Genomic DNA, 61749 nt, shown 5'->3' on the forward strand with positions numbered 1-61749 from the left:
GTCATCATCTGTGTAAGAGAACTGAACATGCTTTAATACATCTGTTTTTGAAGCTATGGACAACAAGATATAAAAGATGTCATTAAAGAAAAAACCAACTGTACCATGGATAACAAAGGAAATTAACAGAATGATCCGAAAGAAAGAAAGTCTGTATAACCAAGCATTGGACGAGGAATAGCAAAGAAGCGGAAGTTATCAGACAATTCAGAAAGACTCTTTTTGTTACGAAATTCATACTTCTTACCACAAATATCTGAATAAACTGATAGATCCCGAAAAAGACACAACATCTAATGAAGGAAGAATAAGATTAGCAGTGAAACATTGAAATCTGAAGACAAAATAGCTGAAACACCAAACGAGAAGGTGGATATGTTAAATAACAAATGTATACCCGTGTTTACCAACGATAATAACCACCAAATTCCAGAAAAGAGTATATATCCGTACAAACCGATGAACAACATTCAAATAACAGACAAAGGGGTTGAAAATTTCAAAGAACGTCTACACAAAAAAAAGCAAGATTTCCACATAAAATACCGATCTTATTCCTCAAAGACACAGCATAGGGTTTAACAACAATACTGTCATTTATATTCCAACATTTATAAGATACTGGAGATGAACCAAACAAAAACCTAGGAAAATGCAATCGGTATTCCAACTTTCACGAAATATATGAAACTGTTGTGTTAAGTTAAGGGTAGGTATAAATTCAGTGTTGAAATTCTTATTTAATGATGTTTTTCTGCCGTATAATGACATAAGCAAAAGATTTCTTATAAAAAAGACTTGCTAGCTGAGTTACACATGGCCAAAAAAAAATCCTATGTTTTACCGTTAATTTAAATCATCTGTTATATTGGTAAATAATGCCATGTGACTATAATGATAAGTGTTCTTATTTATGCCCAGCATAAGCCGTATTTTGGTGTTAATTTTTATTATATTGTATGATGGATTGACATAGAACTGTCTGCCTTGATTGTTTATATTATTAACCATTTTCTCCTGGGTGGCTTTATATATAAGGATGCATGCGGACACAAATTTATTCTTGAAATATTATTAATTACTAGCGATTTATTTGTTCTATTTTGAAATAAAAGAATAGATATTTTCTGTGTGAATAGCCAGTTATCGTTAACAATCCTAAGCCAAACTACTCAACATTTCAAATGGTATAAAATCCGAAAAATACATTTCATTTAAAAACCTCTCTGTAGAGGAATATAACAAATACTGGAGTCCCTGGGCCCCTATCATAGAATAAATAATAAATGTTAAAATTTGATTGAAACACCACTTATGCATATCGCAAGAACAAGTAAGACTTCAATGTTATAAGATATTTATTTATTTTCAAGCTACTATTGCACCATCATATATATTCAATTGTTGTTTTATTATCTAATACTTCTTTTGTGTGAAAATGCCATTCTGTACACCTTTGTTCTTACATGTTGTGCCAGTCTATTTGTTACAATAAAGAAAATTCATTATAAAAAAAAAAAATAAAATCCGAAATAGATTGCATACTTCCATAACACTTGCTTATAGCATTTACAGAAATTATAAATTTGAAATATGATATAAGGAAAATTATTTTCGTTTTTAAAAACTTCATATTCGGCATTATATAACTCAACAGAGTTATGTACCTTAGATCACAAAATATGATATCAGAAATTTTGTTATCTTTTGTCAGGATTACTAAAAGTACCTTTATCATCATTCTGTATACCAAGATACCAATAAAGCCGGAAGTCGTGCGTCGCGAAGGGATTATTCAGATAACTGTTTTGCGTGTTACGATAGGACGCTTTTCTTAAACTAATGTAAGTACATATTTTTATACCAGGCAAATTATATGGAAAAAAATGGAAACTCTCATATATTACATGTATATTTCACTCTGTCTGGTTCTTATAAAGAGCTGAACTTTAAAGCTGTATGTCACGCTAGTTTATTGAAGCATTTATTACGATTTTATACCTTTCAGACTGTATAAACCTTATGTTAAGACTTCTGTCTAGAATGAATGGTGCGAATTTTGCTCCATTTTTTAAAGCTAAGCTATGCTGAGTAACACGTCTCACATTCACTTTTTTCAAAACAATGCTTTAAAGGAGCACTACCTACGAAATACGAAAAAAAACAGAATATGATTTTGTTTGGTTCAATCATTAATAAGGGTAAAATAATGAAATAATAATTCATTTTTAGATGTCAAGTTGGTTCAATTTTGTCAAAATAAGCAAGAAATATCGCTGATGAATTATTCACTTGCAAGTGAATAATTCGACCTCGTTAAATCCGTATTTATGTGACCCTTAATTAAAACACAAAATTAAAACCAACCTTCTCTAGAATTGATAATAAACAATATCACCATACTAAATAAGTATATCTGATACTGTACGGTGTGGTGTAACAAATCGGTCAGTTTCGTTGTTTGTTGACAAAAATTCATCGCGAAACTCATTCCTTTTATTGTGTGGACAAAGGCGAAAGCAGGTCTAGTAACCGATCGAATCCTACCGCCGAACCGTCTGTCCAAGTTGAAACTTTCTGTTTACTGAATACTTGCCCATGTATGAGTGTTTTTCGCATTGTTCAAGGGAACTACAAATAAGAGCTTCCGAAATCTGTTAATCAATCTTCATGTGAACATGCTATACCATGTAATGCAGTTTCAAACTCTTCGATCCTCATCTTCCTGTTCACCAATTACTTATATATTTTAACACATAATGGTCATGTATGAAATTTTTATGAATTCATATGTGTTGTTTTACATTCGTGTTTTACTATCTATTAATTGATGTCAGTTTTGAACATAAATACACGCAAGAAAGGAAAAAAATGAAATTCATATTTTCAATCAGGAAAAAAATTAAGCCTTAAACGTACTTTTAAAAATGCACGTAAATGTAGATAAAGTACAATTGAATATAACGACGGATCCAAAATTTAAATAAAAGTAAAATAAAGGTACAATGTATTATAATATAAATAAAATGTTATTTTTTCACGAAAAAAGAGGCTGAGGCCTGAACCTATAGGGAAAATGACAAAAAGCTAATAATACTTTTTCTTATCTCTATTTTTCTATAAAGGTAACTAATTAGTTATGTAAATACTCTCTTTATATTTTACAGAGATTAAATTTTGTAAATTAAGTTTTTATATAATCCTATGTTTTTATTTTCAGAGAAATTGTAAAAGTCACACGTATAACATTTTTAAAGTCATATTGAACAGTCAGACTTTGAACTATTATTTTATAACTTCAAATTTAGGCATATGAGTTACATACCATTTTTGTTAATTTTATTTAGGAGTTTTAAGTTTCTATAAAATAAAAGAATGATTGTAAATTTAATTTAAAACAAGAATGTGTCCTCAGTACACGAATGCCCCACTCGCACTATCATTTTCCCTGTTCAGTGGACCGTGAAATTGGCGTAAAAACTCTAATTCGGACGAACGGACGGACGAACGGACGCACAGACCAGAAAACATAATGCCCCTCTACTATCGTAGGTGGGGCATAAAACATATAATGCAAGTTTTAAAAGAAATATGGCAAAGTCTATTCTTTTTAAAGTATTTCCTCGGTTTACCAACAAGACCTCCCTGTATTTCTTATGACAATTTTTATTTTCGTCGCTTTTTAGAAACTCCTTCAAGGAAAGAGAACGTCACATATCAAAATTATTTTTTCTGATTATTTTTTTTCTGGGGTAAACGTCAATGAGACAGTAATTCAGCGACAAAATTACCAGAAACGTGATGGCGAAAAACATTTTAAGATGTGGTGTATAGCTAAACTCTTCGTTTATTTAAACTCAAAGGATTGACCAGCGATATAGAAATGTTGTCATTACTGGACTTTTAACGTCCGGCACTAAATATCTTGTCAAATTGGAGAGTCCGTATGGCTGTGCAAGATGTAAAAATGCGATACATTCCTGCTGGGAATATTAGCATTAAATCCTTTGCACCATGAAATGTGAGTTTTACACTCATTGTACTTTAAAGAACTAATGCAACAACTACAAATGTATCTAAGGGGTCGATAGGCGATCTTTGCATTCTAGAATTTCTGTCACTATCTAAGTACCTTCATTTTCAGTGACAGATCAAATTATCCGCCCTTTATCGCGGTCAACCTTTGTTTTACAACCTAACTATAATTATTGCTAGCTGTCTCTCCGAATGCCAAAACATTGTTATGGGAAAAACACAGAAACCGTTAAAGGTGCGGGAAACTGAAGAATATAATGACTGATGACAGCTGTAATCAATGGGTACAATTTTAAATAAACGCAAGAGTGCACCCACTAAAGAGTTTCGCCTTCTTAACTTTTAACATGATTAAATTTCATGACATATACCAAATGAAGTTATTCTATTGCCTAAAGTATCTGAAAAACGGACCTAATTAAGAAAATAAATTATTGATCAATGAACCAAGCAAATGAGGTCAAGGTCAGATGAACCTTGCCGGACAACATGAACACCATTCAATTATTCAATAAACCTAACATAGTTTATTTATAGAATGTAGTATCAAATAACAGATCCAAGCACACAAACTCAATATCTAATACCAATGAACTATGCAAATGAGGTCAAGGTCAAATGAAACCTGCCAGTCGTACACGTACAATCATTCCACATACAAATATTAGTTGACCTATTGCATGCATTATATTTAAGTGTCGGATTTGGATCACGAAAGCATAACCTTGATTAATGAGGTCAATTTAACCCTATTTGACGAACTTGAAGACTTTAACAACGTAACTCTAAAAGCATTCAATCAGTTGCTGAACCATGAAATAGAGGATCAAAGACACTGGAAATATGACAGGCCGAAACTTATTAACATACAGCATTCAACGTATAAAACATTCAGATCTATATATTTCTGGAGGGAGAAGGGCATGAGCTAAGATTAAACTTTCAACTAAACGGAGATATTCGTACCCTCTGTTTACGAATGTTAATCTGTAACAATACATTTCTGAGATCACAAAGGTGAAGGCTTTTACAAAAGACTGCATGCACAAATAGACTGTTTGGTACTAATGCACGGAAAGTATGCAAAAAGATTTAAATGTGTAGAAATTCGACGTGTTCCGGGTTCGTAAAGTAAGTCCTTGTCTATATCAAACATTAAATCATTATAAGTCTTTATATAAACTGTCAACTTATGGAATGCGTAATCTGGACAAACAAAAAGTAAAAGAAAATATAGGCAACAAATTACTGAAAAGCTATTTTGTCTGATATCATTGAGCTATTGTAAATAAAATTTTATCTCAAAGGCTTACATTTACAAAACATTTGAATTAAATGCACTGATCAAAATTATCCTACTTAGAAACATAAATGTTCGATCAATCTTATAAAAAACGAAATTTACTTCAAGATTTACGAATTTCTTCTTTGTTCAATTAAAAATCAAAATGTAAATCGTTTATCAGTCAATGATTGCGTATTTTGAAATCATTGAAACAAGACAACTTTATTAAGAGCCCAGACTAAAATATCTATCAGCACACATCGAACATATATAGTGTGAGACATCTAGCATTTAGTTCCATCCTCTGTCTGATTTGACATCATTTTTATGTTTTTTTGCTGATTATATTTTGTCAGAATTTCCTTTTCCTAATCTCCTCTTCTTTGAATCTTTACTTGCAGAACTTCTTGATTTTTTCGGGCTTTCAGGGGCGGAGTGGTCTAAGAAGCCAAACTACTGTATCCCTAGCCTGGCAACACTAAGGTTGTAAGTTCGAACCGCGCACGTGGCAGGCACACTCGACGCCAATTTTAATTGACAATGATTGTCAGTTTTCATTAGGACTGTCGTTGGTTCTCTCCGTGAACTCCGCTGCTTTCCTCTTGTTTTCTTTTGTTTTACTCCATCAAACTTTTATTATAGAGAAAAGTGCTTCCCTGTACAGATATTTGTTATATATTAGTTATTTTATCAGCGTAGTGATCGCGAATAATTGGGAATGGTACAGTTCTAAAACATTATTTTATCTCGAACATGTTCATGTGTCTGTTTTAAACATTTTCCATCTTAAGGTTATATCTTGTAGGATTTTATTTTACTCCCATCCTTTTATCGTCTCTATATTATTCTGGCCGCGATATAGGATTTTTGTGCAGAGGGCGTAAAGCAAACACAAATCGTCCCTGATATTCATTCATAATTTTAAGACGCAGTATTTGTTTCCATACGAACATGGATAAAACTTACTTCATTGTGGTTATGTTGCAAAGATTTATGAAAGCAGAATGTGTCCATGGCGCTTGTATATAAGCTAGAGTCAATGTACTAAATTAAGTTCATATCTTTGGACGTTTAAGTTTTCTTTGAACTTTGATGACGTTTTATTCCGTATGCCGTTATGCTTTGGAATGTATATAGTGACCTTCTGCTGTTGTCTGATCTATGGTCGGGTTGTTGTCTCTTTGACAAATTCAATATTTCCATTCTCAATTTTGTAGTGCTCTCATTTTTCACCAGACATAAAACAGGCGTGAGATAACTCGAGAACGGTGAAAGTGACACCATTTGAATTCAAACTTGCTATCATGGAACTTTTTATTAACTTTTGTCATAAAGTAACATCATTTTTGGAGTATTAGAATTCTTTAGATGATTTACCTGTTTTTGATGGTCCTTTTAATTCTGTTGTAAGTTATCATTTTTTTCTACTATCAGCACTACACTTCCAGACAATTTTATTAAGAAAAAAGTTTTCGTATTTAATTAAATGGTCTTTTGAAAAATCTCATTGCAAATTTATTTGCTCTAAATCGTTTAGAGCCTTTTTCTGTAACGAAAGATGAAAGTATGTTAGATACACTTACTGGAAATGTGAAGATATGATTGAAGCTTTAAATTTTCTCCTGGACAACATAATATATAAAAAAAAAAGATGTGGTATATGATCGCCAATGAGACATCTCTCCACAAGAGACCAAAATGACACAGACATTAACAACTATATATATAATAGGTCACCGTAAGGCCTACAACAATGAGCAAATCCCGTATCACATAGTCAGCTATGTACGTTTCAGCGATAAAGTATATCGACAGGTAGTAATTATTCTTATGGACACTAGCTGTGACCCTTTTTATCATATTTATTCCTGTATTGCTATGACTATCAGTGTATGGCCAAACTCAGTAAAGACCCGTCACTATTATATTTGGTTGATACATTTAAAAATACCGATGATATTTTTTCAAACTCAATACTAAAATTTACGACAAAACAGACGATTTTTCATTCCCTTTTATTAATTTTGCTTTTTCAAACCAAGATGTTCCTTTGGTCCATCATACGGTGTTTATATATCCCGACTCGTTCGTTATATGTGTGTAGTGATGTCATAGATTTTAACGAACGTAATCAATGTATTGTCTCTCATTGGCACTTATACCACATCATTCTTTTTATCTATAGTATAATAATCTTATTGTTTCGTTAACACTCCTCACAACACTTTAAATAGTCTCCAACATCCTAAGATATTGAGTTCCAGAAATACCTACACAAATAATACCATTTGTAAAGAATAATATTGCTATGTAAATAACAAGCATTGCTTGATTGCTGGAAGTTTATGTGCAGTGGCAAAACATTTATACATACCCTAACAAGAACAAATTAACAATAAAAACAACAGACAGGTTCTGTAATAGATTTCTTTCGGGATGAAAATCGGCGAAATTTGGGCTGCCACTGGAAAATTATAGTATATTGGGTAGGGGCATATTTTCTACTTGCGAAAAATAAATTCCTCTGAAAAATAAAGTTCCTAACAGTAAATTTACTATATGAAAATTACGCATATATAACGGAATCACAAGAATTGTATGTTAATGCGTTTCAAGGTTAACTTTCCTTATTATTTTTTTTTAATTATTTGTAATATATAGAAAACGACCCATAAGAAATAATATAGTTATATATAATACGCAGAAGATTGAAAATGAAACAACTATCTAACGAGAGAAAATGACGTAGAAAAAAATAATGATGTCTGATTTACATGTAGGTATAAAACAAAAAACGAAAAACAAACAAGATATACAGTAACAGCTGACTGCCACTGCTGTACAGATTATCACCATATAACATGTATCTTTGAATTTAAATTATTTTTCAATCATGTTTTAAAAATATGTACAACTTCTCATACTAAATATTAGATCAACTGAGCTTTTTTCTTTTTATCGAAACATCATTGTATGAAAAAAAAGCTCAAAGGATTAAGCAAAAGTACGCACTATATTGATACGATTTTACAAAAGCACAATCTTCCTTTTTTTTTTCGTTTGTAAACATAATTGATAAAAATGTACATTATATCAACCTAAATCTACTTCTAAATTGTGATCTTTCATATATTCAAAATCAGAGCTTAGTAAGTAATTGTAAACTTATCAAAAGAAAAAAATACAGATGTTTTATCATTTGGATTAAAAACACCATGTAGTCTTATCCTTCCATGTGTACAAAGTACAACCTACTATCCTTTGCGAAACGGTCATGTTAGTATAACCTTTCCCTTACTACTAAATCGTTTTTCCCGTTTATAATAGTTTACCGTGGAATAAGCGTGATCTAAAAATTCGCAGCGTCTATATCTAAGTTTAAGAAAGAATTGAAAAAACGACACTATCCTAAGTAAAGTTGAAACGTTTTACTTGACCGGTCAAAGGAAATTGACAATTATCTGAATTTAATTGCGTTCCGTTTCATTCATAAACTAAGAACAAGCTAACACTCTACTTTGTCCTTCTTCTAGCGTGGGCAGATATTGAGGATGTTCTTCATTTCTTTTTCGTTTGTCCCAAGTGCACTTCATGTAGAGAGACATAACTCAATAATCTTAATTGACTTTCTAAAAACTGTGTTGATATAATGTTGGCGTTGATATCTATGTTGGCGTTTCTGTTTGTTGCAGTTCAGTGTTTCTGTTGTTCCGCTGTTTTCTTCTCATAGTTGACGTGTTTTATTGGTGGACTTCGGCTGTTGTCTGCTCTATGGTCGGGTTGTTGTCGTTTTGACACATACCCTATTTCCATTCTCAATTTTATTTCCTTTAGTTTTAGTTTATCTGGTGTGTTTTCGATTACTTGATTTATGACTATTCAACAGCGGTATATTACTGTTGCCTTTATTTACAGATACAAGGCTATTCATTTGCGGAAACTTGGATTTTTCGAATGAACAAAATATCAAAAGGTAGACGAGATTTCTTTTACCTTTATATAAGGTAATAGACACTGACCAGGTCCATCAAAATGATAAACATCATTATCAACAATAATGTCATCTTTACAGAATTGTCTGACTTTTTAATCTTTCCGGTTTATTTTCTTTTCAATTTTACCTCTAGATCGTATTATATTATATAATCTGTTTGCTTTACATGCATGCTTATTATATTATATTGAATGTATTCATATGGTATTACGGAGAAGACTTCATAAGTGTGATTTACTTTTGTCCAATCTATTTTGCTTAAATGTAGTCTGAAATAAAATATGATTAAACTAAATTGGCATTCGCGGGAAATCATGGTGAAACAGAAACAATGCTCTCTGTTTTTGTAATTCATTTACTGAATACCAGTTCGAATAGAAAGAGGTATAGCTACAACAATTATATCTTAAGAAACACACGAAAAGTTAAAATGTCTTATGTACGTTGTGTGTATGATATTGATTTTGATATCAAACCATGACAAATTTGATCAAAACCATGATCAATTTCTAGACACTTAACTGAACCATGTCAACCGCTTAACCAAACAATATCAATATCGATAAATTGCATATCTTGCGTTAATTTTCTAAAAAAAAAAAAGAAGCAGCAATTTCAATGTAAAATTGAGAATGGAAATGGGGAATGTGTCAAAGAGATAACAACCCGACCAAATAAAAAACAACAGCAGAGGGTCACCAACAGGTCTTCAATGTAGCGAGAAATTCCCGCACCCGGAGGCGTCCTTCAGCAGGCCCCTAAACAAATATATACTAGTCCAGTGATAATGAACGCCATACTAATTTCCAAATTGTACACAAGAAACTAAAATTAAAATAATACAAGACTAACAAAGGCCAGAGGCTCCTGACTTGGGACAGGCGCAAAAATGCGGCGGGGTTAAACATGTTTGTGAGATCTCAACCCTCCCCCTATACCTCTAGCCAATGTAGAAAAGTAAACGCATAACAATACGCACATTAAAATTCAGTTCAAGAGAAGTCCGAGTCTGATGTCAGAAGATGTAACCAAAGAAAATAAACAAAATGACAATAATACATAAATAACAACAGACTACTAGCAGTTAACTGACATGCCAGCTCCAGACTCAATTAAACTGACTGAAAGATTATGATTTCATCATATGAACATCAGGCACAATCCTTCCCGTTAGGGGTTTAGTATCATACCATCATAACATATATGAGAAGAACATAACCCGTGTCATGCCAACAACTGTTTTTAGAATAAATGTGTTTAGTTCCGATGCAAAGACCTTATCAGTGACTCAATATTAACGCCAAAATATGCAATCTTTAATGACTTGACAACAGTATTGTAATTATATCCCTTCTTAATAAGTCTATTCAAAGGTTTTGTAAGTTTCTGAGGTGAATACTGACACCTTTGTGCTTTATAAAGAATATTTCCATAAAAAATTGGATGTGAAATACCTGAACGTATTAGAAGTCTGCATGTTGAGCTATATTTACGAATGATGTCTTTATACCGATGATAAAATTTAATAAATGTTTTGACTAGTTTGTGATATCGAAAACCCTGGTGTAATAATTTTTCAGTAATACATAAATTTCTCTCGTTAAAATCTAAAACATTGTTACATACACGAGCGAATCGTACAAGTTGAGATATATAAACACCGTAAGATGGTGACAAGGGAACGTCACCGTCTAAAAACGGATAATTAACGATAGGAAATGAAAAATCATCCCTTTTATCATAAATTTTTGTATTCAGCTTTCCATTAGTGATATAGATATCAAGATCGAGAAAAGGGCAGTGGTCATTGTTAGTATTAGCTTTATTTAAAGTAAGTTCAACAGGATACATTTCATTAATATACATACTGAAGTCGTCATTATTGAGAGCCAAAATATCATCCAAATATCTAAAAGTATTATTAAATTTGTTTATCAGATGTTGTTTCGATGGGTCTTTGCTTATTTTTGTCATAAATTGTAACTCATTACAATACAAAAACAGGTCCGCAATAAGTGGTGCACAGTTAGTCCCCATTGGAATTCCGATAATCTGACGATATACGGAATCCCCAAAGCGAACAAAAATGTTATCTAGTAAAAATTCAAGGGCATATATAGTATCAAAGCATGTCCAATTAACATAGTTTTTTTGTTTATTGCTACTAAAAAATGTCCTAAAAGAGTTTGAACATATATATTCACATTCTGATTTTTTGAATGCCCATTTAATTAGGTGTGTGAATTTTTTCTTAATGAGAATGTGAGGCAATGTGGTATACAGGGTAGAAAAATCAAAACTTTGAACAGATTCAAAATCACCAATATAAGATGCAATTTATCAAGTACTTCCAACGAGTTCTTGACACTCCAAAAGTAGAGCATTTCACTTACAATAGAGATTAATAAAGGCAACAGTAATATACCGCTGTTCGAAATTCATATATCGATTGAGAAAAAAACAAATCCGGGTTACAAACTAAAACCGAGGAAAACACATCAAATAAAAAACGATACAACAGAAACACAACACTGAAATGCAACACACACAGAAACGAACTATAATATAACAATGGCCATTTTCTTGACTTGGTACAGGACATTTTAAGAAAAAAACTGGTGCGTTGAACCTGATTTTGTGGCGAGCCAAACCTCCCGCTTTTATGGCAATGATAAATATAACATTAAAATGACAACACTACATGACAGGTCTACAATACAAATAAATGGGAGAAAATACAGGACAGAGAAACACACAAACAATAGCTGTCAAAAGGTACCAGACTTATAATTTAATACGCCAGACGCGCGTTTCGTCTACATAAATCTCATCAGCGATGCTCAGATCAAAAAAGTTCGAAAGCCAAAACAAGTAAAAAGTTGAAGAGCATTGAGAACCAAAACTTCCAAAAAGTTGTGCCAAATATGGCAAGGCTATCTGCCTGGAATAAGAAAATCCTTAGTATTTAGAATAATTCATATTTTTGCAAACAGTGAATTTATAAAAAATGACTATATAAGAAATATACATGTTAACACCGAAGTGGTGTCTAACTACAGAATAAAAACAAATACGCCAAATAAAACAACCTAAATCAGCACATACAAAAAGCACAGCCGAACAACGTATAATATGTTAGCCGAAGAGATCGACACACAAAGTGACGTCAAATTGAAATTTGGATAGATTCAAGATTAGGTTCGTAATACTGACATAACATGTATTAATAACAATGAAAATTGCAATACTTATTAATATAAAATTGTGGTAGTAATTAGATAATTAATTGTATTATCTAGCTCTTCAAACATTTTATGTGCTTTTCATTTGCTCAATTAAAAAGAACTGAGGTAATCGTTCTGTGAAGTAACTTAACCAAACCATGACCAATTGAACAAAAGTAGGAAAAAATCACCGGGCTGAAGTACGTTCACTATTCACTATTCACTTTTCACTATTCAAAATTCATGAATAGTGAACTGTGTTTTTTTGCACTATTCACTATTCAAGTTTGTGAAATTGAATAAATTTAGTATCAACTTGTATATGTATATGTATATGTATATGTAAAAATGAGAAGAAAAAAAAAACCCGATATGGTATGCTTGCCAATGAGACAACTCTTGACACAGATATTTAAAACAGCTACTCACCGTACGGCCTTCGACAATGCACAAGTCCCTACAGCATAGTCAGCTATGAAAGGCCCCGAAATGACAATGTAAAACAATTCAAACGAGAAAACTAACGGCATTATTATTTTATCAAAAGAATGAACAAAAAACAAGTATGTAATACACCAAGAAACGACATTCACTTGGGACAGGCACATACACACGGAATGTGGCGGAGTTAAACATGTTAGCAGATCCCAACCCCAACCTAACCTAGGATAGTGGTATAACAGTACCCCATAAGAACCAACTATAATAAAAGTACTGAATTACTGAACATCGGTCACAAGCACCTGTCTCCCATCTCTACGCATGAAAGTAAGGTTAATGTACAAAGAAATATTTATTTTGTACGATAAGTTCGTGCATACTTCTTAATCTCTTTTATATATATTTCTCTGATTGTAGTAATACAAATCAGTATACTCTGCCCAGACGATAAGGAATGTTATGATGCACTCGATAATGTCTCCGAAATTATAGATCGGTTACCAGTCAAAAACAAAAGATACAATGTACGCAAGTAGAATTCCTACTGTAGCAATGCATCGGAATGCCCTCATGGTTATCGCGATGTAAAAATCAGTTGTAAAAGGCTTCACTCATCAGATAGATATAAGGATAAATACATACAACAACAAGAATGTGTCCTCAGTACACGAATGCCCCACTCGCACTATCATTTTCCATGTTCAGTGGACCGTGAAATTGGGGTAAAAACTCTAATTTGGCATTAAAATTAGAAAGATCATATCATAGGGGACATGTGTACTAAGTTTGAAGTCGATTGGACTTAAACTTCATCAAAAACTACCTTGACCAAAAACTTTAACCTGAAGCGGGACAGACGGACGGACGGACGGACGGACGGACGGACGGACGGACGGACGAACGAACAGACGGACGGACGGACGCACAGACCAGAAAACATAATGCCCCTCTACTATCGTAGGTGGGGCACAAAAACACAGAGTGAACGTGGCCGGGTACTTGTACATCCCAACAATAAAAAGACACTCAGTGCAGATCTGGGTGTGTTCGGTACTCAATTACTGACAGCTAGTTCAAAACAAATAACAACTAAAAAAAAATGCACCTCAGACTAAATTATCAAGCATAGCATATCCAACATAGTTAAGAACAGAGAGAGAAAAAAACATGACATTGTGCATGCAATGCCAAGATACAGGAATCATCAGAGTGTAGAAAAGATCAATGGAATTTATTTTACTATCCAATATAAACAATATTCACAGAATAAATTACAGGCCGAATTCGTAACCTTTTAGAATAAGATCGTTAAGTTGATTTGTTAAGTGTAATGTCTGTAATGAATTGCTATAGGAATTCGATTAGAATACGAGGTTTGTGTAATATATAGTATTAAGGTATAAACAGATAGGATATTTGGTATGCAGATCCCTTTTATCTAGAATTATTTATTCTTTACGTAAAATATTGAACTTGATCATGCATCTCAAATCCACTTCTAATGCATATCTAGGAGCTTACGGTACAATTGTCGCACATATTGTCACAATTATTACACATATTTGAATGGGTGTGTGGGGTCCACTTTTATTAATCAAGCATTAAAATGCTCATTCGTTTCCTGCATGGGATGTCCACATAAAATGAAATCAACCATTTAAACGGTACTCCCTGTGTCAGGGGAGGGAAAAAGAGTAAACATGTCTCAAAGTGCCAATAATTTCAAAATCTCATTTTCCAACATTTAAATTTCTCACATACTTATATATTTATAAATAAAGACTTTATGTAAAATATAAAAAGTCTATTAGGACAATAGGAGGTAATATACCCAAGAACTGAAAGTTTCGTATAAAAAACTAGGGGTGTTTCCCCGATAAAATCTAATAATAGCACTTACTTATAGGATATCTGTATTATGGAGCGCCTAAGAAAAAATACACCACAAATTACCTTACGATCGAGTTTTGAACCCCCGTATCCCCTACTTACAGGTATATCCTATATATCCTAAGAAAGGTAATAGAAGGGGGAACAAAACCTATATAGTGAATATGTGGCACAGATGCGATTTAAGGGGTAACAAGTGACCGAAAAGCGAAAACGGCCGAACCTAAGAAAAAATACACCACAAATTACCTTACGATCGAGTTTTGAACCCCCGTATCCCCTAATTACAGGTATATCCTATATATCCTAAGAAAGGTAATAGAAGGGGGAACAAAACCTATATAGTGAATATGTGGCACAGATGCGATTTAAGGGGTAACAAGTGACCGAAAAGCGAAAACGGCCGAACCTAAGAAAAAATACACCACAAATTACCTTACGATCGAGTTTTGAACCCCCGTATCCCCTAATTACAGGTATATCCTATATATCCTAAGAAAGGTAATAGAAGGGGGAACAAAACCTATATAGTGAATATGTGGCACAGATGCGATTTAAGGGGTAACAAGTGACCGAAAAGCGAAAACGGCCGAACCTAAGAAAAAATACACCACAAATTACCTTACGATCGAGTTTTGAACCCCCGTATCACTTATGTTAAATAAATCATTTTAGGTATTCATTTTTTTTTAGGTTTTCCACATCTCATTTCCATAGACTTTAATCAGCCTTCGCGATCAGACATTCTTACATTGTATAATGTAAAAACTTCTAGTAATCAATAAGATGTGACATGATATTATATGAGGTACGAAGAATCTCAATCCCATAGAGACTTTTACCCCAGCTTTCACTCCTTGTTTTATTTAATATGTGCATGGCTTGTTAAAGTTATGGGTAGGTTAGTGCAAGGAAAACCAATAATGTTAAGTCAATAATATTTCATATTGGTAAATATCGTTTCCATGATTGGTGATGTCACATGTTCTACATGTTCAACAGTAGTTACTTGAGTAGTAAAATAGTTCATAGTTAATGTGCATTTTAATGTTGATTTTTTTTATAATAGCATTAAACTTTCAAAGTTGCATGAAACATATTTGTGTGTTGATAGTTTATTTTACGTTTATCTATTTATATTAAGTACTTGACTATCTCTCAGAATGCATATGATAGAAAAAAGATTTTATCAAGAAACCGAAGGACTTTTATTGATAAAATGTGCATATATCAAACTATGCGACTTAATATTGGAAATTTATTTCAGATCAATTTTTCTAAAATTAAGGAAGATATTGAAAAAATGTCAGACTGCAAAATTTTGTATACCATTGGTAAATACACGTTACGGAAGAACGATGTATTAAGTATTGTCGGAAGAAATTGGCTTACAGACCAGGTATTATGAATCAAATATTTACATTTCCTCTATTCTTCCTATATGTAAATGAATGTTGATAATTACTCTCATTATCTGCACGAAAATGTCAAATCTGAAAATTTGAGTAGCAAAATTTTGTTTTCCGTCGTCGTGATAGAAACTCATGCTATAGGGATATCAAGACAGCATTGTAACTCCTTGTCATTGATATTACAATATACTAGTAAATGAAATTAATTAAAGAAGGAAGACTAGCAGTTACTGCCATGCCAGCTCTATGGGATTGTCTCATTTCAACGAATTGAACGATCATATCTTAATCATATGAAAATCAAGTACAATCTTTCTCCTGATTCATTAAGTGTCATACCAGAATGTAATATACTAGAACAACATAACCCATATCATGCCAACAACTGGTTTAACAATAACTTTCCGGTGCGAAAAGCAGATGTGTGTGTGTGTGTGAATAAATATTGTTAAAAAAGGCTATCCATAACGACCTTACAACAATATCATAACTTTATCTGTTTATGACAATTTGATTTTAAGATTTTCTTAGCTGTTAATGTGTCCACAAATGTATGTTTTGTGTATAATATAAGTATAAATAAATGGATTTAAAATACCTGTCGTGAGTGATGTCCATAATAATGGAAAAAAAACAGCTCTCTAATTGTTGATATTGTCAATGAATTGTAAGTCATCACAATGCAGAAACAGGTTAGCAATGAGTAGTGCACAGTTAGTCCCCATTTGATACATGATCCCTTGATAATTAACAGAATATTCATAACGAACAAAAAAGGTAATCTAGTAAAAAGTACAGTATCGTTCAAAGTACCAGAGTGTATTACTTAATAATTAATGAAAAAATATAACATTGTAACAGGAAGCACACAACAGCTTAGTGACACTAAAAATTAATTTAGACGTCAATATTGTTAAGATACCTTTCGTAAGTGATCAGCTGCAATATGAAACAGAATCAAAATGATGAATAATGGAATGAGGTATTTAAAATGGTCATCTAAATCTTTGTTTTCTGCTTCAAATTGAATAACCTTTTAATTAATGGATATATAATTATTAATCGATTTTTTTTACAAAAACTATATTTTAGAACTTGAACTCGTTTGTGATAACATAAACATTTTATCAATCATACTAATGTCATTAACAAATATTTTGAATTTGGTTTTCTACATTATAAACTTTAATAAATCCGTCAAATTTTAAGTTTTCTTTCACAGGTTGTTAATGCTATGTTTCTTAAAATGTGTAACCAGAACAGAAGGATGTTTTTCAAGGACACCTTTTTCTTGCTTGAAGTGGACAAAAGGGGCCTACAACTAATGAGAAGAATACCAGATGTCAGAGAAAAATATTTAGTCTTTTTCCCAATACACACCTTAAACCATTGGTCACTAATCGTAAGTATAATAAATCGTCGTTACTATGTTTATTTGTTTTAATGTTGTTTTCATCAGCAGATCAGTGACACATAAGACATTTGTGATTTTAATCAAATGAATGTTCTCTTCTATTTTATTTTGGAAATTAAAGTCTAAATTATATTATATATGCAAGACATGTCTTGCTTTTTGTTTTGACACCTTTCTAAGATGAAAAGAGTTATAATGTATGCAATGATGCATTTTAGATAAAGAAAAATCTATTGCATAGTCTGAAATAAAAACGAAGATAAAGTATGATTGCCAATTATACAACTCTCCACAAGAGACCAAAAAGCACATAAATTAACAACTACATGTCACCATACGGCCTTCAAGAATGAACAGTTTTAAATTTGACAACTAAAACATAACTGGTTGCAACCTCACAAATGTCTCAGGTGTGTATAATAGGAAATACACTTATTTGTCCATGTATTCAAAATATAGTTGATCTTATCATTTAGGTAGTGAATGTTCGACAAAAGACCATTTCATATCTTGACTCCATGGAAAACTTTGAACCTCGTCCTTTGAAAGTGATCAGGTAATGCGTATCCGTCAATCATTGATACATAAAAAAAAAAACCGGACGAAAAAAAAAGGTCAACAAAAGACAGAAAGCAGCTCAATGCCACCAATGTGCCATCACTGCAGCGTAAACTGTCCGCATAGACATCTTTGTAAAGTGCATTTAATATGACGGGTACTTGATACTATGCTAGGCAACACTAAAGTTTAAGTACTAAGGAAAAGTAATAAACACCAGGAACAGAAAAATACATCATATCGAATAAAAGAAGAGACATAATTGAGGAATATTTAAGCCATACAAATAGGAAGATGGGAAATCAACAGTGATCAAAAATGCTATCCTAGAAATGGTTGCTGTTCACTTTAAGCGCTGACATAAAACAAAACTACACATGTATTTATTTTTCATCAACTTTTATCTTGCCATTCCTAAACCCATAGTGTACTATAGTCTAATGAACTTGTGACTCTCTTTGATCTGAGTAAATGATCAGTCCATTTAATTTCCACAACCGATGGGTCTTATAGAATATATGCAGCACATTTCTATGAAATTTATATCTGTTGTTAACATATTGAAATAAGTTGACTTCATGAAGTAGTTCTTTTTAAAGAGATGTGATTGGTGTTGATAGAACCTGAAATTATTATAATAATATCCATTAAAGTCAGGTTCCTGTTCACAATGTAACTACTGTAAATATTTGTTCAATTCAATTCGGAAAATTAAGGAGTATATGAATTACTTATAAGTGAATGACCGTCTATCAGGAATGTGACACAAATACCTTGAATTTGGTATACCTATTTAATAATCAGGATGGAAACTATTTTTTACATCGTGTGTCGAGGATTATAGGATTTAATCCAATCTTGATACTTGAAATATCAAATTTTAAAGTCTTCGGCGAGGGGCAATAACTACACTATCTCGATTGGATAAATCCCACATATGTCTTGTAATGATATGATGTAAAAGTCTATATTTATATATTTAAATACTTATAAGGTATTTGTTGAAATGAAATAAACACCCAAACAAACACATAAAAGTCTAGCAATCACATCCTTCATAGGACGTTTTTAATGTTTCCATGATGAAACGGGATCGATATATATATATATGCTGATGTATTCATCGTGATTTAAAAAATGTCGATTGATTTACCGGTATTGTGATATCCCTCCCAACTGTAACACAAGCATAGTAGACAGCTCTTTGTTGTTGGCATCTGTTCTAATTCAGGAGCCTCTGTTCTTTGTTAGTCTTGTACGATTTTAGTTTCTTGTGAACATTTCGAAGTTTAGTATGACGTCGATTATCATTGCACTAGTACACATTTGAGGCCAGCTGAAGCACGCCTACGGGTGAGTTTCTTGTTGCATTCGAAATCCATTGATGGCCTTCGGTTGTTGTCTGTTCTTTGGTCGGGTTGTTGTTTCTGTGACACATTACCCATTTTCTTACTCAATTTTATTATTAGTTTCATGATATAACATTTTGCACTTTTCATTTCTTCAAAATATCATGGATTTTCTAATCCATGTTTAATTTATAACCGAAGATAGACAATATGTTTTGAAATCAGGGTCCTGAATCCTCATGACTTTTATGCTGTTAACATTTGTCGTTATGATTTCTGTGATACGAGCGGCACTTGTGAGCTTTACATAGACAGAATGGGTTTCTCACTAGCAAAAAGTATTCAATATGTTACTCTTACATACTTTGTATATGATTTCAACTAAATTATGATTGTTAACATTGCCTCCCTGATATTGAACATAAAAATGTCGAACAATACTTAGATATAAACTATTACTTTTAATTGTAGCGATTTTATGGAACAAAATGGAATTTCTGTAAGCAGAGATAAAGAATTGGAAACGGTAATATTTTGGAGTTTCAGAAAACTAAATTATATATTATGATACTTTACAATTTGTCACGATTTTTGGTGTATTACACATTTAAGCAGGCCATTTACATCTGGTATTATTATTCCATTGGAATGCCAGTAATTTTTATATTCAATGAAAGGCAAGTCGTGCAAAATTTATAATTTCTACAAGGTACATTTGGATGTTGTGTTCTGAGTAAGTTTGCTTTTAGAATTCATTATGGCGTTGATTGTTTTAGTCTTTTGTCGATTTTTTTTTATAAGAATTTAGTTCAAGGTATTTTACCACGTTTTGTACTCATTTTTGAAACATATATTGTTTAAAATTAGCCCACCCTTTTTCTTTTATCACCTAATTTATGGGTTGTATTCATCCGCATTTTTTAGTCGTTGATGGACAGTCTTATGATTGTTAATCCTACAAAATTTTGTAGATATTTTGGAGAATAGGTTTATTATAATTTGTACTCACAAGTCAGCAGCAGTGATTTATATTATATATATGATATATATTATTTATATATATTTTTTATTTATTTTACATAATGTTCACAGCCATGTATCATCATCACTGCTGGAATTCCGATGGATAAATCTGTTGTAGAGTTGTCACTGGCTCAGACGTAATTATAAATATAATTATTTTCTGTGACTGTATCTTACATTAATTTGTGGGATCCTTTACTATAGATATGTATATATATATCGTGTAATCATCAACCCAACAATGTCAGATCTGTAAATTTCCTTTCGTAAATTTTTTGTTCTTTCTTCGCCAGGATTCGAACCCATACTACTGAGATATCGTGACACCAGATCGCCTGTACTGTAGCCGTCCCGCTGGACCACACGATCACCTGGGCTTCACAATAATAAAGCTTTCGGTGGCCGTGTGTTGCCTTTCCACGTCAGTTTTAATCTGGCGTCGTACTACAGTACATGAAATATAAGGCATGAAGATGTTATTGTTACAGATAAGCTAAATTATCTATAGTAAAGGATCCTACAAATTAATGTAAGATACAGTCACTGAAAATAATCATATATATCTTCAAGAAATGAAATATACCTGCATCATTCCTATATACTTTTTAAAAAAGCTCAACCATCTCAATTCCCATTTAAAAGGTTGTTGCTTATTACAAGTCCATTTGGTAGGTAGTTTCTGGTGTTTTGGACCAAACAAATATAGACCCTTTTGAGCGTTTGTCAAATTTTCAAATTATATTACTTTATATAATACATTTAACGATTTACTGTTACTCCGTATACTAATATAGAACTATTGTGCATTTTAAACTTACAGAATATTCCAAGACAGCAAAATGCCGGAGACTGTGGGGTATTTGTTATTAGATATGCAAAATGTTTGATTGAAGCCGGAGACATAAAAAGATTAAAGGTAATTTACATGAAACAAAAGTTAGGCTGCCAAATGGTAATTAGTTGTTGTTTATTGGTACACATTATATGTATTTTGTGTATCGTTTTGTACATAGATTAGGCCTTGCTTTTCTCATATAAATTGTTGTACATTGGCAATTGATGTTACGTTCCTGCTCACTGTTAGGTTTTAATCAAAGCTTACTGTATTTCATTATGTCCTCAATGAAGAATATCCATCATTTCACATCATGTTATTGTTATATCATAGTATTCCATTTATTTTTGTTATCAAACTAGATATGTTCGTACTTATTATATTGACTAAACTATTATATAGCTGGAATAATATTTTTTAATCATTTTAGGTAAATGGTGACATGGCCAGAAAAGAAATTGTATGTTCATTAGGAATGATGAACAAGTGACAATTGCAGCATTGTGGTGTGCATATTTTTGTATGATTCAACAGTATTCAGTTGATGTGTATTTCCTTTACAAAGATGTGTTGGAAGTCATGCATGTTATAATCAGATATTTTCAGTTCTTTTGTACATCTTGAAATTGATATTATTGCAGGACAATTCAAATAACTATAATTATGTGATTATCAACTTTTTAGTATTTTTTTTGTCTTTCATTTTCTAATTTATATTGATATGACTTTCATAAGTTTTAAAATTTTCTAAACTGCACGTATGAAATTTGAAACAACTTTTTACCTTCAATCTTTGAGAAACACTTTTATCTTCTATTTATGAGAAACATTTTCCCGATTTGTTTTTTTGTTTTTTTTCTAGTTATTCTGAATGTTCATCCCATTTTTCATATTAATATTTTGTTATTGTTATCATAGTGCAATAATTGATTTGAATCCAGACGCTACAATAGTAATGTCGTTAAAGTTGCCCCAATAAAGGTATTCTTTGAAAAATTGTCAATAAGATAATGTAAAGATTCTTTTTAAACAGGGGTTCATACAGGGATGGTGCATAGGTTAACAGTATAAATCACTAGTTATGTAGTTATTGATTGAAACTGAAATATTGAGGAGGGGGGCCTCGCGGGTATAAAGCGATTTCAACTCACGATCTACTTTCGAAAGAAGAATGCATTTTTGCAAATAGGAGAAATATATGTAATATCGAAATAAAAAATCACTGAATTACAGAAATCGCATAAGTTATACATTTTTTTAGTTTATTTGAAAACAATAATAAAAATATAGGTCAATGATGAGTTAAAAAAAAAGATGTTTCAAAATTGGGAGCTTTTTCATTGATATAAACATTTAAAAAAAATCATTGGGGGTCGATTTGTATGGTAGATTTTTATACCATTTCATAAAGTATCAACTAATGGTGTAATGAATAAAATTGATGATGAAAATAGAAATATTCTATTATTGAAGCATTAAATTTATAGCTGAACAAGTTTTTTTTTATGTTGTCTTCAGTAACAAAGTGACTGCAACATTGTGTTACTGATCTGTGATAGCTGTATAATATGATTGAAGATAGAAAAGGGTTAACTGAAACATTTTATTAGATGATTTTGATATTTGTTTGTTAAAAACATGAATAAATATTGACTTGTGCAGTTTTCAGCTAACATTATACGGTTAATGTTATTACCTTTAGATTCACGTATTGCAGACGGAAATACTTAATTGAACGAATAAGAGTATATAGACAAAATTTGTTGCACCGTGATTTTTACAATCCAACCTTGTACGACAGCTCAACCATTACTCATTATGTATTGTGTTGGCAGCCGACAGTTTTTGTCCTCTATAATTTCAATTACTTTTTTATACTATTTGATAATTCATTTGGGTCTTGCGCCAAAATCTGCTGCGGGTTATTCATCATTTGTGAAATCTCCCCTCCCCCTATACCTTTTGCCAATGTATAATGAACAAACACACATTATGCACAGTACAAATCAGTTTTAAAGAATTTCGACTCCGATGTCAGAAAAGTAAACAAAATTAACAAAGCAAATGGACAATGATACCTAAATTAACACAGGACTACTAGCAGTTGTTGTTATGCAAGCTCCGGTCCTCATTTGAAATGATGGAAAAATTATGTTTTCCTGATCATATCAAAATCAAGCACTATCCCTCTGTGAAGGTGCTCGGTATCATTACAACAAAAGACATGAGTGCACACGCTGAAATGTCTCGATTTCTTTCCTAACCATTGTTTTTTGTTGATAGTCCTTAATCATGTTAATATAAAGCTTTTAAACAAGTATCCAAGAAACTGAACATTATCCACGGAAATGAGGTGAAAGCCAGATAGACTAAACGAGAAATATATGTTCATCTCACAGTTATTCAATACAACAAATATAAATGCCCTATTGGTTATATTTCTAAGAGACAGGCTTAACCAAGAAAACTGGAAATTGTACAATGAACTATGAAAATTACATCATGGTCAAATGAACCCTTCAAGACAAACATGTACACCTTACAATCAATATATGCCTTAATATATAGATGACCTATTGGTTATAGTATCTAAGAAACAAACTGAACAATAACAATTTTGATCAACAATGAAAATTAGGTCAAGGTCAGACGATAACTGCCAGATAGACATGTTCACCTTACAATAATTCTGTACCAATGTCTATTCGTTTGATGTGTGTTGTCATTTGATTCTGCCATTTATTAGGGACTTTCTGTTTTGAATTTTCCTCGGAGTATTTTTGTAATTTTACATTTTTCCATACACCAAATATAATAGAATTTAATATAGAATTTTGGCGTAAAGTTTCTGATATTGACCACGAAAACTTGACCTTGTTCACTAATTCATGAAATGACGTCACGGTCAATGAAAACTGTCAAACGGCCACGAGGATCTTGCAAGGTACGCATATATTAAATATAGATATCCTATTATACATAATAAAAAAGAAATTAACATTACCAAAAAATCTTATATTTCATTCAAGTAGTCACCAAAAGTAGCAGGCTCGACAATGAAATAGAAATACATAACTGTATCATGCCAACAACTGGTTTAAAATAATTTAAAATCCGATGCAAAGACCATATGAGTGATTACTCATGACTGTACAACAGCGTATCGTAGCTGTATCCCTTCTGAATAAGTTTGTTTGAAGGTTTGGTTACCTCTAGAAATGAATACCGAGATTGCTTTGCTTTGTGGAAAATATTACAAGATAAGATTGAATATAAAATACAAGAACGTATAAGCTTATGATGTCTGCATGTTGATTTATGTTTACGAATGATGTCCTTGTACCGATGATAAGATAAGATAAGATAAGATAAGATAATTTTTTATTAACCAATCATGGTGCCCAAAATTTGAGCTATACAATCAAATGAATTACAAAATAAAGCACAGAAAATGATTAGAATGATTAAAGTACAATTAAACAAAAAACCACATGAATACACATTTACACTAATTAACCCGAATAAAACCAAGCCACTGACAAAACACAGTTGTTATGGGTGCCACTGTGACCAGGAGAAATTACATAAATCTTTAGGATAGTTCTAGGTCTATGGGAGACAACTCCTGATCAATTTTAATTTATATTTTTTGAATGAGGGAAGTATCTAATATATATTTTTTCTTCTATTTTTTTTTTTTTTTTTTTTTAAACAACAATATTTTCTATAATTTTCTTTCGTTCTTCAAAAAGGGAGTGCAATAAATTAGATAAGTTTGAAGTAACAAACAAATCTTCAGATGAAAGAATCCAAACAAATTTCATTTCATCAGGTAATCTTGAAAAATTTTTGAATTTAGAATTTAAATTAGATAGATGTTGAGATCTAGTATCTTTTAGAACAGGACATTTTAAAAGAAAATGTAGTTCGTCTTCAACTGCGTTCTTACATAGCTTACACTTTCTGTCTTCAGCTTTAATTCCAATATACCTCCCTCTTTCTATTTCAAGATCATGACAGCTAGTTCTAAATCTTGTGATTATTTGCCTGTCTTTTTTTGAATTCATTTTTAAATATGGTTCAAACATAAAAATATTTTTAAATTTTCTGTAAGTTCTTAATTTATTGCCAGATTGTAAATTAGTACACTTCCCAGAATTGCTTTCTAAACTCGCTAACCAGCTTTCTTTAAATTTAATAGTTAAAGATGTTTTTACTTTTTTTAGAATATGGTTTTGTTTAAAGTTTGACTGGTTAACAAATAGATATTCTAAGTCTAGAAATTTAAATATATGTTTAATGCTTCCTATCCAAGATTCCTGGTTATGTTTGTCCATAGAATGAGATAGATTTATGGCTTCCCTTAGAATAATATTTGAAGGTTCAATATCTTTCATAAGATGGATCCAATATTTTACCATATTCATTATTACATAATACAGTGTAGGGAGTGAACCTAGTTCTCCTCTACATGCCATATTTGATGTTTTTATATTAACTCCAAGTGAAAATTTACAAAGCTTAGTATGAATTTTCTCTAGTACAAGATAATCAGTTTCTTTTGATATAAAGTTATCCAAATGTATTTGTTTCTTATGTGGTATATAACCCCAAATTTCAGATCCATACAACAAGATTGGTCGGATTGTATGGTTATAGATGTGTAATAAAGTACTAGGTTTTGGGCTTTCCACTGAAAAGGTCTTCCTTAATTTGAAATATGCTTTCATTCCTTTGTTATAAAGTTCTTTCTTTGCTATTTGGAAACTCCCAGACGATGAAAAATTTATACCTAAGTATGTGTAGTTCTGTACACATTCTAAAGTCTGGTTTCCTAATGATATTTTAATATTTTTAAGTCTTCCTGATTTGTTAAATACAAGAACCTTGGTCTTTTTTATGTTAACTGTCATTTTATAATCAACTGTAAATTTATTTAATTTGTTAACACAATTTTGAAGTCCTTGCTCTGATGATGATAAAAGAACTACATCATCAGCATACATTAAAATATTTAGAGGATGTGTATTTAATGGGATTGGGTCACATGTTTGGTCAAAATAGGTTGGCAAATCATTTAAATATATATTAAAGAGACAGGGACTGAGATTATCCCCTTGTCTTACTCCTATATTTGATTTAAAAAGGTTTGTCCTGTGTTGGTCTATTTTCACACAAGTTTCTGTGTTTTCATACATACATTTTATAATGTCATAAAATTTTGTTCCAACACCTATACATTTAAGTTTGTAAAAAAGGTGGAGATGTGAAACTGAATCAAATGCACGCTTAAAATCTACAAAGCATGCATACAGAGGCTTCGAATTATTTTTCACAAATTTTTGAATGATGGTATTTAACACATACATATGGTCTGTTGTGCGACATCCTTTAGTAAAACCAATTTGCTCACTTCTAATTATATTTCTAGTTTTTAAAAATTTTGTCAACCTGTTATTTAGAATTGAATTAAATAACTTGCCTATGTTATCTGCAATAGTAATGCCCCTGTAGTTTGATGGATCATGTTTAGATCCAGACTTGTGAAGGGGGGTGATAAAGCCTTGGCCACATAATTTTGGATAAATACTACTGGAAAATACTAAATTAAAGAGTTTTTGTATTAGAGGGATACAAACGGTTTGGCTATATTTTATCATTTCATTCGAGATCATGCTGAATCCACTCGATTTAGAATTCTTAAGACTTTTTATTGCTTTTTCTATTTCCTCAGGTGTTATTAAGTAGTCAAGTTCATTAAAAACATTTTCATTATGGAATGATTCAAGTTTCTTCTTAATCAAATCATCACTATATTGTTCATTCTTATTTAATTTTTGAAAGTATTCTTGCCATTCAGATGGGTCGATAGTATTCTCAGATTTGTTTTGACTATTATTTGAGATATTTTTAATTTTATCTAGTAGTTGCCAATAGGCTTTGGGATTTTGATCATATAAATTATCGAGTTTATTCATGATGTCTTGTTTGAATTTTCTTATTTTTGCTCTTCTTTGTTTTCGATATGATTTCAGGCATTTAAAAAAGGACCCTCGTATATAAGGATCTGTGTTGTGATTTTGCATTAATTTGTATTTTCGATATAAGTTTTGTTTTAAATTCATTATATCTTGATCTTGCCATTCTCTATTCTTTTTAATTTTCTTCTTCTTGCTTTTTTTGGGTTTTCTAATAATTTTCTTTAGTGATAAATCTGCGGCTTTTAGAAAAATCTTATTTAAATCTTCTGCGGCATTATTAATTGAATCTTGGTCATAAATTTTATCTTTATACTGTCTAATAAAATTTTTGATTTCATTTGAATTTATGGCATCTTGAAATGCTGAGACTGAGTTATCATCCCATATATATTTATCTGGCATTAAAGCTAGATTTAAGTTTCTTTCATAAATTTTTGTGTTGCATTTTAACATGCATGAGATCTGACAATGATCTGAGAAATCAGGTAAAAAATTATGAGTGTGAAAATATGTGAAATTTGGTAAGAGTTCCTCAGATGCTAAAAAATAATCAACAACACTACTTCCTAAAGGTTGGAAGCAAGTGTGTGCACCCATTAAATCACCCATTGTTCTGCCATTAAGGATACGCAATGATGAAGATATACATAGAGATAGGAGTTGTCTGCCCCTAGTGTTAATAGAACTATCTTTACTTTTTCTTTGAATTAGACTAGAATCACATTTGTAATTGTCAAATAATGGAATATGTTTGTCTGAATCCATTTGGATATGATCAATTTCACAAGCAGTTCTTGCATTTAAATCTCCTGCTATCATGATTTTTCCTGATTGGGAATATTTTACTATATCATTTTCAATCATTTCAAGAATATTATAATCCAATTTTCTATAGTAGGAAGAATTTTCAGGTGGATTGTATACAAAACAAATGTATAAATCTTCCTGAAACCCGAAGAATGTTCTGTCTAACTTTAACCATATAAAATCATTTGTGGCATGTTCTAAAAATTTAACACCCGGTCTTATTGTATTAAGTATATATACTGACAAGCCACCATGTCTTTTCCCACTAGGTTTGGTTCTAGGTCTTATAAGATGAACCGGTCTTTGAAAATTTGGAAGTTCTAAACAATTATCCAGATCACAGTGGGTTTCTTGCAAGCAAAAAATGTCTTGCTGTAAAAGATTGTCAACAAAAATATCATCTTCAAATTTGTTAAATCCCTTACTTATATAACCATTGATATTCCATGTTGAAATTTTCAAGTTTTTTTTTGTATAAATCATGTGTGCTTACAATGATCAATAAAATAAGCATACACTAAAACCAGTAAATATAAGTCATAAAAATATGAGTTGCATGTAACCGTGTACTACAGAGATTTGTGATGTATAAAATAAAGTACATATATATATTTCTTTATATTCATAAAATTGTACATTTTCTTAGGAAATGTATACAATATATCAGTTGTTGCGTGTGTGTACATACATGTATTTCTATAATTTATAGATTCGCACAATATTTATGTCTGAAGATATTGTATACAGACTCTCTCTGTAGAGGAGAAGCGTTAATAATAAAAATCAAAAATTGTTACTTATGATATACATTTATAATATAATTCTTTTCTTTTTTTTCTTTCTTTAAAATCTAGTTCTCATTCATGTATCTTTTAACATGTTTTACAAAATAAAAAAGTCAGTGTCATGATGGTCTTTTTAACTAACTTTATCTGTCCTGATTTTAATATTATTAACTTTTGTAACATATCATTTGCACTAGTGTTTTGAGTCTTTAATCTCACATTAAAAAATTAAATAATAATCCATATACAGATAATAAAAACAGTGACCATGGTACTTAAATTCTTAACTAGAGAAGTACATGTATATGTAGGAAACTATAAGTATATAAACATCTATAATAATGCAAAAATAATAAACAATTTAAAGTCTTGTTACATTTTTTACATACATGTATGTGCCTATTCAATCATATTATCTAAAGTATGGATAATTCCAGTCATAATTGTTTTGATCTGATATCCAACTACCTTGAGTGTTTCTATTTCTCTTAATATTAAGTGCTTTATATAATGCATATTTGAGGTTTGTGACAAACACTTTGGTTCCTTCAAAGTTGAGGTGAACCTTGTCAAAATTTAGAAATCTATAGTTTGCATTGCCTCTGTACCCCAAGGAAGAATTATCACAAAGGTGTATGTACTTTTTATGCATGAATATGTGCTGCAAAATTATATTGCATTCTTGTATTTTTTGGTTCAAGATATAAGAGTCTCCTCGACATATTCCCAATGAGACTACTATAGAAGCAGATGGCCATTTTACATGTATGCTATCAACTAGGGAAGCGAATTCTCCACAGGCGTTCTCCATGTTTTCTTTGTTTCTTACATCATTTGTGAAGAGGTGCAAGGCTATACAATCAAATACCTCAGTACAAGATTTAATATATGATTTGGTTTTTTCAATTGTGTAACATAACTGTTTTCTTACTGAGTAGCCTCTAATAAACTCATTTGTTCTAATTGGTCTTAGGTGAGAGTTTCCTAACAATAAAATCTTTTTTTGTGTGTTTTGTTTGTTGATGCTACCTCTTTTATTGGTTTGTTTATCTATACTCTGCCTTGTGTGATCAGGGTTTTTTGTTGTTTGACTACTTTGGCCTGAAATTCTGTTTTGTGTGTTGCCCTTTGGTGAATTACCTACAGAATTTTTGTTTTGTGTGTTGCCCTTTGGCGAATTTACTACTGGTGTAAATGTATCATTGTGCTCATTTTTTTCATTAAAATTAGTACAAAGATTTTCATCACTATTACATATTTTATCAGATACCTTTTCAACATCAATATTTGTACATAATTTTTCGTTTTCTAACAATTTAAATTTGTTTTGAACTTTGCATGCATACATGTAGTTTGGTTTAGTTGTATTTTCTGATAACGCGTGCATGGTACCATGTATATCTTCAAGCTTGCTCTGATGTTCTTCAGATGATGTTTTGATTTGATTGCCTAATTTTTGAACTTGTTGTACGACTCCGTCCATTTTCTTCCTATCTTTTGGTAAGTCTTGTGTTGCATTCTTAATTACAGGGATCATCATACAGCTTTTCTCTACTAGCTCGTAGAGTGATGGCTCTTGAAGTGAATTAAGTACTTTAATGTCTTTTTGAATTTGATCTAGCTTCAGAGAAGTTTGTTTTACTTTTTTACCCATTTCTAATAATGAAGCATCACTTTGTGCTCTTTCTTCATTTGAGTGACTTAACATTGTTATGATTGTTGCAAGTTTTTCTTTTAGAATTTGCTCTATGTTGTTTACTTTCTCTATGGTTGCTGTCAAGTCACTTTCACGATTTGGCAAGTCTCTATTTAATGTATTGATTGATGTTACTAATGATTCTTGAAATCTGCTAGCTACACTGTCTAGATATGAACCATCCGGTTGATTGTCTATGGATGTCTGACATGAAGCGTTGGTGGTCGATGCATTTTTGTTGTTTTCCAACTTTTGAATAAAATCTTCAGGTATAACAACGCATTTTCGGCACGTGTATTTTCTTTGTGTTGAGCTTAAGGTAAAAAGGATATAAGGTGGTAAGTTTGTACATGAGTAATGAGTCCATTTGTTACAAGAATTACAGGTTATCATGCTTGAGTCGTCTTGGGTATGGCATATACAGCATGTCTTGGCAAGCTGAAATACTCGTTTAAGCTCTGTTTGCTGTGACTGAAGGTCATCATGCTGTTTTAGTGGAGCTGTGTTATTGTTATTGTCAGTGTTGATTGAGATAACGGTGTTCTCGAGGTCATCCTGACATTCCAGTTCTGATATGTTGGAATCTGTGTCAGAATCGATAAGCTCAGATGTTGAATTACTCGTTATAACAGAGTTAATATTATGATTTCTTGAATTTTCTGATTGATCATTTACGATTTCTGTTGACAATGATGTATCACAATTACAGCATGTATGTTGGTATTCTTTGACATTTTTCCTTTTCCCAAGGTCGTCATACACTGGTGTTGTTGTGCATTTAAAGGAGTAAGGTGACAGGAAGTCAAGGGCGCTATTGATGTCAGGGAAGCCTTTATATATTTGTCCCTGGAATTTATCTACACTTCTACTACACAGGCTCCAGGAGGTGAAAATGCCCGTAGTATGGCCTTTGGCAACAGCGTAAAAGTTTTTTCTCACTCGACTAGATTTTTTTATTTCTGAATTCGCCATTTTCCATTTATATTACAGTGGACAGGACCACGAATCACGATACAAAGTTTATGGTGTCGATAATGGTGATGTGGCATGTGCTTTTCTGATGCACTTCGTACGTGTTATTTCTTACAAACCCTTTACATATATGTAGCTGAATGTTTGTATGTTGATTAAGTTCATGTTTAAACCTAATTTGGCTGGTTCTTTGTGTATTTTTGGCTTATTAAATGCTCATTTTTAAAAATATTTTGTTAGAGCTAAAAATGTGCTGGGGGCCGCCATTAGCCTCGGTTTGATGATAAGATACGGGTTGATAAGATTTAGTAAATGTTTTGACTAGTTTGTGAATTGCAATCAGTTGTCTAATTATTCTTTTTAGTAATACAGAGATTTCATACATCAAATACGTTGTTACATGCACGATCGAATCGAACTAGTTGAGGTTTATAACCCCTTAAACCGAATCTGTGTACTTTATTCACTATAGAGCTTGAGTACCTCATTTTATAAGCTTTCTTATGGTATATAGGATATAGCTGTAATTAGGGGATTCGAGGGTTCATAACTCGATCGTAACGTCCTTTGAAAGTATTTTTTCTTGATTTTGGCCGTTTTTTTATTTGTTGGGCACCGTAATACCCCTTAAACCGAATCTGTCCACTATATTCACTATATAGCTTGTGTTCCTTATTTTATAAGTTTTCTAATGATGTATAGGATATACCTGTAATTGGGAGATTCGAGGGTTCAAAAGTCGATCGTAACGTCCTTTGGAAGTAATCTTTCTTAATTTTGGCCGTTTTTTATTTTCGGGCCCCTCAATACCCCTTAAACCGAATATGTGCACTATATTCACATTAAAGCTTGTGTTCCTTATTTTATAAGCTTTCCTATGGTATATAGGATATACCTGTGATTAGGGGATTCGAGGGTTCAAAACTCGATCATGACGTCCTTTGGAAGTATTTTTTCTTGATTTTGTTCGTTTTTTATTTTCGGGCGCCTCGATATCCGTTGAACCGAATCTGTGCACTATATTCACTATATAGCTTGTGTTCCTCATTTTATAAGCTTTCTTATGGTATATAGGATATACCTGTTATTAGGGGATTCAAGGGTTCAAAACGCGATCGCAACGTCCTTTGGAAGTATTTTTTCTTGATTTTGGCCGTTTTTTATTTTCGGGCGCCCCAATACCCCTTAAACCGAATATGTGCACTATATTCACTATATAGCTGGTGTACCTTATTATATAAGCTTTCCTATGGTGTATAGGATATACCTGCAATTACGGGATTCGAGGATTCAAAACTCGATCGTAACGTCCTTTGAAAGTAATTTTTCTTGATTTTGGCGGTTTTTTATTTTCGGGCGCCTCAATACTCCTTGAACCGAATCTGAGCACTATATTCACATCAAAGCTTGTGTTCCTTATTGTATAAGCTTTCCTATGGTATAAAGGATATACCTGTGATTAGGGGATTCGAGGGATGAAAACTCGATCATAACGTCCTTTGGAAGTAATTTTTGTTGATTTTGGCCGTTTTATATTTTCGGGCGCCTCAATACCCCTTAAACCGAATCTGTGCACTATATTCACTATAAAGCTTGTGTTCCTTCTTTTATAAGCTTTCTTATGGTATATAGGATATACCTGTAATTAGGGGATTCGAGGGTTCCGAACTCGATCGTAATGTCCGTTGGAAGTAATTTTTCTTAATTTTGGCCGTTTTTTTATTTTCGGGCGCCTCGATACCCCTTAAACCGAATCTGTGCATTATATTCACTATAAAGCTTGTGTTCTTCATTTTATAAGCTTTCTTATGGTATATAGGATATACCTGTAATTAGGGGATTCGAGGGTTCAAAACTCGATCGTAACGTCCTTTGGAAGTATTTTTTCTTGATTTTGACTGTTTTTTATTTTCGGGCGCCTCGATACCCCTTAAACCGAATCTGTGCACTATATTCACTATGAAGCTTGTGTTCCTTATTTTATAAGCTTTCTTATGGTATATAGGATATACCTGTAATTAGGGGATTCGAGGGTTCAAAACTCGATCGTAACGTCCTTTGGAAGTATTTCTTCTTGATTTTGACTGTTTTTTATTTTCGGGCGCCTCGATACCCCTTAAACCGAATCTGTGCACTATATTAACTATGAAGCTTGTGTTCCTTATTTTATAAGCTTTCTTATGGTATATAGGATATATCTGTAATTAGGGGATTCGATGATTCAAAACTCGATCGTAACGTCCTTTGGAAGTATTTTTTCTTGATTTCGGCTGTTTTTTTATTTTCGGGCGCCTCGATACCCCTTAAACCGAATCTGTGCACTATATTCACTATGAAGCGTGTATTCCTTATTTTATAAGCTTTCTTATTGTATATAGGTTATACCTGTAATTAGGGGATTCGAGGGTTCAAAACTCGATCGTAACGTCCTTTGGAAGTATTTTTTCTTGATTTCGACTGTTTTTTATTTTCGGGCGCCTCGATACCCCTTAAACCGAATCTGTGCACTATATTCACTATATAGCTTGTGTTCTTCATTTTATAAGCTTTCTTATGGTATATAGGATATACCTGTAATTAGGGGATTCGAGGTTCAAAACTCGATCGTAACGTCCTTTGGAAGTATTTTTTCTTGATTTTGACTGTTTTTTTTATTTTCGGGCGCCTCGATACCCCTTAAACCGAATCTGTGCACTATATTCACTATGAAGCTTGTGTTCCTTATTTTATAAGCTTTCTTATGGTATATAGGATATACCTGTAATTAGGGGATTCGAGGGTTCAAAACTCGATCGTAACGTCCTTTGGAAGTATTTCTTCTTGATTTTGACTGTTTTTTATTTTCGGGCGCCTCGATACCCCTTAAACCGAATCTGTGCACTATATTAACTATGAAGCTTGTGTTCCTTATTTTATAAGCTTTCTTATGGTATATAGGATATATCTGTAATTAGGGGATTCGAGGATTCAAAACTCGATCGTAACGTCCTTTGGAAGTATTTTTTCTTGATTTCGGCTGTTTTTTTATTTTCGGGCGCCTCGATACCCCTTAAACCGAATCTGTGCACTATATTCACTATGAAGCGTGTATTCCTTATTTTATAAGCTTTCTTATTGTGTATAGGTTATACCTGTAATTAGGGGATTCGAGGGTTCAAAACTCGATCGTAACGTCCTTTGGAAGTATTTTTTCTTGATTTTGACTGTTTTTTATTTTCGGGCGACTCGATACCCCTTAAACCAAATCTGTGCACTATATTCACTATGAAGCTTGTGTTCCTTATTTTATAAGCTTTCTTATGGTATATAGGATATACCTGTAATTAGGGGATTCGAGGGTTCAAAACTCGATCGTAACGTCCTTTGGAAGTATTTTTTCTTGATTTTGACTGTTTTTTATTTTCGGGCGCCTCGATACCCCTTAACGAATCTGTGCACTATATATTAACTATGAAACTTGTGTTCCTTATTTTATAAGCTTTCTTATGGTATATAGATTATACCTGTAATTAGGGGATTCGAGGGTTCAAAACTTGATCGCAACGTCCTTTGGAAGTAATTTTTCTTGATTTTGACCGTTTGTTATTTTCGGGCGACTCGATACCCCTTAAACCAAATCTGTGCACTATATTCACTATGAAGCTTGTGTTCCTTATTTTATAAGCTTTCTTATGGTATATAGGATATACCTGTAATTAGGGGATTCGAGGGTTCAAAACTCGATCGTAACGTCCTTTGGAAGTATTTCTTCTTGATTTTGACTGTTTTTTATTTTCGGGCGCCTCGATACCCCTTAAACCGAATCTGTGCACTATATTAACTATGAAGCTTGTGTTCCTTATTTTATAAGCTTTCTTATGGTATATAGGATATATCTGTAATTAGGGGATTCGATGATTCAAAACTCGATCGTAACGTCCTTTGGAAGTATTTTTTCTTGATTTCGGCTGTTTTTTTATTTTCGGGCGCCTCGATACCCCTTAAACCGAATCTGTGCACTATATTCACTATGAAGCGTGTATTCCTTATTTTATAAGCTTTCTTATTGTATATAGGTTATACCTGTAATTAGGGGATTCGAGGGTTCAAAACTCGATCGTAACGTCCTTTGGAAGTATTTTTTCTTGATTTCGACTGTTTTTTATTTTCGGGCGCCTCGATACCCCTTAAACCGAATCTGTGCACTATATTCACTATATAGCTTGTGTTCTTCATTTTATAAGCTTTCTTATGGTATATAGGATATACCTGTAATTAGGGGATTCGAGGTTCAAAACTCGATCGTAACGTCCTTTGGAAGTATTTTTTCTTGATTTTGACTGTTTTTTTTTATTTTCGGGCGCCTCGATACCCCTTAAACCGAATCTGTGCACTATATTCACTATGAAGCTTGTGTTCCTTATTTTATAAGCTTTCTTATGGTATATAGGATATACCTGTAATTAGGGGATTCGAGGGTTCAAAACTCGATCGTAACGTCCTTTGGAAGTATTTCTTCTTGATTTTGACTGTTTTTTATTTTCGGGCGCCTCGATACCCCTTAAACCGAATCTGTGCACTATATTAACTATGAAGCTTGTGTTCCTTATTTTATAAGCTTTCTTATGGTATATAGGATATATCTGTAATTAGGGGATTCGAGGATTCAAAACTCGATCGTAACGTCCTTTGGAAGTATTTTTTCTTGATTTCGGCTGTTTTTTTATTTTCGGGCGCCTCGATACCCCTTAAACCGAATCTGTGCACTATATTCACTATGAAGCGTGTATTCCTTATTTTATAAGCTTTCTTATTGTGTATAGGTTATACCTGTAATTAGGGGATTCGAGGGTTCAAAACTCGATCGTAACGTCCTTTGGAAGTATTTTTTCTTGATTTTGACTGTTTTTTATTTTCGGGCGACTCGATACCCCTTAAACCAAATCTGTGCACTATATTCACTATGAAGCTTGTGTTCCTTATTTTATAAGCTTTCTTATGGTATATAGGATATACCTGTAATTAGGGGATTCGAGGGTTCAAAACTCGATCGTAACGTCCTTTGGAAGTATTTTTTCTTGATTTTGACTGTTTTTTATTTTCGGGCGCCTCGATACCCCTTAAACCGAATCTGTGCACTATATATTAACTATGAAACTTGTGTTCCTTATTTTATAAGCTTTCTTATGGTATATAGATTATACCTGTAATTAGGGGATTCGAGGGTTCAAAACTTGATCGCAACGTCCTTTGGAAGTAATTTTTCTTGATTTTGACCGTTTGTTATTTTCGGGCGACTCGATACCCCTTAAACCAAATCTGTGCACTATATTCACTATGAAGCTTGTGTTCCTTATTTTATAAGCTTTCTTATGGTATATAGGATATACCTGTAATTAGGGGATTCGAGGGTTCAAAACTCGATCGTAACGTCCTTTGGAAGTATTTCTTCTTGATTTTGACTGTTTTTTATTTTCGGGCGCCTCGATACCCCTTAAACCGAATCTGTGCACTATATTAACTATGAAGCTTGTGTTCCTTATTTTATAAGCTTTCTTATGGTATATAGGATATATCTGTAATTAGGGGATTCGATGATTCAAAACTCGATCGTAACGTCCTTTGGAAGTATTTTTTCTTGATTTCGGCTGTTTTTTTATTTTCGGGCGCCTCGATACCCCTTAAACCGAATCTGTGCACTATATTCACTATGAAGCGTGTATTCCTTATTTTATAAGCTTTCTTATTGTATATAGGTTATACCTGTAATTAGGGGATTCGAGGGTTCAAAACTCGATCGTAACGTCCTTTGGAAGTATTTTTTCTTGATTTCGACTGTTTTTTATTTTCGGGCGCCTCGATACCCCTTAAACCGAATCTGTGCACTATATTCACTATATAGCTTGTGTTCTTCATTTTATAAGCTTTCTTATGGTATATAGGATATACCTGTAATTAGGGGATTCGAGGTTCAAAACTCGATCGTAACGTCCTTTGGAAGTATTTTTTCTTGATTTTGACTGTTTTTTTTATTTTCGGGCGCCTCGATACCCCTTAAACCGAATCTGTGCACTATATTCACTATGAAGCTTGTGTTCCTTATTTTATAAGCTTTCTTATGGTATATAGGATATACCTGTAATTAGGGGATTCGAGGGTTCAAAACTCGATCGTAACGTCCTTTGGAAGTATTTCTTCTTGATTTTGACTGTTTTTTATTTTCGGGCGCCTCGATACCCCTTAAACCGAATCTGTGCACTATATTAACTATGAAGCTTGTGTTCCTTATTTTATAAGCTTTCTTATGGTATATAGGATATATCTGTAATTAGGGGATTCGAGGATTCAAAACTCGATCGTAACGTCCTTTGGAAGTATTTTTTCTTGATTTCGGCTGTTTTTTTATTTTCGGGCGCCTCGATACCCCTTAAACCGAATCTGTGCACTATATTCACTATGAAGCGTGTATTCCTTATTTTATAAGCTTTCTTATTGTGTATAGGTTATACCTGTAATTAGGGGATTCGAGGGTTCAAAACTCGATCGTAACGTCCTTTGGAAGTATTTTTTCTTGATTTTGACTGTTTTTTATTTTCGGGCGACTCGATACCCCTTAAACCAAATCTGTGCACTATATTCACTATGAAGCTTGTGTTCCTTATTTTATAAGCTTTCTTATGGTATATAGGATATACCTGTAATTAGGGGATTCGAGGGTTCAAAACTCGATCGTAACGTCCTTTGGAAGTATTTTTTCTTGATTTTGACTGTTTTTTATTTTCGGGCGCCTCGATACCCCTTAAACCGAATCTGTGCACTATATATTAACTATGAAACTTGTGTTCCTTATTTTATAAGCTTTCTTATGGTATATAGATTATACCTGTAATTAGGGGATTCGAGGGTTCAAAACTTGATCGCAACGTCCTTTGGAAGTAATTTTTCTTGATTTTGACCGTTTGTTATTTTCGGGCGACTCGATACCCCTTAAACCAAATCTGTGCACTATATTCACTATGAAGCTTGTGTTCCTTATTTTATAAGCTTTCTTATGGTATATAGGATATACCTGTAATTAGGGGATTCGAGGGTTCAAAACTCGATCGTAACGTCCTTTGGAAGTATTTTTTCTTGATTTTGACTGTTTTTTATTTTCGGGCGCCTCGATACCCCTTAAACCGAATCTGTGCACTATATATTAACTATGAAACTTGTGTTCCTTATTTTATAAGCTTTCTTATGGTATATAGATTATACCTGTAATTAGGGGATTCGAGGGTTCAAAACTTGATCGCAACGTCCTTTGGAAGTAATTTTTCTTGATTTTGACTGTTTTTTATTTTCGGGCGCCTCGATACCCCTTAAACCGAATCTGTGCACTATATATTAACTATGAAACTTGTGTTCCTTATTTTATAAGCTTTCTTATGGTATATAGGATATACCTGCAATTAGGGGATTCGAGGGTTGAAAACTCGATCGTAACGTCCTTTGGAAGTAATTTTTCTTAATTTTTGCCGTTTTTTATTTTCGGGCGCATCGATACCCCTTAAACCGAATCTGTGCACTATATTCACTATGAAGCTTGTGTTCCTTATTTTATAAGCTTTCTTATGGTATATAGGATATACCTGTAATTAGGGGATTCGAGGTTCAAAACTCGATCGTAACGTCCTTTGGAAGTATTTTTTCTTGATTTTGACTGTTATTTATTTTCCGGCGCCTCGATACCCCTTAAACAGAATCTGTGCACTTTATTCAGTATGAAGCTTGTGTTCCTAATTTTATAAGCTTTCTTATGGTATATAGGATATACCTGTAATTAGGGGATTCGAGGGTCCAAAACTCGATCGTAACGTCCTTTGGAAGTATTTTTTCTTGATTTTGACTGTTTTTTTATTTTCGGGCGCCTCGATACCCCTTAAACCGAATCTGTGCACTATATTAACTATGAATCATGTGTTCCTTATTTTATAAGCTTTCTTATGGTATATAGGTTATACCTGTAATTAGGGGATTCGAGGGTTCAAAACTTGATCGCAACGTCCTTTGGAAGTAATTTTTCTTAATTTTGGCCGTTTTTTATTTTCGGGCGCATCGATACCCCTTAAACCGAATCTGTGCACTATATTCACTATATAGCTTGTGTTCCTTATTATATAAGCTTTCTTATGGTATATAGGATATACCTGCAATTAGGGGTTTCGAGGGTTCAAAACTTGATCGCAACGTCCTTTGAAAGTAATTTTTCTTAATTTTGGCCGTTTTTTATTTTCGGGCGCCTCGATACCCCTTAAACCGAATCTGTGCACTATATTCACTATATAGCTGATGTTCCTTATTATATAAGCTTTCTTATGGTATATAGGATATACCTGCAGTTAGGGGATTCGAGGGTTTAAAACTCGATAGTGACGTCCTTTGGAATTATTTTTTCTTGATTTTGGCCGTTTTTTATTTTTGAGCGCCGTAATATGGACCCCGTAATATCCCTTAAACCAAATCCGTGCACTATATTCATAAAATAGCTTGTGTTCCTTATTTTATAAGCTTTCTTATGGCATATAGGATATACCTGAAATTAGGGGATTCGAGGGTTCAAAACTCGATAGTAACGTCCTTTGGAAGTATTTTTTCTTGTTTTATGATTCAAGGGTTTACGGTATCCTCTTTTTTAGTGCGACTATTAGATTTTTCTCTGAGAAAATACCCCTTGTTTTTTATACGAAACTTTTTTTATACGAAACTTTTGTTATCTGTATATATATATTTATAGTTTTTATATTTTCCATGTTTTATGCATAAATGTGAAAAAATGAGATTAGAGTATTTATATTAAATTGGATAATGAGATTTAGAAAAGAATTATTGGCACTTTGAGACATTATAATTAGTTTGCCCTTCCCGGTGGTTTTCATTTGGTGGGAACAATTCGATAGAGTAATGATGGGGGAAACGAATGATAAGATTAATGCTTGATGAATAAAAGTGGACCACCACCCCCCCCCTTTTTTCCCCCTTTACGAAATATATGTTACAACTTAAGTGCGACAATTGTACCGTAAGCTTGTAGATATGCATATAATGTATTATACATGTATCAGTAGCTGCGAGTACTCTCAGAACTGTACTTAGTGTCTTTTGTTGTTGAGATGTACAAGTATATCTGTCCGCGATTACTCTATGTTTTTTGTTACATGTATTTCTATTTGTATTCATTCGATGAGTTTAGTTTAGCCTTACACAAATCATTTTTATAAGGTCGTTCTTATGTTGCACTGTTTCACCACTGTCCTAGGTTAGGGGGTGGGGGGTCACGCTAATATATTTAACCCCCGCCACATTCTGTATACATATATGTACCTGTCCCAAGTAAGGAGTGTGTAATCAAGTGGTTGTCGTTTTTTGCTGTGTCAAATACTTTATTGTTTTTCGTGAATTTTTTGTACATTAATAAGGCCGTTCTTATACTCGTTCTTATTCGGTGACTAACTATGGTGTATGAGCTTTTCTTATAGTTGAAGGCTGTACAATGACCTGTAGCTGTTAATTGCTGTGTAATTTAGTCTCTTGTGAAGTTTTGTCTCATTGGCAATCATACACAACATCTTCTTTTTATATATCCAGGACATACAAGAAGATATTAAAGTTATTCAATAATAAACTTGAATAGTGAATAGTGCAAAAAAACACAATTCACTATTCATGAATTTTGAATAGTGAAAAGTGAATAGTGAATAGTGAACGTACTTCAGCCCGGTGAAAAAATCACTGTTTACTCGCCGCAATATATATCCTGTTTATGCTGATACGGCGTAAATAAAACTATAATCAATCACTGTCTGAATACTTCTTGATATGACGACGTTACTACCCGTGATATATTTAAAATCAAACCTGTAGAGAATTATAAACAATTCGGTGGGCGTCAATTTGGTAGCTAAAGCCCCTTAAAAGATTCCCTTAGACGCTTCGTAATTTCTAACCGGTCATTCACCTATGCAATGTGAATACCTTGTGTGTGACGACTGTCATTTGTATATATATATGTATATGGCATACATCAATCAAACTTAAGGTAAGATGTTATAACAACATATCTATCTATTGCTCAGCAGTAATTAAGTATTACACGTGCATTTATTCGGTGTCCGTCCTATTTTATTAGAATACTCATTTATTTATCAAAGAATATTTATGGAATAAACTGTTTTGCGTGTTTTTAACAATTTATGTTATTTATATTCTTTGAAAAGAATAGTTTCATACATTAAAGAGGGATTGTGCATTGAAAGGTGAGCAAGTAAGTAGAATTCTACTTTATCGAACAATTTCTTGTTTTGAAAATGGATAGGTCCTCTTTAAACACATGTGCTTTACAAAATATTTTAACATTTTCTGTGTAAAACACCAAAACAATAAATTTAACTATATGCAGGTAGTTGTACATGTATTGTCTTTTCAATTAACACTCCCAATAATTAATAGACATTGCATGTCCGCTCGTGTTGGAGACAATACAATTGCAACAAGTCATAACAGGGTTTTTTGGCTGTTTTGTTACTAGGTAAAACATCTGGCTTGTTTATAATTCAAGTGGTAGTCAAAATCCGTGCCTTCTCTAGTTCTCTCAACAAGCAAGACGATTCATTGATAAATCAATTTTATTTTTAAAATGTCATTAATCGTTAAAATGACGAAAGAAACAACTATAATTAATTAAATCAATAAATAATATCAATAAGCAACATTTATGTTTATAATAATAACAAAAAAGTAGTGACCTATCTATCCCATCAACTATCGCCATTACATTGTAACACAAGAACTGTATTTGTAAAAATATCGATCATCCGAGCCAGTGCCCAATTTTCCCAAAACACCCATTAAAGGAAAACAAACCATCAATATCTCTTGTCTATATGTATCTAAAACTTTCATTCTGATTGCTAAAGGCTCATGCCCCAGATCCGCCAATTGAAAGCTCGTTCAATTCTAGATCCCAACTCAACTGATGGCTAAACTACTTGTTACTCATCAACAAACACTCCTCCCGCTGGAAGACAGAGGTCCATGTCCCAAAACAATCCTACCAAAACAAACAGTTCAATTATCGCCTATATAAAAGAAGGCTAAACAGCCCCGATTATGATCCCATGCCTTCCAATGAGAGCCTATAACCATGTATATATCTTAACATTTATGCAATGTCTCATAGAGTTTCCTTTTCAAGACTTGTGGCTTTTAAGTAATTCATGTCCAATGATACATTTATAGGTATATTATGTATTAGTATCTTTAAAATGGTTACCAGAGTTTTATATCCCAATGGCAGCCAACACATATATAGAGCATTTAATCAAAATCTTGACTTTTTATACACATTGCTAGATGCCTGTTTACCATTTTACCGTAGTACAAAGTGAAAGAGGCTCATATCCCCATTGTATTTTATTTAAATACATAATCATGATTCGTTTCGCAATTGTATGTACCTGATCCTACTTTGAGTCCTTTAGAAAGATCCAAGACCGATTTGTGATTTTCTTATAAAAGCAATTCACTTTTCACATATCAAAATTACTAAGTTTAATAAATTCTATATTATGATATTATTACACTCTATTCAAAAATTGTCATGGTATCTGTAATATATATATATATATATATATATATATATATATATATATATATATATATATATATATATATATATATATATGCTTATATATATATATATATATATATAAGCAATGTGGTATGATTGACAATGACAAAACTCTCCACAAGAGACCAAATCACACAGAAATGAACAGCATGTACCTATTTGAATATACCATAACATTGATTTTAACAACACAATCTACCGTCATACAATTATTATGAACATGATAAAACAAATGTCCTTAGAATAAAACATAAAACACATCAACAAGGAAATACAAAAAAACAAACTTGCTTATGGTGCTGCTCTGTATAAGTAACGGAACTGTGTATAATAATTAACAAAAGGAAAAATTAGGACAAACAGGACTTAAATTTCTAGCATGGCGCAAAATCAAATGGGCCTTTCAGGTTTTATTTCAATCATGGACGAAGAGCAGTGTGTTGCATCAATGCCCCTATTCCTATGTTACAAAACCAAGAACATAAAAATCTGACTTAAATATCAAGAACCTATATCCTAATATATATTTTTTCTTAAAGCATCATATTGCTATCGTCTAATTAAGTTAATACACTCATTTAAAATGCCCATTTCATCTGCCGAAAGATCTGCCCCAATCCTAAAATAAATTTTAAAAAATAACATTTGAGCGCCGGATTAATCCTTTCACTTGTATTTTCAATAGCCTATTACAGCGATAACTTACCTGGTTGAATAATACACATCATAGTAAAACAGTAATTTATGATGGCTTAGGGTTTAATGGCTAAAGGTTTAAGTTGTTTGCATTTACAATTTTATAAAACATGTACAAGTGTTTTGTAAACAAATAGGAAATAAAAGTGCAATACGTGACGGATGCGTCGTATAGAAATCGATCTTATGCAATTGAGTATCAAGAAATCTTATTTATTAATTTCAGGTTCAAAAATCTTTATAAAGAGTCTGTAAATGTTTGAAAATTTAGTTGATATAGGTACCCTACAAAAATAAAAACATTCATCGTTTTTATTTGAATGTGCAAAAATCAATCGATGTTTTTTTACATGAACATGTATATGTACAGTTGCATGAGATCGATTTCAATCCGACGCAGCTCACATATGAAAATAAGAAGTATCGGAGATATATATAAAGAGCTGATAGTTCATACGTTTTCTGAGATAATCATTTCTAAATAGAAACGTCCTATCAGTTCATTATAATGTGCTCCTCCGGAAGACCATATTGACGAAATTGTTTGTGACCCGAGAAATATAAGAGGTCACAGGTGTATGACATTATGTATTAACTAGACTATTCTCAGGTTAAAGCAGAGACAATTTGTGTCTCTTGTAATAGTTATACAGTCGGAAACCAGTTTGAAATAGAACAAAAGAATCGAAACTCTTTGTTAGAGAAGGCGGTCTAATGTTCACTGTTATGTTTACTTTAGTGACAAACATTTTAAAAGTTAATAGAAACAAACAAAATTACAATTTTCTTCTCAATTACGAAGTGTATTATTTTAAAAACACCATTTGCATAAGTTTTCAATTTATTTAGTACATAGTTAAGCAGAACAATTAGATATCAAGTCAACGACATGGGTATCTTTCAAGTAGGATGAAGAAAATGCATAACCTCCGATTTTTATAAAAAAAAAATTACCACGGACGGAAAACATATCAATCTATTAGTTCAGTAATTTTCGTGTCTGCCCTTCCATTATGTGACTCAAGAAAAAAATTCCCAAAAATGGGTAACAATTGTATCGAAAAGAGAAAATCGAGTGCACCTTTTTATGTTAGGGCGTGTTTGAGTTGAATATTTTGTCTTGATATCGTACAAAACAAGAATATTTTATACATCGTCTCGCTTCAGATTCTATCATTTTTATATATCAAAGCTACAGGTTGACTTTATAACATAAAAAAATCACAGTACCAGAAGATGAAATAAATGGATCAAGTGAAATACCTATCTAATGAATCACAAAAACTGAGTAGTTGTGGTCGAATAGCTATTTTTTTACTGAAAGTACTTGACGACAGTCTTTCAAGTTGGATGATGAAAATGCATATCTTCGAAAAATTATAATTTTTTGTGTGTGATAACTAGGGTTTATAGTCTTCGATCACTAAAAAAATCTAGTCTGCCTTTCAACGAAATATTTAATTAGAATTTTTTTAAATGTTTATAAATTTTCGAAAATTCCAGCTGACAACCGATCAGACAATAGTTTTAAGTTAAATCAATGCAGACAAGGTCTTTAACTGATGCTCATTAGCTAGTTGATACATTTTTCTTTTAAAATACAACTGACATATAAGGATCGTAATGGTGCAATGTGAATAAATTTATCGGTTTCCAAGAGAAAAAATGGTAGTGCGTCATCCCTTCAATGGCTTCCATTTCTACGATTGCGAAAATGAACTGGCGCAATGGGGAGATAATTTTGACGAAGTAGAATCCTGACTGTATAGATTATCGTTGATGATCTCAACGAGATTGATTTTCTCGCTTGAGCCGGGACGTCGAAAGCGAGAAAGGCAATCGAGTTGAGATGACCAATGATAATCTGTTTATCGCTATTCAACCTATTAAGACGTTGTCAGTTTCATGTCAATTTCGTTATTAACGCCATGTGCCTTGTTAGTTTCTAGCGATAATTTTCCATCTCAAGCGAGTAGCATGATATGAAAAATTATCACAAAAAAAGATCAAAGGAAAAATGCACAAAATAGCGATTATAATGTTTATAAAAAAATAATGCGAGTCGGAACTGGTATAGATTACACCTTAATAAAAATGTTAATTTATTCATTTATAATTCAAATACAAGATAAAAAGAAATACACTTCCAACACAACCTTTTTTTGAGATCTTGAACTACGTATTTAGATAGGAGTCCAGGCAGGCCTTACCAAATAAGAAACTATTTTACTAGATGTTGACTTATATAGAGTTGTATAAACGTGGGATATATATCCTTTTCTATGATAAATACCTGTCTTTTATATGTCCAAAATATATGAGTTAATTGTCAATTTAAGTCAAATAAATGTCCATCGTTTGTCAATTTCAACATGCACATATTAATATACATGTACCTTGCGTATTCACATAAAAAGTGTCATTCCTGCACTAAAATGTCAAGATTATATCATCGTATTTGAATTTCATTAAAATTAATATATTTTTTTTTGTAAGACTACATCTATACTATTTTGTAATTTTAGAGGCCAAGTATTGGGTTTATTAGAACTTTTAGATCTTTATGCTTAAAAAAATCACTTTGATATTTTGTAAATAAACTTAAAAGATTATGGACGTTTAACTTAGTTTGAAAAAAATGTTGCAAAAGTCACTATCTCAGCTAACCCACTTTGCAAATCCGCATAACTATTAACTGTTTTTTGTTCTCGTATTCGAGATTCGATTTGTTCTCGTATTCGAGATCATCTGAACAATTAATTGTACACTGATTTTCAGAATGTCTAAAATACTGACATTCAGATCTTCTGAGATACTGACTTGATCGTGAATTTATATAGAACCAGAAGCCTATCATCTGATAAAATAAGTACAATTCGTTAAGCATTCTTGGTATTGAACATTGAACACTCAACATTTAACATTTGATTAAGTGTTGTACAGTGTGGTATCGGAAAAAGTACGGAGATGAAACCAGTTTGAGATCGTAATAACTATCTCCTGTTCTTCAATATTGTAATGTCGCTTTTTAATAATTATAAAATCGTTTGATACAATCAAAACCTCTTTCAATCCTATATACAATTATTGAAAAGAAATGATGTAAATATTCATATCATCTTTTCAGAGATTCTAACATTTCAGCAGTGTCCCTTGAATGACTATTGTAATCTGCCATAATTATCTCGAAACAAATCTACATGGAACTATAATGAACTATAATTAATAACATTGTAACATTCCATTTAATTTACTATCCACAAACGTAAAACAGAAAGTAAGTTGTACTTTTTGTCTGCATTATTAAAATAAATTAACCAACCATACGTTGCAATTTTCTAAATTTTGGAAAGAAGCTTTCTTGGAACTATAAACAATATGCTTTAGCTTGACCAACGCACAATGTAAGAAAACAATTTCAAAATCACCAGTGATTGCAACTTTCAATTTCTTTTAGTTAGTTCTAATAATAAAAATTGTTAATATAGCAAGAAATGGTGTCATTGTGAGCATACCACTTACTTAAACCAACTTTGAAAGTTAAATTAAAATTTGGTATTAAAAAAACACATTTTATTGACATTTATGTTATTATTGACTACTAAATTACGAAAAAACTTTTTAAGATTGTTTTTTATACTTGGAATAATAACCCGAGTGTCGATGAGAAATTTCATTTACACCCACCATAGGCTAGAAAAAAATCAAGTCTTAAAAAACACTGTCGGTTAGATAACACTATGCATTTTATGAAAATGAAAGATCAATCTTCCTATGCAACATGTGCAACAATTTAAAATATCGATCTTTAAATTTTCAGAAAACATGCAGAGAATGATGATTTTTACTCAAATTTTAATCTGTGCAATCGTCAACAAGGTGTTAAGTTTTGAATGTGATATATCGCAAGAGGTATGTGAAACATCACTAAACATAGAACACCAGCTGACCATGATGCATCCGACAGAAAAAGCTGTGTATCCACAAAATGGTAAACTTTATAGATATGACGTTACTAACACGAAAGACGCAGCAGAGATAACAATAGATGACGTGATTACAGCAGACGGATGGGAAACTGCTCGTTTGGTTGTTGTAGCAAATGGAACAATGCCAGGTCCTCCAATAATTGTCTATGAAGGTCAAACGGTTATTGTTCATGTAACAAACCATTTGAAATCTGAAGATGTTACAATTCACTGGCATGGACTTCCACAGGAAGGAAGTCCCTATATGGATGGTGTGCCTTTTCTTTCTCAGTGTCCAATATCAACAGGTCAAACATTTATTTATAAATTTATAGCATCGCATAAAGGAACATACTGGTATCATTCTCATGTCGGATCTCAAAGGTCAAAAGGACTATTTGGTGCGTTTATAATTAGGGAAAGAAAACCAGTTGAAATTGAGGAACACATCTTAACAATTCAGGAGTGGAATCATGATTGGGACTCTGACATGGAAGACGCTAGAATGGTGTTTGGTGGATATGACAACCGTGAGAAATTTCAGGTTTCAAGATCTTTAGATGGACAATATTTCAGTTTACTAAAAGCTCATTCTGGATTGATTAATGGAAAAGGACGATTCTGGGATTCTCATAACAATACTCACAATGAAGCTCCTCTTGAAATATTTACCGTCAAACAAGGAAACAAATACAGATTTCGAATCATTGGAGTTGGCGCTCTATATCCGTGGACTATATCAATCGATGGTCATAAAATAACTGTTGTTGCATCTGATGGTTTTGATGTAGAACCACAGATTGCAGATTCTGTAATTATTAATGCTGGTGAGAGGTATGACGTCATCATTGACGCTGATCAACCTGTTGGAAATTATTGGATAAGAGCAAAAACTCTAGAATCAAACCGTAATACATCGGTTGAAGCTATACTCCATTACCAAGGGGCTTTAGATAGCGAACCGTTATCAACTCCACGTACCTGTTCAGATACCGATAAATGTTTGGTAGTAAATTGCTTTTTCACATATTATCCACAAAATGAATTTACAATATGTTTACCTGTTGACAAATTAAAACATAAATCAGACAACGATCAAGCACCTAAAGTCATTCAAGGAAAATTTACAGAATATTTCCTAAATTTTGCCTTTCCTGGAAAATCGTTTACCCCAGGCTCTGTGAATGGCAGAAGATTCATTTCGCCAACGAAAATAGCACTGGCTAATCCAAAGGATATGGACTATCCATGTGATAACACTGAGTGTGACGAGCAAAAAATTTGCACTTGCACATATTCATTAAATCTTAAACATGGAGATACCGTTCAAATGGTATTTCTCAATATGGGCAGCGGGAAAGGCTGGGCACATCCAATTCATATGCATGGACACACTTTTTATGTACTGAAAATGGGATATGCACAGTACGACAACAGAACTGGAGAAATGATAGGAGAAAATAAAGATATAGATTGCAGAGGTGGAGTAGCTAAGAACGAAAGTTTTTGTAACGATGCCACATGGAGTAATTCATCATGGGTTAATGGCAATATTCCGGATTTAGAATTGAAGAAGCCGGTACGCAAGGATACTATTATAGTTCCGAGTGGAGGATATGTTGTAACACGTATAGTTGCCGATAATCCAGGAGTTTGGTTTATGCATTGTCATATTGAACTTCATGCAAATGATGGAATGGCAATTATTATTAATGAATCTCATGCTAATCACCCATCTCCGCCACAAAATTTCCCACGCTGTCACAGTTTTCAAGAATATGATTCAACGATTACACAAAGACCAGAGGATGACGATTTATTCGAAATAAATGGTGAGTCTTATTTTCATCTAAGCAAAACGTACCTAACATAACGAAAACAAATTTCCCTGAATTTCATACGTAACAATACACATTTTATTTAATCAAATGCTGTGACCGAGATATCTTTTTAAATGGAAATAAAAAAACAAAACTGATGTCCGGTACAAAGAAACACTCATTAGATTTAAGACTAGGATCATAGAGTCACACGAATTGATACAATTTGCATCGACAGAGTTGCCATATGCTGCTACGTATGAACCATCAATTTTTCCATAAATAACACTGTTTAACCAGTTTTGATCTGAAACAGTTATTTCGATATTAACATAATCTGAAAAGTATGAACACTTCAGTCATGTTCGGTCTTTCATTTGATATTCAGTCTTATCCATTGTGGTAAATTCAGGACTGTTCACACATTTCGCCTGCAGTCATTTCAATACTGTTAAGTAGTTTTAAAAGACATTTCCGGATGCTGTTGATATGTAGCTATTGAAAAGTCTGAACATACATTCGACATATCTTAATTGACGGCAAGTGAATTGTCTGAACAGGTTTGAACTTACTGCAGTGAATAAGTCTGAAAATTGAGTGCGAGACTGGAAATTACGAATAATTCATTAATTTGTCTTTTGAAAGCTGTTCAGATCAATCTGGTTAAATAAGGTTCAGGTTTTTTTCATTTGCAGTTTTACGGTGAGATTTTTGCTTTTCTTAATGCTGAAGGGATCACGCGATATCTAGCTACACAATAAAAGCGTTGTATTTTTTATCGATAACTTTATTTGTTACGTATCAATACATATATCTATAATTTGTCTATGACTTGAAAAAAATGATGTTTCCGTGCTAATAGAAATAAGATGCTGTTTGTTAAAATTAAGACAATTAAAAAGTCGGTGTAAATATTCGTTCTCTTATCTACCGCATACTTAAAAAAAAAAAAAAAAAACTGTTAAAAAAATCGACATCGATTGTTTCATTGATAGACAGAATATTACTTTTATGATATCATAAAACGTACTTAAATTTACATGAATCTACATATATAATCAGTTTATTGGAACAGTTATGAAAGTTATCTTTGGTATATATTTTTTTCAGATCTCTATACAGAAAGAAATTTTTGGATAATGTTTGGTGTTCTATGTGCAGTGATAGTATTGCAGTTTATCATTATCTTGTGTAAATTTTGTTGTGAACGATCAAAGGACAAACCTGAAAAATCATATGACTTTAATGGCCATTTTAATTCTGGTTTTAATTCGAAAACATAATACGTTGAATTCATTTATTTTCATGGACATTAATTTTCGAGGAATGAGTAAAACTTGTTAATATTTGATTTCGTGGTTCTGCCAAAGTCTTTTTACACTCCTAAAGTAAATATGTCATTCGTTGGATATTGGAATTCGTTGATTTGTGTTTACCACGAAATCCATGAAAAATGGTTTCCAACAAAAATAAATGAATCCATAGTACAAGTTATCATATCATTCTTTAATGTTCTGTAGTTAGCAATTTATTCCACATATCACTAACAATTTGATGGTGTACATATTTGATACCGATTTGAGGTTATAACACACATTTGCTATTTGCTCTTTACACCTGCAAAGTTTACTTATACAATGCAAAAAGGGTTGTAATTACTTATAATTCAATTTCTCAAATTTTGTCTTTTTGGTTAATTTCACTTTTTAATGTGAAGTTTATTTCCTTCATCGAAATTTGTATCTTAAATTTTATATTATAGATACTAGTATGTTAAAATTACTCTCGATTGGTATTTTTTAATTAAAAGTCTCGGTTGGTTGGGCGGATATGCCATATTAACAGCTTGGTTGCAGGATACGAGGATTCAACAAGACACTATTTCAATTTATACTGAACATAAATATTATCAGAGCAGACACGTGTCTCCATCCTGGATAAACGTATATGAACTAGCTGAACGTTTTGTAAAAACATGTTTTCAATTTATGTTATATTTTTTTTCTTTGTAACATATCTGAAATGAATTTGCACCTACTTCTCATCATTATGTTTAGATGAGATGTTTAACCTAAGTTTTCCAAAATATGCACTGTAAATATGCATCGATTAATATAATACCTTGTGTTAAGGACATTTATAAATCTCTTTTTTCTAATTGTGTCGAATGCATTTATATTTTTATCTTGGTTGTTTCTTACGTTAAGAATGAGCTTTTGATAGTACTTATTAAAGTGATCTTAAAAAGAAATACCAGAATTTCAATCCATATTTAGAGAACAATATAAGTACATACTATTTTATCTGAAAACCCATGAAATATAAAGGGGGAAAATGGGACGTTGTATCATTGTAGAGTTATCATATGTCACCTTGGACCAATTTAGAAAATGCATTTCTAATAACCTTTCAACGTGTCTCTACTATTTTTATCAATGTTATCTACATAGTACTCATTTTTATTGCATATGGCTATTTCATAATTTATTAAAATACAATTTGACAATATGTATCTCTCATTTTTATAAATGTCCTGTTACAAAACTTTGATTTTTTCGTAAAACTCCGGATTTTTTTTTATCCCAGGAATAGATTACCTAAGCCGTATATATAACTTCTCTAAATAAATGCAAAACTAGTGATGACATTTTCAGGAATTTATCCGTACTTGAGACAATCGTTGATGATAAACACTTAATTTTAGCTTTGATTACAGGAACAATTCAACTTTCCAACTTGCGTTGGTTATAAAAATGATAACACTATGACTAATTTATATGTTGTGGCCTTAATATGTTGTAACAAAAGGCAAAATATAATGTTTCATGAAAATGTAATGTAATACAGATTTCATACATACAGTCTTTAGTATGAACGTGTAGATGCTGATGTGAAATAACATAAAATCATACACTCGTAGTGTAAGCCCTGTTAAACTAAATATGATCCGCTTGATCAGTTCGTAGTCACATTAGACGTATATCATAAAATGAAAATTTGATGTGACGGTATGGTATGTAAATATAGCATCCTTTACGACAGCCGGATAAGTTGAAGGTACATCATCTACTTGCCAATATACATGAAATACTGTGTTATAATCCTAGAGAAACCCGACAAAGGAAGGCATTAATCGACTAACGTAAGCTATTTGTGTGTTAAGCCGAGTTGTTTGAGTGTTATAGGTCCCTAGAAACTATGCAGGCGATGTGATATACTTATGGGTTCGAATTCCTAAGAGGGAGCGCGAATTTGCTGATATAACATTATTGTGTTAAACTTAAGACGAAGTAAATATTTATTGATTTCAAACAACAACGCCATAAACAGCACTTCAAAAAAACTTGTGAAATGGCAATAAAAAACCCAACATAATTTGAGAAGAAAACGTTTCAACCAACCTTTAGTAACATTCAAAGAACACAGTTAAGTCAGCTGCATATCTTCACCTGTATATATAATTTGACAATGTGGGTCGGTTGAGAACAAGATATTATTTCAGTTTCCAAATTGTGAACTTTATAATTCTATGAAGCAACAACCCAACAGCTCCTGCAGGTGATACGATATTCCAGAGCATACATTTCCTATCATTAGTTCCTTGGTAGATAGGTGGCTGCTTATAAATAAGCTATTTAACCTTGAAGGTTCCAAGTGGTGAAATTGGAATAGTCCGGTCGAATATTTTATTGGTTTGCCCGTTCTAGAATACCCCTGTCAGAGATGACGACAGATATGTTTCCTATTGTCGAACCACCATCCCGACCTTTTTCCTCGAATGCGACATAACCGAATAAGATTTATCCTCAAGTTTTTTGCCATTGAATAAATCATTTATAACATTATTTCGAAATAGGGAACACTATTATGGAATCTTAACTGTACTATTTGTTACTTAAAGAATAACGTATAAAAACATGTGTTCCATAAGTTTCACTTGTGATTGACCATGGTTTGTGGTGGCGTTTGTGTTGCTCTGTCTTTAGTTTTGTTTTATGTTTTGTTTTGTAATATATGGATGTCTTTTGGTCGTATTTTGCCTTTGGTATAATTTCGCCTCTCTATCTTATACAATTACTGAACCAATCAATGCCATTACTCGCCAATTTGCAACAGATTAAACAGCAATTAATCATTCCAGGTCACATGAGTTAAACCCTTGTGTTTTTATGGAGATTGTTCAAACGAATGAATAACAACTGTCACATTTCTGACTAAGTACAGGCATTTTCTCATGTAGAAAATGGTGGATTAAACCTGGCTGTATAGCTAGCTTTACCTCTCACTTGTACGACAGTAGCAAACAATTCCTTAATACTAGTATTGACAACGATGTGTGAACATAATTTGTAAACATGTCAAAATAGGGGAATACCATTGTGTTATAATCTTAATCACTATAAAAACAAACAAATATGTAATAAAGAAACACAAAAGACCTATAGACAGAGCACATAGACAAGAATACAAAAATTTACCATAGCACAATAATGCAATGACGAGCCACGTCAAATGGATATCAAAATAGGGGAATAACATTGTGTTATAATCTTAATCACTATAAAAAAAACCCACCAAATATGTAACAAAGAAACACAAAAGACCTATAAACAAAGCACATACTCAAAAATGAAAGACAAGATTTCAAAAATTTACCATAGCACAACAACACAATGACAGAATCTATAAGTATCGAGCCACGTCAAATGAATATCACCAAAAATAGACTAAACTGTAAAAGTAATATTCAAAAAAACAAACAAATGATAAAACATTGTAGGTAAATGTGTTCGTGTACTGAGTGCTTAATATGTGTATCTGAACGTAAGTACATTTCATCATGTATCAGTGTTAAAATGATAATCTTTAGAAAACCAACGATGTGTGTAAGGTTCAAAAGCTTTATACTAAATACATGATAATAGGGATCCGAAGGGAATTTGTTATTATGGAGAGTCCCTTGTGAAAGGCTAATAAAGCGGGAAACCATGATAAAATATAAGTTAGTTCAAGGATAATGATTATTCATTTTGTTTTGTTATTGTGGTGTCATAAAAAGAAGTGTCACCTGAGATGGGTGAATCAAAAGGTTAATACCCGTTACAGGTGCTCTGACCGTTCAAGACCCTCATGGGTAGTCAATGTCGTTAAACACAGCAGTATTCACAGGTGCATACAGTTTATAATGTGAGGGATCGTAAGTATATGAAACAACCCACATGCAGCTTTTCTCTGGTCGTGAACAGAATAATTAATAAGGACTGTATACACATGTGTTCAAATTAATTAAAGATACATAAAATAATTAATGATTGCAAAGTATACATTAAACAAGAAGATACTATTTATTATATAATGATTATAGAAAACACTAAAGCGTTTACTTAACACAGGGATATATTTACATAAACTATAGCATTCATCATTTTTATTCACAGATACATGTAGCCGGTGGATAACTATTTTTTTTAAATAAAAAGTAGGCAATGTTCCATAAAGGTGATTATCTAACTTAATTAGACAAGTGTATGCCCCTTGAACATGTATCATATGCCTGTGAGACAAAAAATGATGAAAAAACTTGTTTCGCAGTATACACGGAGGAAATGATCGGTTCTGGCATTGGACCAGCTTCACGTAGATCAAACAGTACAAAAGACGCATACAAGAATACCGAAGTATAAAGTGAACTTAACAAGGAAAAGTCCACAAAAAGCTGCCAAAATTAAAACGTTACCAATTTGGACTGCTACTGGAAAATAAGAGTATATTAGAAAGGGATCGAAATTCAGTTATGCTACAGACCATCTACAGGCCACTCAAACCATTTTTCTACATTAGAAAAAGTTGCCTGTACCAAGTCCGGAATATGACAGTTGTTATCCATTCGTTTGGTGTGTTTGAGCTTTTGATTTTGCCATTTGATAAGGGACTTTCCCTTTTTTGAATTTTCCTCAGAGTTCAGTATTTTTGTGATTTTACAATTTATGCAAAGGATTGCTACATGATTTATAAGCTCGTACGCTGTTAAAATGTCCCTATGGGAATCCCATATAATCCGCACAATATACATGTGAACTCTGATACGAAAAAGGTCAGTTATCGCCTTGATAAAAACCCAGACCGATCACATGTAACTGATATGCAAATGCAAAAATGGACAAACAAATTGTCAAACGATAGTGATAATATTGATGGTGCACCTGTTCTGCACTACAGTTCGTGCAAAAAGCAAAGGATATAAAATATCTACAATTCGAAAAAATACTTTCGGAAAACCGTCACATCATGAAAAGAATGCCCGATCAGGGACAGGCAGGCAATGTTTGAAACTACAAATTAGTGGTTTTGTACAGATGTTTCTAGGACAGATCTTTTGTACATATGTGGTAAAGTGGAATTTGTTAAAAAAAAACAAATTATGTTTCCTTGATTTCTATATTTGGAAATGCACAGTGATATTGAAACTTGCAAAGTATGGTAGATGCATCCAAAGGAAGACTCATACTAAACAACTTTCTTCATTGGTGCACATCACAACTAGTTATCCGTTAGAATTAGTCTGCATTGACCTCTTGATTATGAAACTTTCCACGGGAGGCTATTATTACATTTTGGTGAGCACAGATCACTTTACTAAATTTGCAATGGCCATTATAACAAGAAACTAGCTAGCCAACACTACAGCTGAAGCATTCTTTAATCACTTTATTGTACACTAAACAGATAGACTTAATAGAATCAAATCAACAAGCAAATTTTTAGAGTAAAGTTATTAAAGAATAGTGCAACATCATTGGCATGAAAAATCTTGAACTACCAGCTCAGCTACTATTAAACGGGCAATGAGATGAGTGAAAGTTTTAACAGGACACCATTAGAGATGTTAGGATCATCGGAGCCAGACAAGAAAGTTTATTTAAGGTTTACGTCGCCCCACTAGTTCACGCCTGCAACTGTTTACGTCATGCCAGCACTGGACAGACACTTTACCTACATGTAATGTTGGAAGAAATCAAAGATTGCCTATCGACGTAGTATTTGGCTTAAGAGAGAACGAGAAGGAACCAAGCTCGAGGTACGTCAAAGAGTTGTAACTTAGGCTCAAGCTCATGAATTAGCCACTACAACAGCAGAAAACGCAAGGGCCACACAAAAGGAAGCTCACAACGTGAAAGTCAGAGTTAGTATCATTAAACCAGGAGATAGAGAACTGGTGAAGACGGTGAAGGTAGTCGCTCTCAAAGAAGGGAAACACAAGTTGGCCGATAGATGGGAGCTAGCACGACCTTTATCATGTCATTTATTAACCAAACAGCGTTTTCAGTTCAGACAGAAGTTGCCAAGGTAGAATTAGGTCTATCCACAGTAAACCACTCCAACCAATAGGATGTGTATGTGATACACCGACTACTGCTCCGATGATAACCGAAAAAGATCAACACCTGCCAAGAGAAGACAGATGGAACCGACCCTTAAGAATGACTTCTATTTTGATACAACATCTCACGGGAAATCAAACTGAGATGACAAGAAAACAGTGATTCGACCAACACTGAAGATTTACCCAATGTTCGGACTGATGCCCTACACAGAATACAGGGCCAGGAGGGGACCCAATCTCCAACAGACACTATGAGTGTTGATGGAGACATGAACTCATGTTCAACCAAAGAGAGAAGACCACCACTCCGGTTTACCAATGATGAATTATATATATCAAAGTCTGCAATCACAAACTTGTATGAAATCTTTTGCAGACAATACAACTTTTAAAATTCCAAGATTTACACAACACTGAGGTTGTGAGTTCGTACCCATCTCGTGCGGGTTCACTCGACTCCAATCTTAATTGACTAGGATTGTCAGTTTTCCTATCGAAGGTCGGTGGTTTTCTCCGTGTACTCCGGCTTCCTCTACCAATAAAAACTGGCCGCCACGTAAAAGTCTAAATGCGGTGCTTAAAAGTGGCGTTAAAACACCAAAAATCAATCAAATCATTCCAAGATTTACAAACAGAGCGAGGACGAACTATTCTGACATTGTGAAGTCAATGCTTCTACCTAGCTTGAAATGCCTTAACGTCATTTTCAAGTAGGGAGGGAGTGGGAGGTGGAATTTGTTATATATTTGTAATCGTAATTTTTGTATGTATTAATTAAATTTATTGGAAGTTTCATTGTATGGATATTATTAGTTACAAATTCAATGGTATTTAATTTTTCCAGTCTGGATAATGATATACAGACCAGTTTACTTGTTTTCTATGTTATTGGTACTTTCATTTCAGGAACTTTATTTTTATACCCCACCTCATATGTTCTAACAGAGGCGATCTGAGTCGGATCACTGCTCCCAGATCACCCTACCTTGAGTTTCTTTATTCTGCATGCTTTCTTTTGTTTTGTAGCATAGTGACTGGAATGTCAAACACACAATAAAATTTACAGTCTTCATTCGGATTAAAAACTGAATTTCAAAAATCTTATAGGAAAAATCCGCTAAATTTTAAGTGTCAATGCGCGGAATCAAACTAGAGATGTAAACAACAAAATTGTGACTATTTTACATTTGAAGCAGTGTTTCAGTGTGGTATTAAATCAATATTTTGGTGTAAGCTTGCCTTTAACGAACGTCTCTTCAAAAACGTTCAGCGTTAATTTACATTAAACATGATATTGAATTGTTTAGTATAAATACTTAGCAGCTTTCTTAGATAGCAGGTAAACATTTGATTCGTTTCGAGAATATGGCCAAAGTACAAGCTAGTTATGACTGGCATTGTAATATGAAAGAGCGGTTTGAATCATAATTCTTTCCTGTAATAGAGGGTGCACGACAAGAAGGTATGCTCTCGGGTCGGTTATTGTATTTAAAACTTTTTAAAAAGGAATTTATAAATGACTTGATTTGTGATTTCGAAAAATCTACAAAGCAGATATTTGCATGCATATTGTTAACTTTTGTGCGCCAGCTTTTGCTTATTACATACCATGAGATGTCGTGTTATGTTTCAATGCTTATAAGGGTATTATTGAATTTTATGTGAATGTCAAGGTAAGGATGTGAGTTGTGCAGTATAAACATAAATATTTGTGACATGTGTAATTAAAAGGATTTAGTTTAGTTTAAACATATTTTATTTGTTAAAGTACAAATTGGATAAGACACAAGTCAAACAGACTTATGAAGTCTTCTCCATTTAACATTTATAGCAATATAATACAAAAATATATGTATGAGCATGCATGTATAGAATGGTATATCTATTTAGTAAATATATATATAAATATGGATCAAAAGACGGAAAATTGAAGAAAAAGAAAACAATAATAATACAGAAAAAAAAATCAAAAATAAAAATATATAAATCATTATTTAGAAAACAGAAACACAAAAAAAAAAAAAAAAAAAAAAAAATAACAACAAAAAAACAAGTAATAATAAAAAAAAAAAAAAAAAAAAAAAAAAAAAAAACGAAAAAATCAAAAGGACAAAAAAGGGGAGAAGAAATTTTACTTAGATGATGATGTGTGTGCGATCATGGTTTGCTACCTAGACAATTTGAAATCTTTCCGAACTTTTAATAAACTCAAAGACATTTTTGAAAATGGTTTGGTTTTGCTCTAGAGAAAGAAGACAACTACCCGAGGTAAGTAGTTCTATGTTAATTTTACAATCATTTGGAAGCCAGCGCAGACTTTCAAACATTTTATTTCGTATGTCTGAATATAATATACATTTAAAAAAGAAATGATAGGAATCTTCACGATTAACACCACACGAACTGATCAAGCGGATCATATTTAGTTTAATAGGGCTTACACTACGAGTGTATGATTTTATGTTATTTCACATCAGCATCTACACGTTCATACTAAAGACTGTATGTATGAAATCTGTATTACATTACATTTTCATGAAACATTATATTTTGCCTTTTGTTACAACATATTAAGACCACAACATATAAATTAGTCATATTGTTATCATTTTTATAACCAACGCAAGTTGGAAAGTTGAATTGTTCCTGTAATCAAAGCTAAAACTAAGTGTTTATCATCAACGATTGTCTCAAGTACGGATAAATCCCTAAAAATGTAATCACTAGTTTTGCATTTATTTAGAGAAGTTATATATAGTTATCAAAGGTACCAGGATTATAATTTAATATACCAGACGAGCGTTTCGTCTACACAAGACTCATCATTGAGGCTCAGATCAAACTAGTTATAAAGCCAAACAAGTAAAATGTTTAAGAGCATTGAGGACCCAAAATTCCAAAAAGTTGTGCCAAATACGGCTTAGGTAATCTATTCCTGGGATAAAAAAAATCCGGAGTTTTACGAAAAAATCAAAGTTTTGTAACAGGACATTTATAAAAATGAGAGATACATATTGTCAAATTATATTTTAATAAATTATGAAATAGCCATATGCAATAAAAATGAGTACTATGTAGATAACATTGATAAAAATACTAGAGACACGTTGAAAGGTTATTAGAAATGCATTTTCTAAATTGGTCCAAGGTGACATATGATAACTCTACAATGATACAACGTCCCATTTTCCCCCTTTATATTTCATGGGTTTTCAGATAAAATAGTATGTACTTATATTGTTCTCTAAATAGGGATTGAAATTCTGGTATTTCTTTTTAAGATCACTTTAATAAGTACTATCAAAAGCTCATTCTTAACGTAAGAAACAACCAAGATAAAAATATAAATGCATTCGACACAATTGAGAAAAAAGAGATTTATAAATGTCCTTAACACAAGGTATTATATTAATCGATGCATATTTACAGTGCATATTTTGGAAAACTTAGGTTAAACATCTCATCTAAACATAATGATGAGAAGTAGGTGCAAATTCATTTCAGACATGTTACAAAGAAAAAAAATATAACATAAATTGAAAACATGTTTTTACAAAACGTTCAGCTAGTTCATATACGTTTATCCAGGATGGAGACACGTGTCTGCTCTGATAATATTTATGTTCAGTATAAATTGAAATAGTGTCTTGTTGAATCCTCGTATCCTGCAACCAAGCTGTTAATAGGGCATATCCGCCCAACCAACCGAGACTTTTAATTAAAAAATACCAATCGAGAGTAATTTTAACATACTAGTATCTATAATATAAAATTTAAGATACAAATTTCGTTGAAGGAAATAAACTTCACATTAAAAAGTGAAATTAACCAAAAAGACAAAATTTGAGAAATTGAATTATAATAAGTAATTACAACCCTTTTTGCATTGTATAAGTAATCTTTGCAGGTGTAAATAGCAAATAGCAAATTTGTGTTATAACCTCAAATCGGTATCAAATATGTACACCATCAAATTGTTAGTGATATGTGGAATAAATTGCTAACTACAGAACATTAAAGAATGATATGATAACTTGTACTATGGATTCATTTATTTTTGTTGGAAACCATTTTTCATGGATTTCGTGGTAAACACAAATCAACGAATTCCAATATCCAACGAATGACATATTTACTTTAGGAGTGTAAAAAGACTTTGGCAGAACCACGAAATCAAATATTAACAAGTTTTACTCATTCCTCGAAAATTAATGTCCATGAAAATAAATGAATTCAACGTATTATGTTTTCGAATTAAAACCAGAATTAAAATGGCCATTAAAGTCATATGATTTTTCAGGTTTGTCCTTTGATCGTTCACAACAAAATTTACACAAGATAATGATAAACTGCAATACTATTACTGCACATAGAACACCAAACATTATCCAAAAATTTCTTTCTGTATAGAGATCTGAAAAAAATATATACCAAAGATAACTTTCATAACTGTTCCAATAATGCATGTACCAAATCAGGAATATGACAGTTGTTAATCATTCGTTTGATGTGTTTGAGCTTTGATTTTGCCAT

The 61749-nt window shown here is 32.4% G+C and overlaps 2 protein-coding genes and 2 long non-coding RNA genes across 8 annotated transcripts; 3 read left to right on the forward strand and 1 right to left on the reverse strand.

The window, feature by feature from the left end:
- Window positions 1–1729: 1729 nt before the first annotated feature.
- On the forward strand, window positions 1730–52338 carry LOC139495827 (uncharacterized). 5 transcript variants are annotated; one of them, XM_071284236.1, is made up of 3 exons: window positions 1730–1844; window positions 47865–49844; window positions 50943–52338. In XM_071284236.1, exons 2-3 carry the CDS (start codon window positions 47870–47872, stop codon window positions 51113–51115), a joined length of 2148 nt encoding a protein of 715 aa, XP_071140337.1. In that variant the 5' UTR covers window positions 1730–1844; window positions 47865–47869; the 3' UTR covers window positions 51116–52338. The 5 variants fall into 5 exon arrangements, with proteins under 5 accessions (XP_071140337.1, XP_071140315.1, XP_071140322.1 ...); XM_071284214.1 differs by lacking the exon at window positions 1730–1844 and adding an exon at window positions 4691–5166; XM_071284221.1 differs by lacking the exon at window positions 1730–1844 and adding an exon at window positions 41645–41758.
- Window positions 16163–18251, forward strand: LOC139520201 (uncharacterized). Its single transcript, XR_011663834.1, has 3 exons — window positions 16163–16268; window positions 17504–17683; window positions 18172–18251. It is a non-coding gene; the product is annotated as an uncharacterized lncRNA (long non-coding RNA).
- Window positions 20091–22841, forward strand: LOC139520209 (uncharacterized). The gene is made up of 3 exons (XR_011663839.1): window positions 20091–20128; window positions 21446–21541; window positions 21891–22841. It is a non-coding gene; the product is annotated as an uncharacterized lncRNA (long non-coding RNA).
- On the reverse strand, window positions 25731–31701 carry LOC139492386 (uncharacterized). The gene is made up of 3 exons (XM_071280620.1): window positions 29965–31701; window positions 27100–28620; window positions 25731–25736 (listed from the first exon to the last, which is right to left on the reverse strand). The coding sequence occupies exons 1-3, from the start codon at window positions 31699–31701 to the stop codon at window positions 25731–25733; spliced, it is 3264 nt and encodes a 1087-aa protein (XP_071136721.1).
- Window positions 52339–61749: the final 9411 nt, after the last annotated feature.

This window comes from Mytilus edulis, chromosome 1 (genome assembly GCF_963676685.1).
Source record: "Mytilus edulis chromosome 1, xbMytEdul2.2, whole genome shotgun sequence".
NCBI lineage: Eukaryota > Metazoa > Mollusca > Bivalvia > Mytilida > Mytilidae > Mytilus > Mytilus edulis.

What these genes read in the sequence shown, in the direction of transcription:
- LOC139495827 (XM_071284236.1), top strand. Translation starts at nt 47,870, where the DNA reads ATGCAGAGAATGATGATTTTTACTCAAATTTTAATCTGTGCAATCGTC. An exon ending in CGATTTATTCGAAATAAATG is followed by an intron (nt 49,845 to 50,942) that starts GTGAGTCTTATT and finishes TATTTTTTTCAG; the next exon opens with ATCTCTATACAGAAAGAAAT.
- LOC139492386 (XM_071280620.1), bottom strand. Translation starts at nt 31,701, where the DNA reads ATGGCGAATTCAGAAATAAAAAAATCTAGTCGAGTGAGAAAAAACTTT. An exon ending in AGTTTATTAGAGGCTACTCA is followed by an intron (nt 28,621 to 29,964) that starts GTAAGAAAACAG and finishes AATCTTTTACAG; the next exon opens with CAAGACATTTTTTGCTTGCA.